Raw genomic sequence first — 72089 nt, 5'->3', positions numbered from 1 at the left:
ACTGGAGCCAGGAGTGAATGACTGGCTGCACAGTTAATGTGGAAACCAAACATCTGAAGGGGCCCTGTCACCCTTTGGACAACACCTGCAGACTGGCCTGTATGTCTCCCCGGGACCAGGGACATGACTGGGAGTGATGTGCGAATCTGCAGTAAGATGATCAACATTCTAGGGATAAAACTAAATTTAAACAATAAATTTACATTGGCAACTTGTCATTTTCGAAAGGGCTCAGATCCAGAGTCAGAAATCTCTGTAATAAATAAGGAGCCTTATGTTTCCAAGATGGAGAAGGGATGGTGAGAAAGGTAATACCTACTTTGCAGGAATGGCAGAGGTATGACATGAACATACTCTGACATGAAGCTTAGTACTCAAGAATTGGTGGTTGTTAGCAATAAAACTGCATTTCAAGCAAGTTAAGACATATCCAGAGAAAATTGCAAAAATGATGATATGAAGCAACACTGGGGTTCTAAAGGGCTATGTCCCTGTATTCTCTATCTCAGCATCACCGGCTTCCGCGCCTAGGCCTAACAAGGAGCAACCACTCACAGCTGACGAATGAAAATGACACAAAAACAATTCCAATGGGGATGAGGCCCCAAGGTCTGAAGCAGATGACCACACGTGGGATGGAGTTAACAAACAAGCTAAACTTGGAGTGTTAATTTAAGGATGCAAATATGATCTCATTCACATCTTTGGGATCTGGAGGAATGGGATTGAAGCTTAATATCGTTAGGAAAGTCTGAGATTGTGCACAGAAAAACAGTTCTTGAAGGAGATGGACATAGAGGCCATATATTTGAAGGTCTAAACACTTGTGAATCTAAGATTGAGTACCCAGGTGGAGAGTAATGTAAGATAAGAACGTTATGAGGACTCAGGCGGCGGAGCAAGATGGCCGAATAGGAACAGCTCCAGTCTCCAACTCCCAGCGCGAGCGACACAGAAGACCGGTGATTTCTGCATTTTCAACTGAGGTACTGGGGTCATCTCACTAGGGAGTGCCGGACAATCGGTGCTGGTCAGCTGCTGCAGCCTGACCAGCGAGAGCTGAAGCAGGGCGAGGCATCGCCTCACCTGGAAGCGCAAGGGGGAAGGGGATCCGTTTTCCTAGCCAGGGGAACTGAGACACACAACACCTGGAAAATCGGGTAACTCCCACCCCAATACTGCGCTGTAAGCATACAGGCACACCAGAAATATCCCACACCTGGCCGGGAGGGTCCCACGCCCACGAAGCCTCCCTCACTGCTAACACAGCAGTCTGCCGCGATCTATCCGCAAGGCAGCAGCGAGGCTGGGGGGGGCGCCCGCCATTCTGAGGCTTAAGTAGGTAAACAAAGCCTCTGGGAAGCTCGAACTGGGTGGAGCTCACAGCAGCTCAAGGAAGCCTGCCTGTCTCTGTAGTCTCCACCTCTGGGGACAGCGCACAGCTGAAGACCAACAGGGGAAGTAGCAGGAGCCGTGCAGACGCGAACGACTCTGTCTGACAGCTTTGGGGAGAGCCGTGGATCTCCCAACGCGGAGGTTGAGATCTGAGAACGGACAGACTGCCTGCTCAGGTGTCCCTGACCCCTGAGTAGCCTAGCTGGGAGAAATCCCCCACTAGGGGCAGTCTGACACCCCACACCTCACAGGGTGGAGTACACCCCTGAGAGGAAACTTCCAAAGGAAGAATCAGACAGGTACACTCGCTGTTCAGCAATATTCTATCTTCGGCAACCTCTGCTGCTGATACCCAGGCAAACAGGGTCTGGAGTGGACCTCAAGCAATCTCCAACAGACCAACAGACAGTCCTTCTGACTGTCAGAAGGAAAACTATCAAACAGGAAGGACACCTATACCAAAACCCCATCAGTACGTCACCACCATCAAAGACCAGAGACAGATAAAACCACAAAGATGGGGAAGAAGCAGGGCAGAAAAGCTGGAAATTCAAAAAATAAGAGCGCATCTCCCCCTGCAAAGGAGCGCAGCCCATCGCCAGCAACGGATCAAAGCTGGTCAGAGAATGACTTGGACGAGAGGAGAAGAAGGCTTCAGTCCATCAAACTTATCAGAGCTAAAGGAGGAATTACGTACCCAGCGCAAAGAAACTAAAAATCTTGAAAAAAGAGTGGAAGAATTGACAGCTAGACTAATTAATGCAGAGAAGATCATAAACGAAATGACAGAGATGAAAACCATGACACGAGAAATACGTGACAAATGCACAAGCTTCAGTAACCGACTCGATCAACTGGAAGAAAGAGTATCAGCGATTGAGGATCAAATGAATGAAATGAAGCGAGAAGAGAAACCAAAAGAAAAAAGAAGAAAAAGAAATGAGCAAAGCCTGCAAGAAGTATGGGATTACGTAAAAAGACCAAATCTACGTCTGATTGGGGTGCCTGAAAGTGAGGGGGAAAATGGAACCAAGTTGGAAAACACTCTTCAGGAATCATCCAGGAGAACTTCCCCAACCTAGTAGGGCAGGCCAACATTCAAATTCAGGAAATACAGAGAACGCCACAAAGATACTCCTCCAGAAGAGCAACTCCAAGACACATAATTGCCAGATTCACCAAAGTTGAAATGAAGGAAAAAATCTTAAGGGCAGCCAGAGAGAAAGGTCGGGTTACCCACAAAGGGAAGCCCATCAGACTAACAGCAGATCTCTCGGCAGAAACTCTACAAGCCAGAAGAGAGTGGGGGCCAATATTCAACGTTCTTAAAGAAAAGAATTTTAAACCCAGAATTTCATATCCAGCCAAACTAAGTTTCATAAGTGAAGGAGAAATAAAATCCTTTACAGATAAGCAAATGCTTAGAGATTTTGTCACCACCAGGCCTGCCTTACAAGAGACCCTGAAGGAAGCCCTAAACATGGAAAGGAACACCTACCAGCCATTGCAAAAACATGCCAAAATGTAAAGACCATCGAGGCTAGGAAGAAACTGCATCAACTAACGAGCAAAATAACCAGTTAATATCATAATGGCAGGATCAAGTTCACACATAACAATATTAACCTTAAATGTTAATGGACTAAATGCTCCAATTAAAAGACACAGACTGGCAAACTGGATAAAGAGTCAAGACCCATCAGTCTGCTGTATTCAGGAGACCCATCTCACATGCAGAGACATACATAGGCTCAAAATAAAGGGATGGAGGAAGATCTACCAAGCAAATGGAGAACAAAAAAAGCAGGGGTTGCAATCCTAGTCTCTGATAAAACAGACTTTAAACCATCAAAGATCAAAAGAGACAAAGAAGGCCATTACATAATGGTAAAGGGATCAATTCAACAGGAAGAGCTAACTCTCCTAAATATATATGCACCCAATACAGGAGCACCCAGATTCATAAAGCAAGTCCTTAGAGACTTACAAAGAGACTTAGACTCCCATACAATAATAATGGGAGACTTCAACACTCCGCTGTCAACATTAGACAGATCAACGAGACAGAAAGTTAACAAGGATATCCAGGAATTGAACTCATCTCTGCACCAAGCGGACCTAATAGACATCTATAGAACTCTCCACCCCAAATCAACAGAATATACATTCTTCTCAGCACCACATCGCACTTATTCCAAAATTGACCACATAATTGGAAGTAAAGCACTCCTCAGCAAATGTAAAAGAACAGAAATTATAACAAACTGTCTCTCAGACCACAGTGCAATCAAACTAGAACTCAGGACTAAGAAAATCAAAACCGCTCAACTACATGGAAACTGAACAACCTGCTCCTGAATGACTACTGGGTACATAACGAAATGAAAGCGAAATAAAGATGTTCTTTGAAACCAATGAGAACAAAGATACAACATACCAGAATCTCTGGGACACATTTAAAGCAGTGTGTAGAGGGAAATTTATAGCACTAAATGCCCACAAGAGAAAGCAGGAAAGATCTAAAATTGACACTCTAACATCACAATTAAAAGAACTAGAGAGGCAAGAGCAAACACATTCAAAAGCTAGCAGAAGGCAAGAAATAACTAAGATCAGAGCAGAACTGAAGGAGATAGAGACACAAAAAACCCTCCAAAAAATCAATGAATCCAGGAGTTGGTTTTTTGAAAAGATCAACAAAATTGACAGACCGCTAGCAAGGCTAATAAAGAAGAAAAGAGAGAGGAATCAAATAGATGCAATAAAAAATGATAAAGGGGATATCACCACTGACCCCACAGAAATACAAACTACCATCAGAGAATACTATAAACCTCTACGCAAATCAACTAGAAAATCTAGAAGAAATGGATAATTTCCTGGACACTTACACTCTCCCAAGGCTAAACCAGGAAGAAGTTGAATCCCTGAATAGACCAATAGCAGGCTCTGAAATTGAGGCAACAATTAATAGCCTACCCACCAAAAAAAGTCCAGGACCAGATGGATTCACAGCTGAATTCTACCAGAGGTACAAGGAGGAGCTGGTACCATTCCTTCTGAAACTATTCCAATCAATAGAAAAAGAGGGAATCCTCCCTAACTCATTTTATGAGGCCAACATCATCCTGATACCAAAGCCTGGCAGAGACACAACAAAAAAAGAGAATTTTAGACCAATATCCCTGATGAACATTGATGCAAAAATCTCAATAAAATACTGGCAAACCGGATTCAGCAGCACATCAAAAAGCTTATCCACCATGATCAAGTGGGCTTCATCCCTGGGATGCAAGGCTGGTTCAACATTCGCAAATCAATAAACGTAATCCAGCATATAAACAGAACCAAACAAGAACCATGATTGTCTCAATAGATGCAGAAAAGGCTTTTGACAAAATTCAACAGCCCTTCATGCTAAAAACGCTCAATAAATTCGGTATTGATGGAACGTACCTCAAAATAATAAGAGCTATTTATGACAAACCCACAGCTAATATCATACTGAATGGGCAAAAACTGGAAAAATTCCCTTTGAAAACTGGCACAAGACAGGGATGCCCTCTCTCACCACTCCTATTCAACATAGTGTTGGAAGTTCTGGCTAGGGCAATCAGGCAAGAGAAAGAAATCAAGGGTATCCAGTTAGGAAAAGAAGAAGTCAAATTGTCCCTGTTTGCAGATGACATGATTGTATATTTAGAAAACCCCATCGTCTCAGCCCAAAATCTCCTTAAGCTGATAAGCAACTTCAGCAAAGTCTCAGGATACAAAATTAATGTGCAAAAATCACAAGCATTCTTATACACCAGTAACAGACAAGCAGAGAGCCAAATCAGGAATGAACTTCCATTCACAATTGCTTCAAAGAGAATAAAATACCTAGGAATCCAGCTTACAAGGGATGTAAAGGACCTCTTCAAGGAGAACTACAAACCACTGCTCAGTGAAATCAAAGAGGACACAAACAAATGGAAGAACATACCATGCTCATGGATAGGAAGAATCAATATCGTGAAAATGGCCATACTCCCAAGGTTATTTATAGATTCAATGCCATCCCCATCAAGCTACCAATGACTTTCTTCACAGAATTGGAAAAAACTGCTTTAAAGTTCATATGGAACCAAAAAAGAGCCCGCATTGCCAAGACAATCCTAAGTCAAAAGGACAAAGCTGGAGGCGTCACGCTACCTGACTTCAAACTATACTACAAGGCTACAGTAACCAAAACAGCATGGTACTGGTACCAAAACAGAGCTATAGACCAATGGAACAGAACAGAGTCCTCAGAAATAATACCACATCTACAGCCATCTGATCTTTGACAAACCTGAGAGAAACAAGAAATGGGGAAAGGATTCCCTATTTAATAAATGGTGCTGGGAAAATTGGCTAGCCATAAGTAGAAAGCTGAAACTGGATCCTTTCCTTACCCTTATACGAAGATTAATTCAAGATGGATTAGAGACTTAAATGTTAGACCTAATACCATAAAAACCCTAGAAGAAAATCTAGGTAGTACCATTCAGGACATAGGCATGGGCAAGGACTTCATGTCTAAAACACCAAAAGCAACGGCAGCAAAAGCCAAAATTGACAAATGGGATCTAATTAAACTAAAGAGCTTGCACAGCAAAAGAAACTACCATCAGAGTGAACAGGCAACCTACAGAATGGGAGAAAATTTTTGCAACCTACTCATCTGACAAAGGGCTAATATCCAGAATCTACAAAGAACTCAAACAAATATACAAGAAAAAACAAACAACCCCATCAAAAAGTGGGCAAAGGATATGAACAGACATTTCTCAAAAGAAGACATTCATACAGCCAACAGACACATGAAAAAATGCTCATCATCACTCGCCATCAGAGAAATGCAAATCAAAACCACAATGAGATACCATCTCACACCAGTTAGAATGGCAATCATTAAAAGTCAGGAAACAACAGGTGTTGGAGAGGATGTGGAGAAATAGGAACACTTTTACACTGTTGGTGGGATTGTAAACTAGTTCAACCATTATGGAAAACAGTATGGCAATTCCTCAAGGATCTAGAACTAGATGTACCATATGACCCAGCCATCCCACTACTGGGTATATACCCAAAGGATTATAAATTATTCTACTACAAAGACACATGCACACGTATGTTTATTGCGCACTATTCACAATAGCAAAGACTTGGAATCAACCCAAATGTCCATCTGTGACAGACTGGATTAAGAAAATGTGGCACATATACACCATGGAATACTATGCAGCCATAAAAAAGGATGAGTTTGCGTCCTTTGTAGGGACATGGATGCAGCTGGAAACCATCATTCTTAGCAAACTATCACAAGAAGAGAAAACCAAACACCGCATGTTCTCACTCATAGGTGGGAACTGAACAATGAGATCACTTGGACTCGGGAAGGGGAACATCACACACTGGGGCCTATCATGGGGGGGGGAGGGGGAGGGATTGCATTGGGGAGTTATACATGATATAAATGATGAATTGATGGGTGCTGACGAGTTGATGGGTGCAGCACCCAACATGTCACAAATACATATGTAACAAACCTGCACGTTGCGCACATGTACCCTATAACTTAAAGTATAATTTAAAAAAAAGAACAAAAAAAGAATATCAACATTCAAAACAATTTCACTGCTCTGTATGGGGAAGGTTGCAGGATTAAGCATAGTGTCTGCTCTTACTACCCCCAACACCCTCTGAGGCTCCAAGGGCACCTCCTAGGAACCCTTAGAACTCTGGGGAGAATAGTTTGGAAACTATTTCCTTGAAGAAAGAAAATCTATGCTGTTGATAACCTCTGGAAAAATGACTGGAAAATTGTCTGTTACCTTGCCCTCAGAAATTATAGAAAATTGTTTCACATTTCATATGCCCAAAGGTATAATATATGCATAATTATGGAAGACTGTATTTGCATAAATTTTAAACTATGAAAGCAATTAATGATTAATGACTAGATTAGGGAAGATGCTCAGGCTCTATTAGAATCTCAAGTCCACCAGCCCCTCCTGAAAACAGTAGATTAAAGGGACATTCAGGGAGTATCTGGTTGAGGGTAGAGGACAGTAAGAAAGAAGGATTTCCGGCCCCAATGACTTTATTAAGTTCAGGTATGTGATGTTAACGAGTCAAGTTAAAATAAAAACAGGAGAGATTAAAAAATGTTTGCATTTGGCCGAGTGCGGTGGCTCAAGCCTGTAATCCCAGCACTTTGGGAGGCCGAGACGGGCGGATCACGAGGTCAGGAGATCGAGACCATCCTGGCTAACACAGTGAAACCCTGTCTCTACTAAAAAAATACAAAAAACCAGCCAGGCGTGGTGGCGGGCGCTTGTAGTCCCAGCTACTCGGGTGGCTGAGGCAGGAGAATGGCGTAAACCCAGGAGGCGGAGCTTGCAGTGAGCTGAGATCTGGCCACTGCACTCCAGCCTGGGCGGCAGAGCGAGATTCCGTCTTGAAAAAAAAAAAAAGTTTGCATTTAATATCAGGACGAAAAGATTATCTTAGAAATGGCTGTTCTGCGTACTAGCTGCCTCTGAAACTAAATTTGCCTGGGCTCTGTATACAATTGTGGAACTGTAATTGGTAACTTTTTCATAATCTGTACGTATACACAGAGGGTGTGTCAACATACAAGCCTATCCACTAAAATAAAAATCAACATATTACAAAGTGTCTACGTATTTTTGAGACAGATAATTCACAGGTTGACCATAAATACAAATGTTTCTATACTCCTTGTATCATAGCCAAATTGTGGGTATTTGGGGAACACTTAGGGAAACTCTCTTTCATTTAACTTGAAAATGGTTGTTGGTCCACTTCAGAATTTGCCATCTTTTCTATCTTGTTATGTCAGCCACATCAATACTATTGGCAACACTTTTAAATCCATCAGTGTGATACCAGATGTGACTTTTCCTATTTTAAATTTCTGCTTTCTTTCTCATATTGTGACCAATATGGCAATATGGTTCTATGCAGTCTTACTGCCAGTTGAGGGTCTTATTGTATACTATTATTACATATAGCAATATTTTACTGGTTTATTTTAATTTCAATAGTTTTGGGGAGACAGGTGGTTTTGATTACATGGATAAGTTCTTTAGTGGTAATTTGTGAGATTTTGGTGCACACGTCACCTGAGCAGTGTACACCATACCCATATGTAGTCTTTTATTCCTCAGACACATAGCAATATTTTAAAATCTCCAGTGATATCATCATCATGGTCACAAAAAAAATTTCTCAAATTGTACTTTAAAAGGCTGCTCTCTGAATAACTTATAAACTGTCTGAGCTTCAATTTCTTCATAGCTATAAAACGGCGGCTAATAATATCTATCCTCTATAGTTATGAGGATGAAATGAAATAAAGTATGTAAAAATGCAATAAACTCGAAGTACTATAAACATCAGTGGTGGCGATATAAAAACAGAAGCACAGGAGATAGCTTAGATGGTAGCCACGTGAAAAATGCCCCTTTGACTCTTGCTGTCCTGGAGCCGCCCTTTATGGCTCACGTTTCTACTCACTAATGGACATGTGTGTGGGATAGCTGTGGTTTCCATTTTTTGAATGCAGTTCCATGTCTTCTACACGCTCAGACGAGCAGCTTGGGGAAGCACTGCAAATGCGTAAAAACTAAAATACAGTTCTACACAAAGCATCCAAAGTTCTACAAGCTTTGTGCAATCAGCGTGTTTGGTTCTGACACAAACAGACCTGGCCACAATCTAATTTGTTTTAACTGTTCCCCAAGGAAACGCAAGTCATCCCATGAGATTTGTATAAATTGCCTGTTGGCCTTGCTATCTCTTTCTCTCTTCTCATCTGGCAAAAATAATGTCTTGGTTCACAAAACAAAACTCGGTTATTGATGTAATGCCAATAATTCTGGCTTTTTAGGTTCAAGGTGTTTTCAAGCGATCATGGTAGAATATGCTGGGCTCTTCCTGGAAGGGTACAAAAATGGCACGGAGCAGAAAATAGGATGAGCCCAGTGTAATATTCTAGATAAATTGAATGTGCAGGCTTTTAAGTATCTTTTACATTTGTTGAGGGTGACCATGAAGACTGTTATGTAGGGTGACCACAGAAATTTTCAAAAGGAATAAATGGTTAGTTTGATACTTCCACCTGCTATTGTCATCTCTGAGCCTATGTTCCTGCCGGGAGAGCTTTCTCCTCCACTCTCTACCTGACCAACTCCTACTCATACTTTAAGACCCAATTCCAGTTTCACCTGCTGGAACCACATGAACGTGGCATGATCTCCTGCTCCTTAGAATGCCTGTCATACCCGTCGATGTGTACCCAGGGGACTCTCAATCATGGGCTACATTTAATTGGCATTTTACGTTTCATGTGCACGTGTCTTTGCTGCTCGGTGAGGCCACAAGCTTCTTGGAGGCTAGAAAAAACCATGTTCTCCAAGGTTCTATATATAGTTGGTCCTGTGTCCACAGGTTCCTCATCTGTGGATTCAGCCAACCACAGACCAAAAATATTCTAAGAAAAGAATTGGATGGTTGCACCTGTGCCTCACAGACTGTTTTTCTTGTCATTATTCTCTAAACAACGCAGTATAACAATTATTTACATAACATTTACTTTGTATTAGGTATTATAAGTAATCTACAGATAATTTAAATTATATGGGGGATGTACCTAGGTTATATGCAAATATAACACCATTTTATTCAAGAGACTTTATATAAGTGACTAGGTTATAGGCAAATATTACACCATTTTATATAAGGGACTTGAGCATCCTCAAATTTGGTATCCGCAGGGGTCCTGGAAGCACTCTCCCAGATACTGAGGGGTATATATGCTATGTGTACAGTAAATAGCTTTTAAATTAAAATAGATTGATTTGACAGAAAATTTCAAAGGTTTGGATAACATTTTCCCAGCAGCTAAACATAAAATTTCGATAAAAATTCTGCCATTTGGAATGTCAGAATATGATCTAAAAGCTTGACTTGACTGTTAGAATACAGGGCCTCCAAGGAGGATGAAAGCTGCTTTTGAATAACAGAAGGTCAAAGAAGTAGTTGGTTAATTTCCTTTGGTTTTTAGAAAAGGAATTGAAAAACCAGCCTGTTTTGCCTACATAGTGAAGGACTGTGGTTCTAACTTTCATGTACAATATCAAATCCTACACTCGACTTGGGCATAAGTTGGATTTAGAAACCTGTAAGGCAAACTTTTAAAAATTACTCCCACTGTAGTTCATAAAGTTAGAAGAATCAGGAGGCTACACATCAAGCCCCAGATTAGTTTTATTTTGTTTTTGAGACAGAGTCTCATTCTGTTGCCCAGGCTCGAGTGCAGTGGCGCAATCACAGCCCACTGCAGTGTCCACCTCCTGGGCTCAAGCAATCCTCCCATCGCAGCCTTCCAAGTACCTGGGACTGCAGGCATGCACTACCGTGCCTGGCTAATTTTTAAATTTTCTGTAGAGCCTAGGTTTCACCATGTTGCCCAGGCTGTTCTCAAACTCCTGGGCTCAAGTGATCTGCCCGCCTCAGCCTCCCAAAGTGCTGGGATTACAAGGCATGAGCCAGCCACTATGCTTGGCCCCCAAATTAGTTTTTATGGAAAAATTCAAAAGAGTATTGTTTTTTATCAAGCAGCTTTGGAAGAGCTTCTGAATACCCATCAGAATTTGTAGACCTTTCGGTGGAGAAGAGCTCTGTTGTAAAATGATCTAAGCAGCAGCCCTGGATCCAGACAGCCTCTGGCTTTTCCCAGTGTGAAGTTGGGATTACTCACTCTTCCTGTTATTTTCTGATCCTTTCCTACTTTCTGCTCTGTTTTTTAAAGACTTTCTAGTTTTCACTGTAATCCAACTTACTTCTCTTTTGGGGCAAGCATGACCATGTATTCAGTTCTCCAATTTGGAAGCATCAGTTAATTTTTAAAATTTGTGTCTTTAGTGTATGGTTTGGGAAATTTCTTCTGTGGGCTATTTTTTTTTCTCCTTTATCAGCTGATAGTATCCCAGAATCTGAGAGTTGGTAAGAGCTGGTTTTGTAACCGATCTTGCACAATCGTGCAGCCCTCTGCCTATCAGATCTCTGAGTCCATGGAACGAAACTACAGTCATTATATTCAGAATTATAAGTCCCTCCATATCCAGAAAACTTTCTAACGAACACGTGACATTCCACAGATTATAGTGTGAGAGTCCTGGAAGGGATTGAAGTTCTTCAAGGATTATTTTTTCTTGAACATTATTTTTTCCTAACTCATTCTTAAAATCTGTTGCTCTCTTTTATTCTTAAACATTTCCAGGGAAGAAAAATTTACTGCGTGCTCTGGTTTGGTTTTAATGCTTGACAGCCCTTGAAATCAGGAAGTTACATGAAACCTAGACTCTTGCTGTAGTCTATGCCTGACCTCACTTGTTTTGTCTTAACTGGAGCCTGGAATATCAATTATGCATGCATTAGGAGTAACCCATTTGTATGGAGCTCTAGGGGGTTAAAAATTCTGGCATGGGCCATTCTGTTTGACCTCCTCTCTGGGAGTGAAAATGACCTTCTGCTCCTATCTCCCATGCTGCACCATACGGGCCACCTGCTCTGGTCTGTTTTTCCTCCCTGTGTTCCCTGAACACACACATCTTGCTCGTTCCTCTCTCTGCTCTGTGCATGCTGTGTCCCCATCTGGCACACCCCACTTCTTTCTCTCACCACCAGAAGGTAAACTCCAGGAGCTGACAAGCAAGGACTTTGTCTCTTTTGCTCACAGCTGTATCATGAGGTGTGTCACAGCCATATCACTCAGAATGTATGCCTGGAACAGTGTCAGACATGCCACACATACTGGATAAGTGACATTTAATAAATGATATTCAAATTCTACTCAACATAAGGCCTTTGCCCAGGGAAATAGACCAGCATAAACCATCATTCATGCAACACAATTGCTGTCTACACCACCAATGGGTGTCTACAACAAGTCCAATATTGCTCCTCTATTTGCAGTTACAAGTACATGGAGTTGACTGCTCATCCACAGTGCATGTTTTCATTAGGTAAAGAATGAGCTGCCTGCAATTGTTGATGAGTGAAAATATTGTGTCTCAATAACACATGAAGTTAATGTCCAATTCCAGATCCAGATCACAATAAGATAATAGATTCCATTTATTGAGAGTTTAATATAGTGTGCCAGGCGTTATTCTAAGGGCTTTATAAATCTCAACTCAATAATTATCTTTACAATTCCATGTGTTAGATATGGTCATTATCCCTATCTTACAAGTAATGATACAGAGGAACAGAGGGATTAAGTAACTTGCCCAAGGTCACACAGCTAGCAGAGCCAGGATTGAGACTTAGGTAGGTCTAGAGCTTTAATTTCTGTGCCACGCTACTGTTCTGTTTGCCATATCACTTGACTTTAGGTCTTGTGTTCCTAACCTCTACTTTCTCCTGATGGGGACTACCTTCCATCCTACAGGAATGCCACCTCTACTACGCACAAACACTGGCACTAAGATTCGGAAACTCAAAGTCAGCTGTTTCCTTTCTCAACCCACACTCAGCCTCCTGAAGGCTCACTTTCTTTAACTACTTTCTGTTTTTATGAACACATCTGTCTCGCCGTTAGACAAGAAGTGACTTCGAGGACAGCAAATGTGACTTACTCATCTCCCCTACTCCCTCCCTCCACATTCCAGAACACGGTACAGTGCTCTGGACATAGTAGGAATTTAGTAAGCGTTTATTTTATAAATATGTTTAGGGAATTTTTCCTGTTCTTTTCTTTCAAAGCCAAAACTACTCACAAGGGTTAAAAATGTTAAACCTCATCTGTCGCCTCTGAGATGGACTGTAGGGAAAATGAATAAACAGTCCACTCCAGCTGTGGGAACCTAGGCCCCAAGGAGCACCCAGAAAGCCCTCGAACCTGAAGACTAAGCAGTCTGTCACACGTGAGGCCATTTTTAAGTCAGCAGTTGCCAGTGAATAAAAGGTTGTATTTTCAGAGAAGAATGAACTATAACTTTAGAAGACAGCTTCCTTTTTTTTTTTTTTTTTTTTGAGACGGAGTCTTGCTCTGCCTCCCAGGCTGGAGTGCAGTGGCCGGATCTCAGCTCACTGCAAGCTCCGCCTCCCGCGTTCACGCCATTCTCCTGCCTCAGCCTCCCGAGTAGCTGGGACTACTGTAGGCGCCCGCCTCGTCGCCCGGCTAGTTTTTTGTATTTTTTAGTAGAGACGGGGTTTCACCGTATTAGCCAGGATGGTCTCGATCTCCTGACCTCGTGATCCGCCCGTCTCGGCCTCCCAAAGTGCTGGGATTACAGGCTTGAGCCACCGCGCCCGGCCTAGAAGACAGCTTCCTTTGTGGAGGTCTTAATGGCACAGTAAGCAATGTTTTACGGCTTGCTTGAAACAGCTCTTATCTGAGAGTGTCTGTGGTAGACTAAAGATGCCACGAATGCTTTGCTACTCTGTCCTTTGAGCAGTAGAATCTAACTCCCCTCTTCTTGAATCTGGGCTGAGCTTAGCGACTTGCTGGACCAATCAAATGCAGAGCAAGTAACACTTCATGGCTTCCACGTCTAAGTCAGAAGAAGCCATTGGCTACCACCTTGGCCTCTGGACACATTCACTCTTGAAATCCAGCCATTGTGCTATGAGGAAGCCCAGGGAGCCATGGAGAAGCCAACACGAGAGGAATCATGGATTCTGGGGGACAGCCACAGCTGGGGTCCCAGCCGATAGCCAGCAGGGATTTGCCAGCCATGACAGTAAATGGTTTTGGAGTGGATCCTCCAGCCCAGCCCAGCTCCCCGAGCTGATGCACATGGAGCAGAGATGGGCCATCCCACCAAACCCTTCCCCAGTTTCTGACTCAAAAAAAAAAAAAAAAAAAAAGAAGCTGTGAACAAAATGAAGTCATTTTAAGCCACAAGCTTAAAACAGCAATAATGCTAAAACCAGCACAGTGAGAAACAGCCAATCAAAAAGTCCATTAAAAAGTTCTTCACTTTATAGGTGATTTTTCCCAAACATGCCCACTTGGATTACATATTTGACCTGCCTTTACCTCTTGAGTCGTGGTGTTTTGGAAAGAAACGGTTCACTTCGTAGATCAAAACTATGTCACAGGAAGACATGGAAAAAAAGAAACTCCATGGCTCTGCTATTCTAAACTGAAATTGTAAGGGAATTAACATGTGGTGGTCTGCTCTTAAAAAATTCAACACATAATCCCATGATTGATTTAAATCCAGATTTATGATATTAAGAAAAATCTAAGCCTTTAACTAGATCAAACAGTTACTAGATCAATTATTTCAGAGAAAATGTTAGACCGCTGGTATAAAGCCACCCTGATGATAAAATAGGCAGAATAAAAATATCTTCCCACCTCTAACCCTCTAAGCCTACCATTAACAGTTGATTCACTTGTCTTTATAAGACCCTCTTTTAAAATGCAAATATTCTGAAAGTTCATGCATTAACAGTTAATGCAGCCTTCAGTTATTCACAAGCTAGACTGAGTTACAGAAATCTAGTTCACTGTGTAGAGGTGGGGGAAATGGAGTGGTTCTTGGTGAGCAGCTGGTAGCCAGCAAGGGAGCATGCCACCTGGGAGGGAGGGGAGAAAGTTTGGGAGGCAGCAAGGTGTGCACAAAGTTAGGTGGGAAACATCTAAAAATTTCTCCTACTTTGCTGGCTTCCTTTAGGCTGACCAAGCTGTAGGGACTTATGAGGGCTTTTGAAAAATACAAGACTAGAAAGGGTTAAACAAGACAGCCAGCAGTACTGTGTTGTTCCTTCTGATTAATAACTCTGTAGGGTCTTATAGTACTTTGCCTCTTCCCAATTTCACCTCCTTGCTGGCCCCTACAACTGGGAGGATCTCCCCAGTGCTCTTTGAAATTGAGTTTGCTTGACCTCTTGAGTGACTGTGACTCTCAGCTGAATGGGATATTCCTGTCTTTGCTCTCCCCATGTGGCCTCAAATGCTCCTGGCCTTATAGCTTGTCAGCCCATTATCAGGGTGTTCATAGAGCAGTTAGAAACCCTAAAGCAAGATAGTTAAACAGGTATTTTCCTCAGGGCCCACAGAAGCTCTCTGCTACATACTGACTAGAGAAGTTCCCATCACTGATCATGTCCTTTGAGGACACAGAGGAAAACTACCCAGTTACTTTCACATAGTAGTTCATCTGAGATTAATATTTACCTGGTTCAAATACTTTCCTCATTACACTAAAGAGCTTCTGCACAGCCAAAGAAAAGTCAACAGAGTAAACAGTTAACCTACAGAATGGGAGAAAATATTTGCAAACTATGCATCCAGCAAGAGCTAATATCCCAAATCCTTAAGGAACTTAGACAAATCAACAAGAAAATATCAAAGAATCCTATGAAAAAGTGGGCAAAGGACATGAACAGACACTTCTCAAAAGAAGACACACACATGGCCAACAAACATATGAAAAAATGCTCCACATCACTAATCATCAGAGAAATGCACATTAAAACCACAATGAGATACCATCGCATACCAGTCAGAATGGCTGTTATTAAAAAGTCAACAAATAACATGTGTTAGAGAGGATGCAGAGAAAAGAGAGTGCTTATTTACTGCTGGTGGGAATGTAAGTTAGTTCAGCCTGTACCGAAAACAGTATGGAGATTTCTCAAAGAACTAAACATAGGACTACCATTCGACCCAGATATCCTACTACTGGGTATCAAACCAAAGGAAAAAAATCATTTTATCAAAAAGACACCAACATTCAGTGTTTATCACAGCACTATTCACAATAGCAAAGTCATGGAATCAACCTAAGTGTCCATCAATGATTGATTGGATAAAGAAAACATGGTGGCCAGGTGCGGTGGCTCACGCCTGTAATCCCAACACATTGGGAGGCCAAGGAGAGTGGATCACCTGAGGTCAGGAGTTTAAGACCAGCCTGGCCAATATGGTGAAACCCCATTTCTACTAAAAATACAAAAATTAGCTGGGCATGGTGATGGGCGCCAGTAATCCCAGCTACTTGGGAGGCTGAGGCAAGAGATCACTTGAACCTGGGAGGTAGAGGTTGCAGTGAGCCAAGATTATACCGTTGCACTCCAACCCGGGCAACAAGAGTGAAACTCAGTCTCAAAAAATATGTATGTATATATGGTACATATACACAATGGAATACTATGCAGTCATAAAAAGAATGAAATATTGTCCTTTTTAGCAACATGGATGGAACTGGAGGACATTGTCCTAAGTGAAATAACTCAGAAACAGAAAATCAAACACTGCATGTTTTCTCTTATAAGTGGAAGCTAAATAATAAGTATCCATGGACACAAAGATGGAAACAATAGACACTGGGGACTCCAAAAGTGGGGAGGAAAGATGGGAGGTAAGGGTCAAAAAAATTACTTATCAGGTGCTAGGTTCACTATTTGGATGATGAGTTCACTAGAAACACAAACCTCACCATTACATGATAGACCCATGTAATAGACCTGGACATGAAATCCTGAACCTAAAATTTAAAAAAAAAATACTTTCCTCATTGATTGTTTCATTTCTTCATATGGCTAATTAGTCACAGAGAAAAGACTATTCTGAAGAAAAACAGGCAATTTCCCCTCTGCTGTGCCCAACCCCATACACTTCATGGAGGTCTTTCTTCAAATGGGGGACCATTATACGGGTGTCCATCTCTTTGAAGAAAAGGAGAGGGAAAACCTGGAGTCTGAGGCTCTGTTTTTTATCATAGTCTTTCTCATCTTTTAATTTTTGTTCAGCCTTATCTACTGTGGCAGAAACTACCAATACCGGAGTTTTCCTTTTGGAGGCACACAATTAGACCATATTTTCCATTCTGTGGCATCTATGTGAGACTGTAGAACTGATTCCCATCAACGTGACACATCTCAGGGAGGAGAGGTGTGTTACTTGGAGGACCAGGTGTGTCTGCTACGCTCTCTCTGTCTCTCTTTATACATCTCATAAATGTAGAGAACTCTGATGTACAGTCACAAGTTGGCAGATGCCTGGATCCCTGAATGATTGAATGAGCAGAGCTCTCCATTGACCACACTGAAATGTGACTTGACTGGGATTTTTTTTAATATTACGTTACATTGTTTGTTTTAGGAATCAAGTCTACCCTGACTCGTAATTGCCAGCTTTTTTCTCTTCTCCTCTCTTATTCTCCCTGGCCAAATGTTTGCTTACTACTCTGTTGCTGCGTCATTTCTTGAATCTTCAACTGACTAACTCACCAGAAGTTACTTATTAATGGCCCTAGCTCTTCAAAGACAGGGCAGGTATACTGTTCACCTTTGCACTTCTATTGTCATTCATGCAGTAGGTTCAATAAATAAATGTGTAAGGTGCTATTAATAAGATGTTTCTGAAATAGGTCCTTCTTGAGGTGCTTACCTCAAATTGAGGAGACAAGATATATACATATGTAAGGTAGTACATAAAAAGTTCCAATGGTTCATATACACCATAGAATACTATGCAGCCATAAAAAGGATGGGTTCACGTCCTTTGCAAGGACATGGATGCAGCTGGAAACCATCATTCTGAGCAAACTATCACAAGGGCAGAAAACCAAACACCTCATGATCTCACTCATAGGTGGGAATTGAACAATGAGAACACTTGGACACAGGGCAGGGAACATCACACACCAGGGCCTGTCATGGGGTTGGGGGCTGGGGGAGAGATAACATTAGGAGAAATACCTAATGTAAATGATGAGTTAATGGGTGCAGCAAACCAACATGGCACATGTATACCTGTGTAACAAACCTGCATGTTGTGCACATGTACCCTAGAACTTAAGGTATAATAAAAAAAAAGAAAAAAAAAAGAAAATTGCCAATGGTTTGTTCAGAAAATAACTGCAACAATGGATCAGAAGAGGAAGCTAATATACAGCCTACTATAGTTAAGGAAGTGTTCACATCAGGGAGGAGAAGTGAGCTAAGCTTTGAAGGGCAGGTAGGATTCTAAGAGATGGAGGAGATGGGAGAAATCATAGGAAAAGAAAAAGATGAGGCATCTCTAGAGTTGCCCAGTGACATAAGCACAATTAAAACTTGGTTGTACACATCATTCTTCCAAAAGTGAGGTCCTAGCCCAGTTGACTAATCAATAAAATTATACTTGTCTGCTCCTAGCATATTATACTTTCATGTACATCTTTGGAACAATTCTCCTGATCTCTCCCTATATGAGATATATAAATAAGTGCTCATTATTGATAGTACTTCCTATACTCTATATGACATAGTCTTTCTAATAGATCAGAGAGTTTTATCTGGCTTTCTCCTCCATTCTGTCTATCAGTAATTTAAGCTTGCAGTCTCACTGAACATATCTTTCTCCATAATTTCTTCTCATAGTTTAAAACTAACTTTAACAACCCTTTATGTGTGTAGATACATTTATTTCAAAGGGCTCTCATCCGTCTCTCATCATAGGATATGGAGAAGACTGAGGCTATCTCCTGAAGCAGAGACTTTAAGTGCAGATGATATTAGCTGTCTATAACCAAGACAGGGCTGTTGGCTTATTATGACAGACAGAGTTAGTAGTTCATTGGTAGTTTTCAGACGAAGAATTCACTAAAAATGCTAATAAACCAGGCTAAGCTGATCATTGTCCAGGAAGGAGAATAGACAAGGAGACAGCTTTCAAGAGGGTCAATCATCAGGAAAGAGTGGAGAGAAAATGTTCTGGGGGTTCCAATACGGACTTAGGAGAAGTCATCTCTGAGAGCCTTGTTTCATGTTTATTTTCAACTGGATCCATCTTTTTTCTATACCTAGCATTCAAGCTCCCATCCAAAATCACTGAAGGGTTTCAGGTCTTATTATAGGAACTATTAAAAAAAGTGGTTTGTAGTTTTTGTTTTGTTTTGTTTTTTGAGACAGGGTCTCACTCTGTCACCCAGGTTGGAGTGCAGTGGCACAATCTCAGCTCACTGCAACTTCCACCTCCCAGGCTCAAGCGATCCTCCCACCTAAGCCCCCCAAATAGCTGAAACTACAGACGTGCACCACCACACCTGGCTAATTTTTGTATGTTTTGTAGAGATGGGGATTCGCTACATTGCCCAGGCTGGTCTCAAACTTCTGAGCTCAGGCAGTCCACCTGCCTTGGCCTCCCAAAGTACTGAGATTACAGGCATGAGCCACAACGCACAGTCTAGGGAACTATATTTGATACAGTTGTGATTGTAGGGAAAAATGAGAGAAATGGAATATTTACCCATAAAGTGTAGTTATAAAATTCCTTTAAATTTTCTATTTTATTCTCCAATATACTTGGAAGCCCAATACATTAATATGCTAGATGTGCTGAATCCCATCTTCTGTCACTGAGAATGCTTATGGTCCTCACCATTCGTCTGACCCTCCACAGTATCTGCCTTAATACTGAGGTTGACTTTTCCACAAGTGCTTTTTCCTTCCTTAGTAGTAACTCATAGCCCTGGTTCTTGGTGCTCACCCATAGACCTGGTTCTGATGAAGCAGCATAATTGTTACCTGTTTTTCTTCCCAATAGACTCTGAGCCTCCTTGATGGGAAAGATTTTCCTTTTGGACCTCCATCTCCCTGGTGAAAGAAAGGTGGCACATGGCAAATCTTCAGCAAACGTTGGCTGTTTGAATGGATTGGTGAAGGATGAATGGATGAATGAAGTGCAGATCCCTTGCAAGCAGGGTCTGTGTTAGGGTCTGTGTTATACCTCCTGTGTCCTTGGTACCTGGCACTGTTCCTTGAACAGAGTTTTTAAACCCATGGATGCTCTTTCAGCATGAAAGTCATAGGAATCAGTATTTAAGGGAAGACTTATGAGTTGTTCTTTATTTTTCTGTTAGTTACACCCAGCTTACTTCCAAAAACAACTTAAAGAAAATGAACATTAAGACTAGGACTTTTTCTCAGATATCTTACAGATTATAGGATGGTTCTTTTGCTGAAAAATAAGCTGGTTTTGCTGTCACCTTTATGGTTGGGTCAGAAGTCATCAGTGCTTTAAAAACAGAGTCTTGGGTGTGGTGTTTGCATGATTTCACCTAAGCATGTTCCCAGCAGCTATTTATAAGGGAGGGAACACGTGATTAAATGATGGTTTTGAACATCCTGTCACAACTACATGTTTAGCTGGACTCTCAATAAAAAATGAATGTGTCCTCAGTCACTTGTCTGTTTTAGACACATTTCTACCAGCACTTTGAATTTTCTTTAAAACATCACACGGCCCTTGAAAGCAGAGTCTGTGCTCTCAGGCTGTGCGTGCAGTGTCTTATAAATCAGTAATCACTTCCAAATTTATGGGATTATAAGGCCAGGTCATCCCATGCCCTCAAAGCTGAAGTCCAACTTAAATCAAAACAGTTTTCTGACTTAAATCACAAGTGCCCTGACTGGTATGCTCACAGCTTTCTTTCCTAATGACTAAATGGTGTGTGTGTGTGTGTGTGTGTGTGTGTGTGTGTGTGTGTGTGTGTTTCTCAGTTTCGCTCTTCTCCCTTCCCCCCTTGCCCCATCTTTCTCCTCATCTCAACAAAACCATCAATTTCCCAAGTAACCACTGTGGAAACTTCATTAGAGCTCTGTATTTTACTGTAAATATCACCCACCCAGGGCATCCGGCTGAGCAGCACCAGATGTGCTTTCCTGGCCGATCGCCAGCCTCTGTTGAGCCATCGTCCTAGTAGGACATTTTCACCTCTGTGACTTCATCACATCAAGAGTAGCTCTTTCCAGAGACTTCTGTTAATGACAGAGAAAGTCTGTCTTGCTTTGTGCTTTAAATTATGTGCCCCATGTGCTGGAGCTGCATCTGCACGACAGTCTAAAGGCGAACAATTGGGCTCTGTGGCGTTTTGTGGTCTATAAAGTGAGGTTCTCGTTCTGTCCTAATGAGATGAGTCCAGGCCACTCTGCACACCACTGTGAGGTGGGTTGAAGAGATCTGGCAGCCTCTCTATTCCGTCTTCTGGTTTGGTTTTCCCACCTCTTTATCCACCCAGGTTTCTCCCAACCCGCTCTTGGTACAAGTTGAAGCTCTAACCCTCAGTATATTAGCCTGTGGCCTTATTTAGAGATAGGGTCTTTACAGGGGTAATCAAGTTAATATGAGAACATATGGGTGGCCCTAATCCCATAGGACTGGTGTTCCTTTTTTTAACTTTCATATTCAGGGGGACATGTGCAGGTTCGTTTTATGGGTAAACTCATGTCCTGGGGGTTTGGTGTACAGATTATTGTATCACCCAGGTACTAAGCATAGTACCTGACTGTTTTTTTTTTTTTTCGGAACCTCTCTCTCCTGCTACCCTCCTCCCTCAAGGAGGCCTCAGTATCTTGTTCCCCTCGTTGTATCTCTGTGTCCTTATTATTTAGCTCGCACTTATAAGTGAGAACATGAAGTATTTGGTTTTCTGTTCCTGCATTAGTTCCCTTAGGATAAGGCCTCCAGCTCTACCCGTGTTCCTGCAAAGGACATGATCTCATTCTTTTCTTATGGCTGCATAGTATTCCATGGTGTATATGTACCACATTTTATTTATTCAGTCCATCATTGATGGGCATTTAGGTTGATTCCATATGTTTGCTATTGTGAATAGTGCTGCAATGAACATATGCATGCATGTGTCTTTATGGTAGAATGATTTATATTCCTTTGGGTATAGATCCAATAATGGGTTTGCTAGGTCAAATGGTAGTTTTGTTTTTAGTTATTTGAGGAACCACCACACTGCTTTCCACAATAGTTGAACTAATTTAGACTGGTTTAAGAAGAGGAGAAGAGACGCAGAGGCAGATGTGCAGAGGAAAGAGGATGTGATGACACACAGGAAGAAGATGATCATGTGGCTGGGGTGATGTTTCTACAAGCCCAGGAACACCAAGGATAGCCAGCAAACACCAGGAACTGGAAGAGGCAAGGAAGGCTCTTTTCCTAGAGCCATCAGAGAGAGGATGGCTCTGCTGACACCTTGATTTCAGACTCCCAGCCTCCAGGACTGTGAGAGAATACATTTCTGATGTTTTAAGCTGCCCAGTTAGTTGTCGGTACCTTGCTGCAGCAGCCCTGAAAAAGGAGTGCCCCTGTCTTTCTCCCACTCTCTTCACAGCAGCTGCCTTCCAACTCAGGGTCTTTCCACGGTCGTGCTCCACTCTAGCCGCATTCCAAGTGGCAAGTTTTTCTCTCCTTGCCCTCCAGCCCTCACAACTTATCAGTCTTTGTCCACTTCTCCAATGCCTCAGTGTCTTTAGAGTTATTAATAGTGAAGTGACTGCCTAAGAACAGTGGCATCTGAGTGCATGGTTGCTGGGCTGACAGCTCAATGGTCTGGGTCCAGGTTGTATGTAACATCTGCTAGAGGTTTCCCAGGAGAGATGGCTTCCACTGTTTCTCAAACAAACTGGAATCTGAGGTCTCTCTAAGAGTTTTCTTTCCTGACACAGGGTCTTGCCCTGTTGCCCACGCTGGAGTGCAGTGGCACAATCACAGCTCACTGCCGCCTCAACCTCCTAGGCTCAAGCAATCCTCCCACCTCAGCCTCCTGAGTAGCTGGGACTACAGGGGCACGCTACCACACCCAGCTAAGTTTCTAATTTTTTGCAGAAATGGGGTTTCACTATGTGACCCAGGCTAGTCTTGAATTCCTGGACTCAAGGGATCCTCCCACCTTAGCCTCCCAAAGAGCTGGGATTACGGGCATGAGCCATTGTGCTCAGCCACTCTGAGAGTTTTTTATCTTGTGTTTTCATTTACAAGACCATCTAAAAATTATTAGTCTTCCAATTATAAAATCAAAACTTCTGTTTTGCAGTGATTATTACAAGCAAATATAATTTTTAAATCCATTTTCCTCAAACACGTTTTTCCCCCTTAAAAGGGGGGTTATTTATTTTTTCAAAATTAAGAAACGATGCTGCAAATGGAAGGAATGGTTGGAGAGAAACCTGGGCTGAGAGGCCTTCGGTCTTACCGCTTGCTTATTCTAATCCTGAGCTGGATCTCATTCAATGCCAAGCCAAATTTGCCAGCTCATCATTAGCCATTACATGTACAGATATATTTGCATGAGGATTTTAGAACATTAAAAGATTGCTCACCTGTCTTTCTATCTATCTGTCTTTCTTTGGAAACAGCCTTTCCAAATAACACTCTCTTTTCCCCCTACTGTACCTCATGGAGCCAAACGTGCTGTGAACAACTTTTAAAACAAATTATTCAGAATCTTGAATCTTGGAGGATGGAAGATGGAGCAGAAGTCCCCTGGAGTATTTTAAGTAAACACCAAATTATAAATGAAGAGCTCTTTATAAACAGGTTGTAGGGGGCAGGAACAAGGCCGGAGTGGATGGGCTGGATTCCAGCCCCTGGCTAACCTTCAGGAAAATAACTGAGTCTCAGTTCACCTGCTGGGAATCCCGAGGGGTAGTGCCCCTGTCTCTGAGGGTCTAGTGGAAAGGTTCCCTGATGAACATCTGTGTGGATGTATGTGTAGGGGAAGAGTTCTCTTCTCCAGGCCTGGTTTCCACTGTCTGAGCATTATCAACCCCTAACGAAGATGTGCTATCTCTGCTCAGACTGCCGAGAGGATGAGTGGGCCTGAACAGGAGGGGAAAGTGGGAAGAGATGGCCTTGGGCATGCAGGAAGCCCTCTCTGGGCTGCCTTCCAAGGGCCTTATTTCCAGCTCTGCCATGGCCCATCCAGGGCAGGGGACTTCAGCAGCTCTCTGGAACAAGGCTTAGGCCAGGAGACAATCTGACAAGGTGTAAGAGGTGGACCCAGCATGTCTTTGGGATGGGATGACAAATGGCACAAGGTTTATAATTAGATCCCTGATTATCCTAAATTTCTAAAACAGAATATATTTGCTTTCCCTTCCTTTCCCATGGTAGAAAACCGGACAGCATGTAGACCACCCTGCAAGAACTCTGGGAGTAGAAAGGCTTGCCTAGGTAGGCCGGGACTGAAGAATGACACATCATGTCATCTTTTGCCAGATAATGGAAAATTCATTCTAAACACACATACACAAAATCCCCATTGCATTTAATTAAAATATAATATGGGCGGGCAAGATGGCTCACACCTGTAATCCTAGCATTTTGGGAGGCCAGGTGGGCAGATCACCTGAGGCCATGAGTTTGAGACCAGCCTGACCAACAAGGAGAAACTCCATCTCTACTAAAGTACAAAATTGGCCAGGCATGGTGGCACATGCCTGTAGTCCCAGCTACTTGGGAGCCTGAGGCAGGAGAATCACTTACACCCAGGAGGCAGAGGTTGCTGTGACCTGAGATTGTGCCATTGCACTCCAGTCGGGGCAACAAGAGCAAATCTCTGTCTAAAAAATATATATATATATATATATGTGTGTGTGTGTGTGTGTGTGTATTATACATACTGTCTGGGCATGGTGACTCTTGTCTGTAATATCCCAGCACTTTGAGGGGCCAAGGAGGGAGGATTGCCTGAGTCCAGGAATTTGAAACCAGCCTGGGCAACATAGCGAGACCCTGGCTCCACAAAAATTTTTTAAAAATTAGCCTGGTGTGCTGGCACATGACTCTGAGTTCCAGGTACCTGTGAGGCGGACTGAGGTGGAAGGATCACCTTGAGCTTCAGTGAGCCATGATCACGCCACTGTACTCTAGCCTGGGTGACGGATGGAGACCCTGTCTCAAAAAAAGAAAAAAATGCATATATATGACGAAAATACATTCAGTGAAAATGGCCAGACACAGTGGCTCAAACCTGTAATCTCAAAGCTTTAGGGGGCCGAGACAGGCAGGTCACTTCAGGCCAGGAGTTTGAGACCAGACTGGCCAACATGGTGAAACACCGTATCTACTAAAAAAAAAAATACAGACAAGATTAGCCAGGCATGGTGGTGTGTGCCTGTAATCCCAGCTCTCAGGAGGCTGAGGCAGGAGAATAGCTTGAACCTGGGAGGTGGCAGTTGCAGTGAGCTGAGATCACGCCACTGCACACTCCAGCCTGGGTAACAGAGTGAGACGCTGTCTCAAAAAAAAAAAAAAAAAAAAAAAAAAAGAAAGAAAAAAAAAAGAAAAGAAAAGAAAAAGAAAAAAGAAAACTATATTCAGTGAAAAGTAAGTTTTCATTTCTTGCAGATCAGGCACCCTCTCTTCAGAGGAAACCAATAATACATTCTTCTACAAAATTTTCTATGCATCAACAAAGATATACATGTATCAGTAAACATATATGTTGATATTTATATGAGAGAATACCAAACCCAATATTTGTGATCTTGCTTTAGTCACTGAACACGTCTCAGTGCTTTTTTTTTTTTTTTTGAGATGGGAGTTTTGCTTTTGTCTCCCAGGCTGGAGTGTGTGGTGATGCGATCTCAGTTCACTGCAGCCTCCGCCTCCCGAGTAGCTGGGATTACAGGCGTGCACCACCGCGCCCGGCTAATTTTTGTATTTTTAGCAAAGACAGGGTTTCACCATGTTGGCCAGGCTGGTCTCGAACTCCTGACCTCAAGTGATCTGCCCACCTCGGCCTCCCAAAGTGCTGGGATTACAGGCATGAGCCACCGTGCCCGGCCCCTCAGTGCTCCTTTTATCCCTACCTAGAATGATCTAACTTATTTTTAAAATCTTCTTACTACCAGTGCTGCAACAAACATTTTCCACATGCATTTCTTATCAGGTGTGCAAGTTTATTTGCCAGATATATTCCTAACAGTAGTGGAACTGTTAGATCAAAGGCATATGAATTTTTTATTTTGATAGATATTGACAAATTGCCCTCTAAAGAGAGCATGTTGATTTATATTCCCTGCCTTTCTGCACTCTTACCAGTGCTGTGCACTTTAAAACTTTCTGATCTTTGCAAAATGTACGAGTAAACAAATGTGTCTTCAGTGACTTTCTTGCTTGCAGTATCGCTCCTTTTGATTCACTGTTCACCCTGAGCTAGGGTGTGAGTCCAATCCTGTAACTCAGCTATAGAACATGCTTCCGTGGCTCTTCACTGTCCTTGAAATAGAGTCCCATTTCCTTGACTGGCTCACAAGGCCTTTTGTGTTTGGAGTCCTGTGTAGGTCTCTACTGCCATCCCTCATCTCTTGCTGCCTCACACTCCACATTTCAGCCATGCTAAACTACTCAGCCTGCTCTCCCTTACCTCCTTCCAGACCACTTTCCCATGCTCCACCTGCCTGAGAATACCCTCCACTGCCTGTCTTCCCTGCTCTGGCTCACACTCATCATTCTATTTTCGGTTTGGATGTGACACCTACTAGGTTATAACAGGGATGCACTGGCTGCCTCCACAGCCCCCTTACTTCACCTTTTAAATTATGCAACACTTGGTACATCGAAATAGTATGTAATATACACGTACGTTATGATGTGTAGTTGTAAAAAGAAGCCTATGCACCTACCAACTGCACCTGAAGAACCAGACGGCTGTCAACACTGTAATATGTGCTGCTTTCCTTCCATCATTACTCTTACCACACTGGGTGGTATAGCATCTATACTTGTCTCTATTTCCCACTGGCATCTGAGTCCTGGGAAACAGGTCTGGATCTGACCTGTGCATAGTGGTATTCCAAGGCCAAGCATAGAGCCTGATAAGTTGCAGTCACTTCATAATATTTTTAAATTGAATGTAATAGTAGTCAGAAAGGGGATTTTTTTTAAATAGCTCTCAGAAAACAAGTCAGTTATTAAGAACTTAATCATCAGTTCACACTGTACTTTGGGTCATTTTTCCAAAGTCAGAGATCAAGTTATATAGCTTAAGCCTCCTTCTCTGCCTCCTTTGGTGAGGTAGTCTGCTGTGACTTTTCTCTTCTTTTTTTCTATCGTTCTATTTTTTGGTGGGCGGTACCATTGTTTATTTTAATTCTTCAGTTGTGTATCAATAAGGCTGAACAGTTTCTGAATTACCAGGGATCTATCTTAATATTATAATTGCAAAGTGAGTCAGCTTACTCTTCCGTAGTAATAAGTAATTCAGTTGCTGTACAAAGTTAGAAATGTCATTCGTGACACTGATTTCACAAATTAAATGCTATCACCTACTTGAATTAAATAAGGAAACATATCACTAATGGAATTTAGATTAAGATAATAGTAACTCTAATCTATTAAGGGTGGACCTCATGCTAGGCACACTGTAGATTTTTTGGTGATCTTTACCATCATCCTGGAAAGATAGGAATGATTATTTCCATGTTCAGATGAGGACATGGAGTTTCAGAGGACAAGGGATTGAACCAATGCCACTAAGGTTGGACATCAGAGAGCCAGAACGGGCATCAAAGTCTGTGTCTCTACAAACTCAAGCCCTTTCTCCCATATCACACAGCATCGCAAACACTCTAAAGAAATAGCACAATGCCTTTAAAAAGTATTTTCTTTATTTTTTTCTTTAAATCTACCCTGGTCTATCACTTTAAAAATCATTTTTATTGTTTTTAAATTATAATCTTTACTATTTTTATATGAGAATGGATATTTACTAAAAAGAGTTTAATAAAATAGTATATTATTCATAATAAGCACTAAAAGGAAAAACAAAGCAATGTAAGAGGATGGGAGGGGACAAGTCTGGATGTGTCATTAGAAGATGAGTTCAGAGGAGCTTTCTTTGATAGGATGATATTTGAACAGAAACCTCAATGAAAGGAGGGAGGGAATCTGTGGAGATATTGGGAGTAGAAGGTGGGGAAAGAGGGGTCCCGGGCAAGGCGCACCTGTCTCAATGTGCACATTCATGCCTAATTTGTAGCATATCCCAAGCTATAATATGCTGTTTACGTTTTAGAAAAGATTCCCCTACATTTTATGGAGATTATGAATTGAAAAACTTTTCTTAAGTCCTCAAAACAACTGATTTCTGTTGACTTCCAGACCCCCAAGGGCAAGCTGCATGCTTGCCTGCTTCCTGTTAACTCTGAATGAGGAAAAGGTGGCTCAGGCACCCACTCCCACTAGCGAAGCTCAGCAGTGATAGGGGACTTAATGAGATGGCACCTGCGAAACCCAAGCACATGCATGAAAGCTTATTACTATTTTGGTTTTTGCAAGATTGAAAGTCAGGGGCACTCAGCATGGTTATATTTATCAAGTAGAAAGATGTAATTCTCTTGGGTATTAGAAGTAAAGGTCCTATTCAAAGCACCTGTGTATTTCTATCTCTCTAGGCATGCTGGGGTCCGTTAGACCAAATACCACGTGGATGGTCTCAGCAGACAGAAAAACTCCATGGAGTTCTATCTGGGTAGGGGAAGCTCATCAAAGAGAGATATTGTCCAGGGCCTGAAAGTGGCACCAGAAAAAGAAAGGGTGGATCTTCACACAGGATGGGTGGAGGGGAAAGGAGGGAAGCTACTTAGTTGGAAACAAAACAAACCCACCCAGTATGAAATTGCACAATAAAAGGAGGAACAGAGAGTTCACAATGCCAATATGAGAAGAAGTTAAATGCATATTCTAGCAAATTAGCAAATAAAACAGGATGAGAAATAGTGGATCAAGAAGGATTATTAATGAAAAGAACCATGACTTCGGGTTGCTAGGCTCCAGCTTGAGAGTCGCCAGCAGGACTAGATATGTCTGGTTAAGGTGGGTGGAAGCTGTGTCCATGTTCACAATCATGTCTGCAAAAATAGAATTGGGATGATGAGAAAAGCCGGAAGGGAAATAAGCTGCTCCTCTACTCTCTCCATTCCTTTTGCATTGCTTCAATTTAACCTTACTACACAAGTGCCAACCTGCAGAAGGATGAGTGGTGTTTTCTATTCAATTAATCATTGAGGTGCTCTCCCAAAGAAACCGTCTGTCAATAAGACACATTTGGAATGATGACAGGAGACCACGGACTATTAAACAGTAGAATGATCGGACTTTCAGCTCACTTTCAAGGTTTCAGAGGAGAGCACATACAACAAATACTTTTCTTCTAAAGACTCTAGGACCCCCACACTGTTGAATAAATGTCTGTGTGTGTGTGTGTGTGTGTGTGTGTGTGTGTGTGTGTGTGTGTGTGTGTGTGTGTGTGTCTCCATCTCTCCCTCTCTCCTGCTCTGCAACATTTATGAAAAACTAGTGAAAAACGTGTGCGTGGTTATGGATTCTCAAATCAAGTTTCCCCTGGGTTATTATTCAGATAAACCTAGCAAGAGAATCTTATTGGTGATAATAATTACGATAATGAAAGTAACTTTCCAGGCTGGGTGTGGTGGCTCATCCCTGTAATCTCAGCACTTTGGGAGCCAGAGGTGGGAGGATTGCTTGAGCCCAGGAGTTTGAGACCAGCCTGGGTGACATAAGGAGACCTCATCTCTAAAAACATTTTTAAAATTAGCTGGGCCTGGTGGCATATGTCTATAGTCCCAGCTACTTGGAAGGCTGAGGCAGGAGGATGGCTTGAGCCCAGGAGTTTGAGACCAGCCTGGGCAACATAAGGAGACCTCATCTCTAAAAACATTTTTAAAATTAGCTGGGCCTGGTGGCATATGTCTATAGTCCCAGCTACTTGGGAAGCTGAGGCAGGAGGATGGCTTGAGCCCAGAAGGTTAAGACTGCAGTGAGCCATGATCGCACCACTGCACTCCAGCCTGGGCAACAGAGTGGGATCCTGTCTCCAAAAAAAAAGTAACCTTCAATATTTGCATAGGTCATTATGGTTCATATTTATTTAGTCCCCACAAGAATGCTTAGGTAGTACATATCCCCATTTTACAGATGAGAAAACTGGCTTAGGCACACGCTACCAGAATTCAGAAGCAAGTCTGGATGTTTCATTAGAAGAGGAATTCAGAGGAGCTTTCTTTGATAAGATGATATTTGAAGCAGAGCAGTCCTAGGGAGAGCTAGGTCTGTGCAGGACTGGACCCTTTATCTCCCTCTGCTTTCCTCTCTGCCCTGGCCAGGGAAGACCACCAAACACATGCTATCAATCCTCACTCTGTCTTCATAGGGACACCAAATGTCCTGTGCTACTAACATACTTTCCACATGTGGAACTCCTTATGGCTCACAGCAGCTGGGAGACAATGACATTGCTGATCAACCAACTGCTCTGCTGTTGGTCTCAATAAGCGATGATAAAAAAAGACCCATCAACTTTTGAGGTCAGCCTCCCAGAAGACAAAGCCCAATGTGGAATCAAGTCCTTGAGGGTGCCAGCTCTGTGTCTGTGCTTCCTCCAGCACCCCGCTCTTTCCCTCTTGCCAAATAGAAACCTTTTGAACTAGCATTTCTCAAAGTACTTAGCAGAACGTTCCAGAAGATGTTAGGCAATGGAATGTGGAGAGGGTGGTGGGAGGATTCTTGGATCAAATGAGCTTGAGAAATGCTCTTGAAGACTTACATGCACACTAGTATAGTAAAGTTTCTGAGGAATCCCACAGTAAAGAACTATTTAATTTTATTTATTTTTGTGGTTCAGATTCTTTTTTTTTTTCCCCCTCTGAACCCTATCCAAGTCTAGTGGAATATTTCTTTACCCATTATTGAATTGTATAATTATGCAACCCTCCAAAATAATGTCAGAGCAAGGCTGGGCATGGTGGGTCACACCTGTAATTCAAGCACTTCGGGAGGCCAAGGTGGGCGGATCACCTGGGTCAGGAGTTCAAGACCAGCCTGGCCAACATGGTGAAAGCCTGTCTCTACTAAAAGTACAAAAATTACCTAGGCATGGTCGTGTGTGCCTGTAATCCCAGCTACTGGGAGGCTGAGGCAGGAGAATCGTTTGAACCTGGGAGGCAGAGGTTGCAGTGAGCCAAGATCGTGGCATCGTACTCCAGCCTGGGCGACAAAGTAAGACTCTGTCTCAAAACAAACAAACACAAAAAGACAAAATAATATCAGTGCATAGAATGTTCTGGAAATGCCTAGCTTCCTGAACATGGCCTAGTATACAGTAGCACTTACAGTTGTTGAAAATTTTTAGGTATTTTATAAATCAATCCCCAGTATTTATATAAAAGAATGAAACTATAGCCAATTAAAAAACCATGTTCATTTGACACTGCTATTGTTCAGTGGTTCTCACATTTTGTTGCAATTAGAATCACCAGCGGGAACTTTAAAATTTGTGATGCCCATGCTGCATGCTAGACCCATTCAATCAGAAACTGTGGGATGTGGCCAAGGCATCAGTATTTTTAAAGTTCTCCAGGTGATTTTAATGTGCAGCCAAAGTTGATAACAAAAGGTATGAATAACTACCCAATGGCAAAGAGCAGATATGGGACTGAGAAGAGTTTCTGGGGTAGGTGATATGCACCACTTGAAAACTGTCCATGAATTTATGAAATTCGTCCCTGTCAAAACCAAGATAAATGCTAGAGACTTAGCCTATAGTTTTACCATTCTAATCAGTAAACATGTGTTTCTAATATGCATGCAAATTGGTTTAATTACACACAAAAATTTCTGGCTTATGTAGATTGCAGAAGGCTGCAGATTGGACATTTGTTGCATCATATGACAATTTGGTTCAAGGTGGACAAACACAGGTAACAATGAACGACACTGAAGAGTTGGCTTGTAAAATGGGATTTTGCAGATATGTAACACAATTGGTTTATGAACCAATTTCCTAAATACTCTGGAAAATGTTCCCCTTCCAAACTACTAGCCCATCATGGATACATGCAAATGGTGGCTGAGTGCTAAAGCTCAGGTGATTTTCATCACTCAGGGGAGTCATGAGGAAAGAAGAGGCACTTAAGATGGAGCTTAGATCTCTCAAGGAAGAGTAGATCTTAGGCCACATAGAGAGTTCTGAGAAGTCAGGAATTAAGTAAGAGTAAAAACAATAATAGCTAGACTTTACTAAATACCAGGCTATATTCTATGTGTCAGTTACTTCATTTAATCCTCATTTATGAGAAAGGTACTATTTTTATCTCCATTTTCCTGGGGAGGAAACTGGGGGGATTCAGTGAGTTTGTGTATGCAAAGTGCTTGGCACTGGAGCTGGCACATGTTCAACACTCAATAGTGGTGGCTTCTAATTTTTGGATCATAGAATGTTAGAGTTGGAAGAGACCTTAGAGATCATTAGTGAAACCCATCATTTTATTTCTTAAAAATAGAATAAAACTGGCCAGGCGCAGTGGCTCACGCCCGTAATCCCAGCACTTTGGGAGGCCGAGGCAGTCAGATCACCTGAGGTTGGGAGTTTGAGACCAGCCTGACCAACATGAAGAAACCCCACCTTTACTAAAAATACAAAATCAGCCAGGCGTGGTGGCACAGGCCTGTAATCCCAGCTACTCGGGAGGCTGAGGCAGGAGAATCGCTTGAAACCAGGAGGTGGAGGTTGCAGTGAGCTGAGATCGTGCCATTGCACTCCAGCCTGGGCAACAAGAGCGAAACTCCATCTCAAAAATAAATACATTAAAATTAAAATTAAATAAAACAAAACCAAATGGTAACAATAGAGGATTTCAATATTTAGAATCTGCCTGAGATTTGGCTGTGATCCAATGTTATGGGTGATGGTAAAATCCTATCTACCAAACCCCTCCTCTACAGATAGCTCTGTTCTTTGCTCCTGATGGCTGAAGTCCCTCAAGTAGAGACCTCACAGGTCCTTTAAGCGGTGGCCATAGAACAGCATTCCCTGACCACCTGCTTTATGTCACCCTGGAATGGAGGCTCTGACTGGCATGAAAGATGGTGAAAGAACATTCTCTCTTTCCCTAAATGTCCACAGAAAGATACAATTTTAGAATAACCAAGCATAGGCGGGGCACAGTGGCTTCTGCCTGTAATCTCCACACCTCGGGAGGCTGAGGCAGGCAGATTGCTTGAGCTCACAAGTTCAAGACCAGCTTGGGCAACATGCAAAATCTTGGCTCTACAAAAAATACAAAAATTAGCTGGGCATGGCGGCACACACCTGTAGTCCCAGCTACTTAGGAGGCTGAGGTGGGAGGATTGCTGAACCCAACAGGTGGAAATTGCAGTGAGCCGAGATCGCATCACTGTACTCCAGCCTGGGCAATAGAGCTAGAACTTGTCTCAAAACAAAATAATTTTAAAAAATGAAGCATAAATGACTAGATATGTCACTTACCAAGTGATATAGGAGTCAGCTCATTGTTTATTCATTCACTGGGCAACTGTTTATGGAGTAGGGTTAACACTTATTGAGCAATCATCATGTGGTAGATGCTGTGGTTGTTATAATGTGCCTCCAAGATCTCGCTTCTTGAATGAATGATTCCAGCTGCAGGGAGTGCTGTCGGCAGGCAGTCTTCAGCTGTCAGCCCCCTTCAGAGGATGCCTTAAATAAAGAGAGCTAATTTGCCCAAGGATACACCTCCAACACATCCTGGGGTTTCTCTTATCCAATGACTTATTGACATAGAGTGGCAGGGAATTGATAAAAGCATAGCCCTCTTGCCCCAACCAGGGACAGTTCTGAAAGATTGTCTCATGTTTAGAACTCTTTGCAGGGTTGACTTGGCTTTCAGCCCTTCCCCATTCCTGCTCCCAGCACTTTATCCATTCATTCATTCATTTCACAAACATTAATTAAGTACTTTTCATGTGCCAGAATCCGCAGGCAAGAGTATATTGGATATATATTCAACATACTCTACACCACGTAGACTCTACCTCATGTTCAAGATGCAGAAGATGTCCTCAGGGATGAAAAGAATCTAATAGAACATTAATATTAATTCCTTGCTTGGGTCTCTGCTGAAAACAAAATATAGAGAAACTCATTAAACTGTTATTTAATAGAGACAAATAATAGGAACTGAACCATGTCATAATAGATTAATTAATTCTCCCAAAACTAATTGAGAAAGGAGTCGTCAATAGATAGATATCATCATTGGAACCTAATGGTTTAATTTGGCAGACATCCCAGATAACATTTGAGGTCTATCTGTGTGGGATAAACCTTGCTGCCTTATTCTCCAGGAATTAATACATAGATATTCAAAGTACAAATGCAGAGTCAGCTGAATGCTTATGCAAGCATATTATGAGGGCTGTGGTATACTGTATGAATTAATAGCATAATTAATAACACAGGTCTACATATAAATAATGCATAACATATGTTATATTTATCTCAAAGTATTTTAGTAAAATAATGATATTCCATGTCTTAAAAAATAAACTTTATGAGGGAAGAAATGTTTATCTATTACTATTATATGATTTATTGATAATTTGTTTTAATGATTATGATTTACAGGCAAACTGATTTTTGGTTTTGCCCAGTTTTATTTTCATACTGAAGAAGTAGGAAGAAATATTCAGGTTATTCAAGATGGAGTGAGAGGAAAGGTCCATTTCATATGGTGCTCTAGGATAAGAATTCTACAATCAACAACAAAATACGTCTTTAAGACGGCAGCATGTCTTCTTTAACTGTGCCTGCAATTTATGCATTTTACCACCAGAGGGTGATAAGTAATAACAGTCATTGAAAGCTCCTAAGCATGCAGGCTCCCAAGTGCGTCAGTTTTTTTGATTCAAGATAATTCACTCTCCCCCTAAATAATAACCATACACTTTCAAATTTTGAATGAACTATATAGTTTCTAAAATATAAAAATAGGTTATTTTTAAGCAATCTATTTACTGAAAAACAATACCTTAGAAACGGGTCAACAAACTTTGTAAGGCAGATAGTGTAATAAATATTTAGTCTTTGTGAGTCACAATTTCTGTTGTAACCACTCAACTTTGCCATGTAGTTGGAAACAGCCATAGGCAATATGTAAATGAATGAGTACCCTACTTCAAGAAAACTTTAGTTATAAAATCAGGCAGTGGACTGGGTTTGGCCCATAGGCTATAATTTGCTGATCACTAGCTCAAAATTAAGTATTACGAATTCAGTTGCCTACAGTAAAGCAGACTCTGTAGAGACCGTGACAAATCAGGGAGTATACGTTTTATTTAATAGCCAGCCCCACTCAGCTCCAGCCGATAGTGACCAGGCAGAATGTGAGCCTAGCATGGCCAGATCTTTCTATTTTTCAAAAACAGATGGAAATCTGTATTTTTACATATTTCTCTATTTTAAAAATTTGGCAGTTAGTTCAGACAACACCACCACCACCACCATACACACTTTGGGTACCCAGCAGAACAACTGCACAGACTGCATTTGCCCTGCTGAGCAGCTTCTGCTGCAGAGCAACTTTTAAAAATTAAAAATTAATGAGGCCAGGCATGGTGGCTCATGCCTGTAATCCCAGCACTTTGGGAGGCCGAGGTGGGTGGATCACCTGAGGTCGGGAGTTCGAGACCAGCCTGACCAACATGGAGAAACCCTGTCTCTACTAAAAATACAAAGGCGTGGTGGTGCATGCCTGTAATCCCAGCTACTCAGGAAGCTGAGGCAGGAGAACTGCTTGAGCCAGGGAGGCAGAGGTTGCAGTGAGCCGAGATCGCGCCATTGCACTCCAGCCTAGGTAACAAGAGCGAAACTCCATCTCGAAAAAAAAAAAAAAATTAACCAATATTCTGAAGATAGAGGTGGAGATTTCTATCATTATCTTTCATGTAAGTAAAGGAAATCAAAATATTTTACCCCAAAATATATTCCTTTGACATATTTTGAAACTGCTGCAGAGCTGGCAAACCGAAATGGCCTTGCAAAGCTGTCTTTTATGGGGAAAATTCTGCATCTGTAGAGAATCTCCATCAACACAACCAGGCTCCCCTGCTCTAGGAGAGATTGAGAGTCTTATACCTTTAAAAGTCTAAAAAGAAACAGTTACCTTTGAGGGAGCCTTTATCTACATAACAATGCCAGCTCTGCTAGCCAAGCCTATTGCTTTCTCCGGCCCTTAAACTGTTCTGCCACTAAAACCTGTTTGGGGGCAAGCACTGAGTTGTCATTCTTTCTTTAATCTCCAGATAGTGTATAAGCTTCTGTATTGTTAGGTTGGATCTTCATTCTGAAAGCTCCTGTATAGACATGCTAAATTGTATGCCTCTTCTGCTATTAATCAACCTGCCTCGTGTCAGTGACTTTTTTTAGTGAACCTTTAGAGGCCCAAGAGCCTATGGCCCCCACATAAACACCTGCATAGCACTGATTACGTGGGAGGCACTATTCTAAGTGCTTTGTCTGTATTAGCTCATGAATTATCTTCACAACAACCTTGTAAGGTAGGCGCCATTACTGTTTCCTCCTGGGCAAAGAGAAGTTGAGTAACACCCATGGTTACACAGCTGAGGTGTGGCAGAGCTGGGATTTGAACCTAGGCAGCTCTAAGGTAGAGTCTGTACACATAACCCACTAGGCTGTAACTTATTGGAAAGGGGTCTTGATCCAGACCCCCAAGAGAGGGTTCTTGGTTCTTGCACAAGAAAGAATTCGGGGCGAGTCCACGGAGTGAAGTGAAAACAAGTTGATTAGGAAAGTAAAGGAATAAAGAAGGGCTACTCCATAGGCAAAGCAGCAGCACTGGCTGCTTGACTAAGGACACTTACAGTTATTTCTTGATCATATGTTAAACAAGGGGCAGATTATTCATGAGTTTACTGGGAAAGGGGTGGTCAATTCCCGGAACTGAGGGTTCCTCCCTTTTTTAGACCATATAGATTAACTTCCGGATGTTGCTGTGATACCTATTAACTGTCATGGCACTGGTGTGAGTGTCTTTTAGCATTCTAATATATTATAATTAGTGAATAATGAGCACTGAGGACAACCAGAGGTCACTTTTATTGCCATCTTGATTTTGGTGAGATTTGGCTGGCTTCTTCATTGCATGCTGTTTTATCAGCAAGGTCTTTATGATTTGTACCTTGTGCTGACCTCCTATCTCATCCTGTGACTTAGAACGCCTAACCTCCTGGGAATGCAGCCCAGTAGGTCTCAGATTCATTTTACCCAACCCCTATTCGAGATGGAGTCTCCCTTCCATGGCTGCTTTCCTCTCTTAATCCCGCACTAAAGCTACAGCAATAGAGAGAGAGAAGGAGACTCCTGTCTCTCTTCTAACTAGACTTGGGCCTCAGGGTCAAGGTTTCTTCCCAGTCAACTTATCTTCCCATCCCAAGTACAGACTTTGTGGCTTTGGGGAAAGTCATGTCTGAGATGACTTCATCCCCTACTGTGAGGCAAACTCCCTAGCAAATGTCAAGTTGAAAGTCTGGATCATCCCATCACTTCTGTGTTTATGTTTTATTGTAATTATTTTTTGGTAAAGCTTACTGCTCTGGAATTTGGATAAACTCTACATACAATATTTAGTTTAATTATCCATCGTGCTTTTCTAATTTGTTCTAGCAAGCCCCAAGAAAATGACTTCAGATATGTGTGGAAAGATTTCTTTCTTAAAGCTACAGTAACTGAATATAAGAAAAGACCATCAAATGGAAATTAAAATTGCTTTAAAAGGATAGCGAGAACTCATGTCTAAGTTTGCTCAGTTGAAATCACAGTTCTGAGAGAGAAGTAGAATTTTTTTTCTCTAGCAAACTTAAAAGAAATGACAAATTAGGTACTTATGTCACTTTTCTGAAATGCAGCTATGAGTTTTACTGCTGATTCTTGAAGATATTCTTAAAAGTAATTTCAGCTGCAAAGGAAATGCAGGAGGCAAAACAAATTATAGTCCCTCTTTTCAAAAAATGCGAATACCTCTGGGAGACCAGTGAAGCTATCAGTCATAAACAATTTAGTATGCAATACTTTTCGCAGCAATGTTTTCCTTCTAATGCCCACCGAAGCTAGATTGTGCTGGGAAAGGAAAGTTTTAGAACTTCTGGGGTCATGTGAGGCTTATGGTGATAATGGATGTAGTTTCATAACAGAAACAGGGTTTGCTTGGAACTGTCCCAGTTTTAAAACTGAAAGTCTTGTATCCCAGGAATGCCCTCAGTACCAGGCAAACCGGGGCGCTCAGTGACCCTAAGATCACCGGACAGCGTCTGCGATTTCCTGTGTAGTTCCAGCTCTCACTTCCCTCCCCTCCTCACAGCTAAGCCATCTTAACTGCTACTTACAGGTGTGGCCCCACAAGCTCTGAATAACTTCCTCAGTGCTTTCCAAACCTCCTTGATTGTGAGAATCACCTGGGTGCCTGCCATACCCAGATTCCCAGGCTGCACTTTTGGTAATTCTCATCCAGAGGTTTGCAGTAGGTCCTGAGAGTTGGTAAATTTACCAAAGCCAGGGGAATCTTATAATTGGAGAAGTTTGGGAAGCACTAATTAGCTTACATTCAAAGGGGTATGCGAGTACCTCTAGTTCAAGAACCAGGAGAGTCAGCATAATCCACACTCACTGTGGTCTGGCATGGCTACTGGGACTGTCAGAGGCGTTCGAACCAGAACAACTTCATCTTGAATAGGGGCTGGGTAAAATGAGGATAAGACCTGCTAGGTTGCATTCCTAGGAGGTCAGGCTTATTCACAGGAGGATAAAAGGTCAGCACACGATACAGGTCATAAAGACCCCACTGATAAACAGGATGTGGGCAAGAAGCCAGCCTAACCCCACCAAAACCAAGATGGCAACAAAAGTGACCTCTGGTCATCCTCACTGCTCATCATCGACTAATTATAATGCATTAACATGATAAAAGACACACCCACAAATACTATAACAGTTTACAAATGCCATGGCAATGTCTGGAAGTTACTCTATACGGTCTAAAAAGGGGAGTAACCAGCCCAGCACAGTGGCTTATGCCTGTAATCCCAGCACTTTGGGAGGCCAAAGTGGGAGGGTCACTTGAGATCAGGAGTTCAAGATCAGCCTGGTCAATATGGCAAAACTCCCTCTCTACTAAAAATACAAAAGTTAGCTGGAAGAACCCTCAGTTCCAGGAGAAACCCCTGCCCATTTCCAGGGAAACTCATGAATAATCCATCCCTTAAATAGCATAAAATCAAGAAATAACCATAAAAATAGCCAGCTAGCGGCCCTTGGGGCCGACCTATGGAGTAGCCATTCTTTTATTCCTTTACTTTCTTAATCAACTTGCATTCACTTTACTCTAAGGGCTCACCCCAAATTCTTCCTTGCACGAGATCCAAGTGCCCTTTCTTAGGGTCTAGGGATCAGGACCCCTTCCCAGTAAGAGGACCATTGCTAGCAACGTGGATTCAAGGGGGCTCCCACACACACTTAGGAGCTGATCCCTGAATCTGTATCCAGGGGCTGACCTTTCCTGCCTGCTGACAGAGGTCTCTGGTTCTTCCTGCTTTCCTGAATGTCTGAAAATAGCTTATTCTGAGAGTCACCGTGTTCTGTCCCTGTACTCTAATGGAGCCTACTGCTCGCAAGGTCATTGCCCTGTGCGTGAAACTGCCACATCTCACCTCTACCTGCAGCTGGGGTTGCTTCTCTGTGAGTCTTCGCTGTTCCTGGCCTCTCCTAGTTTCTTCTGTAGACTGTGTTTAATGCCTTTTGGTCCAAATATTTTAAGAGATTCACCACGATGAGCAGAACGCAAAAGGCAAGGGCACTTAAGGGTGTGAGCCCCTGAGCTGACTGCTGAGGTTGAACTCCATCTGTGTGATCTTGGATCTCGGTTACTTAACCTGTGAAATGGGGATAATCACAGTATTGACGTCCTTACATTTTTCGCAGGGTTAAATGAGAAGATATCTGTAAAGCATTTAGCATGGTGCCTGACACCTCTGAAACTGTAAATGTTAGCTATCATCCTCACTCTTATTGTTACTAGTGTTCTTATCATCATTAATTGTTATTATATTATTTTTACTAGGAAGTAGGAGAAGGATATAGTAGAGCAGGAGAAGATCTTTTATCTTTTAAAAAAATTTGCCATGGAGGCTGAGTGCAGTGGCTCATTCCCATAATCCCAGCACTTTGGGAAGTTGAGGCAGGAGGATCACTTAAGCCCAAGAGTTCAAGACCAGCCTGGGCAACATAGAGAGACCCTATCCCTACAAAAAGTCAAAAAATTAGCTGTGCATGGTGGTATGTGCCTGAGTTCCAGCTACTTGGGAGGTTGAGGTGGGAGGATTGCTTGAGCCCAGGAAGTCAAGCCCACAGTGAGCCATGATCACACTACTGCTTCCAGCCTGGGCCACAGAGTAAGACCCTGTCTCAAAAAACCAACAAACCGCCAAATGCAGTGGCTCACACCTGTAATCCTACCACTTTGGGAGACAGAGGCAGACAGATCACTTGAGATCAGAAGTTCAAGACCAGCCTGGCCAACATGGCGAAACCTCATCTCTACTAAAATTACAAAAATCAGCCAGGCGTAGTGGCATATTCCTGTGGTCCCAGCTACTTGGAGGCTGAAGCACGAGAATCTCTTGAACCTGGGAGGTAGAGGCTGCAGTGAGCCAAAATCACACCACTGCACTCCAGCCTGGATGACAGAGTGAGACTCTGTCTTAAAAACAAAACAAAACAAACCAAAAAAGTGAAAACAAAAACCAACCAAACAAAAATGTGCCCAAGGCTTTTGAAAGAGACATTCTCCCTCTTCTTCATCTGCTCATCCTTCCTCATCATACCAAAGGATTACAGCAGCTGTAGTTTCAAAAGGAACATCAGGATGCATGGCCTGACCGTTCAGTGGGAAGAATTTATTTCCAAACACTTCTAGAAAATTCCAGTGATATGATCATGCATTTGATTTCTGCTTAGAGGACCAAGAATTTAAACTAAGATTATTTCATATAGATACATTGGATGTATGGAAGTTTTCTGGGATGGTCTATAAATCCAGCCTCCCAATATGTTGTGAAATCCTAATAGCCAACTCACATCTGGATTTTAGGAATATAACCCATTGCTATGACAACTATTAATTATATCATGTGTTGCCCCAATTCAGTGCATTGGAGTACTCTCCAAAGGGAAACACGTTTACATGAATCAATTTATCTTTCATCTCATATCAAAAAACCAATCAGATTATTTTTGCCCAGCAGGTCTATTATTAAAGGAACAATTTTGCCTTTTAGCCCCTACTTATTGATGAACAGAATTCATCTTGTTTATAATACCAGTATGAAAGACAAGGTCTTCGGCAGATGAAAGAAAGCCAGTTCTTCAGCACTACACTTCAGACGTGTACATGCACAGGCCGGCAGTCACTATTTTTCCAGAGTCTTCTACACATGGAAGGGTTAGAAAAGAGGAAATCCCAATTGCACTCTCAATGAAACAGCCACTGAGTGCTCCAAAGCATGGTTTTTAGCAATGCACTTTTTTTTTTTTTTTTTTTTTTTTGGAGATGAAGTCTTGCTCTGTTGCCCATGCTAGAGTTCAGTGGTGTGATCTCAGCTCACTGCAACCTCTGCCTCCCAGGTTCAAGCTATTCTTCTGCCTCAGCCTCCCGAGTAACTGGGATTACAGGCACCCACCACCGTGCCCAGCTAAGTTTTTTGTATTTCTGGTAGAGATGGGGTTTCACCACCTTGACCAGGGTGGTCTTGAACTGCTGACCTTGTGATCCACCCGCTTCGGCTTCTCAAAGTGCTGGGATTACAGGCGTGAGCCACCATGCCTAGCCAACAATGTACGTTTTTGACTCTAGGTCTCTCACACGCAACATCTCAAGCTTTCCAGCAGTGGTCATGTTACCAGTGGTGGAATTCATACAAATCTGCAGCAAACTCGATCCTTGTCTCCTTGGAGGAAAGAATTTGGCCCAGCGGTAGACATAGGTTTACAGCAAAGGGAAAGACTGAGGCAAGTTTTAGAGCAGGGATGAGAGTTTATTAAAATGTTCTAGAGCAGAAGCAAAAGGAAGCAAAGTACATTTGGAAAAGGGCCAAGCTGGCAACTTGAGAGGCCAACTGCCCCATTCAGTCTTTGACTTGGGGATTTATACATTGGCATGACTTTGGGGTTTTCTTTTCTCCTCCCTTGATCCTTCCCTTGGGGCGTGCTATTGCTCAACCACCACATGCACAGTGTTGCTGAGCACTTGGGAGGGTGACTGTATGCATAGTTTATTTTACTGAGGTTGTTCGCATGCTCCGTAGGGGCAATTTTCCCTTACTGATTGACTGTTCCCAGATGAAGGTCATATACCCGTCACTTTGCCTCTTAGTGTGCATGCTGGAGCCTGCTTCTCCAACTCCTGAAATCTTACTGAGAAGCTGCTGATCACCAGCTCCAGATATTTTCTATCTACTGGGAGCCTGTCTTTGTCTGGTGCTGGCTGTGACCAATTATCATTCCAGAGAGACAGTTTAACAACCGCCTGGTCATCACCTGATGGTCACCTGACACTCCTGGGGGTGCCCTCTCCTGCCCTGCTCACGTCTGCCTATCTACTCTAACAGAAACATTCTAACAACACACTTTATAGTTTTCACGTGGCAGCTAACTTTGCACAGGCATTGCAAATTCAGTTGGGAAGAGCTCCACCTATGATTTTTGTCTGAGACTTTAAGGTTAGTAAAGAAAGTCAGATGTTTCTCCTCCACTGGGACTCCCATGAACTCAAAACCTCAAAGACGTTTCACCGAAATGACAGGCAATGTTATTTTGGTTAAAGGTGTGCTTCTTCTTCAAGGAGAAGTGAAAGCATCTCAGCTTCAGGAGTGATATGACTATGTGCCCTTCATGGCATGGAAATGAAGATACCACTCCCTTCAAGGCAGTGAGTCAAAGCTCCATTGGGGTCCATGTTGCTCCTAAGAATCCTTTAAAAGCTGAGCATGGTGGCTCACGCCTGCAATCCCAACAATTTGGGAGAATGAGGAAGGAGATTTGGTTGAAATCTAAGGAATTTAAGACCAGCTTGGGCATATTAGTGAGACCCCATCTCTCCAAGACCTAAAAAATTAGCCAGACATGGTGGCACCCACCTGTAGTCCTAGCTACTCAAGACACTGAGTGAGAGGATTGCTTGAGCCCGGGAAGTCGAGGCTGCAGTGAGCGATGATTGTGCCACTGCATTCCAGCCTGGGTAGCAGAGTGAGACCCTGGCTAAAATAAAATAACACAAAACAAAAACTTACTTGTGTTGGGTTCCTTTTGTGCTGTTCACTCAGATGATATCCACCCTAGCCTCTTCTTCCTTGGCAGTCCCAACCAGTACCATAGCACTTAGCACTTTAGCATGTAAGGGATGTTAGTGGAGTGTCCACAGCTAAACCAGAACCTACTTGAGAGTGGAGACTGTGAGCTGTCCTTTTTGTCTCTCATAGCTCCTATAATTCCTGTGGCTGGCCGGGTGTGGTGTCTCATGCCTGTAATCCCAGCCCTTTGGGAGGCCAAGGTGGGTGGATCACCTGAGGTCAGGAGTTCAAGACCAGCCTGGCCAAAATGGTGAAACCCCGTCTCTTCTAAAAATGCAAACATTAGCTGGGCATGGTGGTGGGTGCCTGTAGTCCCAGCTACTCCGGAGACTGAGGCAGGAAAATAGCTTGAACCCGGGAGGCAGAGGTTGTAGTTAGCCAAGATGGTGCCACTGCACTCCAGCCTAGGCAAAAAGAGTAAGACTCTGTCTCAAAAAATAATAATTCTAGTGACTGATGAAGATGAAGAAGAAAGATGATGATGACAGGTTGGCAGCAATAGTAGCTAACATTTTGGACTACCAAAGCTGATGCTGCACTGTTTTCACTGGATTTCTCATTTCATCCTCACAAGACTGCTTTGTGGTACAGATGAAGAGGCTGAGACTGAGAAAGGTTAAAGGGCTTGTTAAGATTACTGTAGGGTTGAATAGTCTCTCCCCAGTATTCATTTCTACTCAGAACCTGTGAATGTGACCTTATTTGGAAATAGGATCTTTATTAAGTTTAAGATGAAGTCATACTGGGTTAGGTTGAGCCCTAAAGTCAATGATTGATGTCCTTAGAAAAAGAGGAAAATGTGGACACAGAGACACAGAGGATGCACATAGGTTAGGAGGCCATGTGAAGACAGAGGCAGAGGTTGGAGTGATGCTGCCACAAGCCAAGGAATGCCAGGGATTGCTGGCAACTACCAGGAGCTAGAAGACAGACAGGAAGCAGATCCTTTCTCTAAACCTCCAGAAAGAACCAACCCCAATGAAACCTTGATTCTGGCCTTCTAACCTCCAGAACTGTTAGAGAATACATTTCTGTTGTCTTAAGCCACACAGTTGGTGGTAACTTGTTACAGAAGCCTTAGCTGATGGATACAGTAGTTTCACAGATACTTGGTTAAGTATACTGACTTGAGTGGTGTATTAGTCCATTCTCATGCTGCTAATAAAGACATACCCAAGACTGGGTAATTTATAAAGGAAAAAAGTTTAACTGACTCACAGTTCCACAGAGCTGGGGAGACCTCAGGAAACTTACAATCATGGTAGAAGGGGAAGCAAACACGTCCTTCTTCACATGGTGGCAGCAAGGAGAAGTGCAGATCAAAGTGGGGAAAAAGTCCCTTATAAAACCATCAGATCTCATGATATCACTATCATGAGAAGAGCATGGAGTAACAGTCCCCATGATTCAATTACCTCCCACATGGTCCCTCCTATGACACGTGGAAATTATGTGAACTACAGTTCAAGATGAGATTTGGGGCCCAGCACAGTGGCTCACACTTGTAATCCCAGCATTTTGGGAGGCCAAGGCGGGCAAATCACTTGAGGTCAGGAGTTTGAGACCAGCCTGGCCAACATGGGGAAACCCCATCTCTACTAAAAATTAGCTGGGCACGGTGGCACACACTTGTAGTCCCAGCTACTTGGGAAGCTAAGGCAGGAGAATCGCTTGAACCTGGTAGGCAGAGGTTGCAGGGAGTAGAGATTGTGCCACTGCACTCCAGCATGGGAGACGGAGTGAGACTTTGTCTCCCAAAAAGAAAAAAAGATGAGATTTGGGTGGGGACACAGTCGAAACCATATCTAGTAGTGACTTCAACCAACCTCTAACTCACCTCCCTCATCTGAGAGATCTGGATAGCATTGATTGCTATGAGAATCCAATGTAATAATGTAACTGCCCAATGGGTTCTCCTTACCCTCTGCCTAGACAGAGCTGATTTATTAAGACAGGGGAATTGCATTAGAGAAAGATTTCTATTAATGCAGAGCTGGCTGTATGAAATTTTATTATTACTCAAATCGGCCTTCCTGCAAATTTGGGAATTGGAATTTTTAAGTATAATTTGGTGGGTAGGGGGCCAGTGAGTTGGGAGTGCTGATTGTTTGAGTTGGAGATGAAATCAAAGGGAGTTGAGTCACTTCCTGGTTGGGGGCCACAAGACCAGATGAGCCAGTTTATCGATCGGGGTGGTGCCTGCTGATCCATGGAGTACAGGTTCTGCAAAATATTTCAAACACTGAACTTAGGTTTCATAAGAGTGATGTTATCCCCAGGAGCATTTGGGGAGGTTCAGAATTTTGCAGACTCCAGCAGCATGACTCCTAAACCATAATTTCTAATCTTGTGGCTAATTTGTTAGTCCTGCACAGGCAGTCTAGTCCCCAGGCAGGAGTGGGATTTGTTTTGGGAAAGGGCTGTTACTGTCTTTGTTTTAAACTATAAACTAAGTTCCTTCCAAACTTAGTTCAGCCTATGCCCAGGAATGGACAAGGACAGCTTGGAGGTTAGAAGCAAGATGGAGCTGGCTAGGTCAGATCTTTCACTGTAATGATTTTGTCAGTTATAATTTTTTGCAAAGGTGGTTTCAGTAACACTTTTGCCACAACATAATCCTTGGCTCTCAGTGTGCTTTGTTGTTTTTGTTAAAGAACTTCATAAAGTGTAGTAATGCAAGCATTTGAATATGCACAGAGCCCCTCTGGAAGCATCCACAGAGAATTGGTAGAGGAGGTTGTCTCTGTGTAACTGCCCAGGGGCTTCTTCCTGCCCACCGCACAGACAAAACCAATTCACTGAGACCACAGGATTGTAATAAAGAAAGAGTTTAGTAGACACAAGGCTGGCCATGCCATGTGGGAGACAGAGTTATGACTCAAGTTGATCTCCCAGAAGATTCAGAGGCTAGGATTTTTCAAGGATAGTTCGTTGGGCCAGGGAGTCTGCTTCTGGATGAGATCAAGACTGGTGGGAAGGGGCCTGTGGGTCCGGGTGGAGCTATTGCCAAAATGCAAAAAGCTGAAAAGACATTTCAAAAGACCAGTTTTAGGTTCCACAGTAGAGATGTTATCTGCAGGAGTAATTGGGGAGGATGCAAATCTTGTGATGGCCGGAATAATGGCTGGTAATCATTTCTGTCTGTACCTTAGCAGAATTCAGGCTCTTCACATCCTCCCCGTGGCATTTCAGTCTCTTTACAAAGGCATTTAATTTTGGAGAAGGGCTATTACCATTTAAACTATAAACCAAATGTCTCCCAAAGTTAGCTTGGCACAAGCCCAGGAATAATTAAGGGCAGCTTGGATGTTAAAGGCAAGGTGGGGGTTGGTTAGCTTAGATCACTTTCACTGTTGTAATTTTCTCACTGTTACGGTTTTTGCAAAGGCAGTTTCATCTGGGGATGGGAACTGGTTGCGGGGAGTCAGGTGTGGGTGAGGACTTAGTCTTCACTGTTTACCTTTTTGCAGTATTGAATTGGGTTACGTATTCATGCAGCACCTATTTTAAAAGGTAAAAGTTTAAGTTATAAAGAGCTATGTGACAGTTATTCCCTGTGACTCACTTTCCTCTTTTTCTGTTTCTCTCTGTTGCTGTGTCTTTGGTGAAGCAGAGGGTAGAGGACATCATGGGTCAATGAACTGTGGGGTGGGGCCCAGGACAAGGATAAACATTCCAGATCAAGAGTTGAGTGCTTGTCTCCCACACGGTACTCCCACTCCCTGCTCAGAGGCCACTTGCTGCTATCTTCATTGTGCATGTCAGGCAAAGCAAGTTACCCCCATCCCCCATATACTCAGACCTCCAATCATTTGTCAAGTAGCTCATACAATGTGATGTCGAGGGCCTGGGGCAGTTCCTGCCCACAGCAAGTGCTCAGCTGAAATGCACTGAGGTACATGGCTGGAGCCCTACCCGGATTCTTACTGGATGAAGGTTTCCTCCCTCCCCTTGTTAGGTTGAGCCCCAGGCAATTTTTCCAGAAGGGGTACAGCTGTGGGGAGAGGAGGGGGTACATACAGCACACAGAAATAATTATATCTTCTCTTCCATCCCTCTTATGCCAATCTTTCAGAATTTATGAAATACCAAGCAATGTAATCAAATCAGGAATCTGTTGTACACATTGTGGGCCTGAAATACCAAAGGCAGCACAGTGAGGAACAGAAAGGAGGAACGCAATCTGTTTCCAGCAAGTTAAGGTAGAATTGAGCTTGCCTTGACCTCCCACACCTTCTCACTTAGCCTTTCACCAGAAAAGTCATGCAATTTCCCCTTCTCTCTAATGTGTCCTAATGTACAGTATTTGTAGTGGATGAAATTGCCATGCAGGAATTTGGGCTGCTGGTATCTGAGGAGGCAGATGTCTTGTAAAGAGGTTAGCATGAACCTGTGGGGAGGGATGTCGCCCACTGCCAGGGATCTACAGCTGAGACTGCTCTGCCTGGGCCTCCCGCATGCTGGCTGACATCTGGCTGGACTGGAACTGTAACCACCCAATGGGTTCACCTTGCTCGCTGCCTAGACAGAGCCAATTTATCAAGACAGGGGAATTACAATAGAGAAAGAGTAATTCACACACAGCCGGCTGTGCGGGAGTCCAGAATTTTATTATTACTCAAATTAGTCTTTCCGAGCATTCCGGGATCAGATCTTTTAAAGACAACTTGGTGGTTGGGCGTGGTGGCTCACACCTGTAATCCCAGCACTTTGGTAGTCCAAGGTCAGTGGATCACCTGCGGTCAGGACTTCAAGACCAGCCTGGCCAACATGGAGAAACCCCATCTCTACTAAAAATACAAAAATTAGCTGGGCGTGGTGGCACGCGTCTGCAGTCCCAGCTACTCGGGAGGCTGAGACTAGAGAATCACTTAATCCCGGGAGGCAGAGGTTGCAGTGAGCTGAGATGGCACCACTGCACTCCAGCCTGGGCTACAGAGCAAGACCCTTTCTCAAAAAATAAATAAATAACATAAAGACAACTTGGTGGGTGGGAGGTAGTCAGTGAGCCGGGAGTGCTGATTGGTCAGGTTAGAGATGAAATCATAGAAAACTGAAGCTGTCCTCTTGCGCTGAGTCAGTTCCTGGGTGGGAGCCACAAGATCATATGAGCCAGTTTATCCATCTGGGTGATGCCAGCTGTGCCAGCTGATCCATCATCAAGTGCAGGGTCTGCAAAATATCTCAAGCACTGATCTTAGGAGCAGTTTAGGGAGGGTCAGAATCTTGTAGCCTCCAACTGCATGACTCCTAGACCATAATTTCTAGTCTGTGGCTAATTTGTTAGTCCTACAAAGGCAGTCCAGTTCCCAGGCAACAAGGAGGCTTGTTTGGGGAAAGGGCTGTTATCATCTTTGTTTTAAACTATAGACTAAATTCCTCCGCAAATTAGTTCAGCCTATGCCCAGGAATGAACAAGGACAGCTTGGCGTTTAGAAGTAAGATGGAGCTGGTTAGGTGAGATCGCTTTCACTGTTTCAGTTACAATTTTGCAATTTCAGAACCACTAACCTTATTTTGGCTCCCGAATTTATGCATGATTTTCTGGACTTGCCCTCTCCCTTAGCTATACTTTTTTCCCAAGATACTCATTTTGACTCAAAAGAAAAGTGTAATAGGGAAGAAATCAAATCTTCACCTTACTATGAGGCAAACAGGAGTTGGAGAGGTTTGAAAGTGTTCTCAATTAGAGAACAGAAAAAAAGTGTGACAGGCAGGCCACAGGGGAATGCTCTTCATTTGTTCAGTCGGTCACATCAGAAAGAACCAATCTGTTACAAATACTAAATGGGTATTGATATGGATTTAAAACAAAGGCTACCAGTATAAACATGAGCACGCACATGTCTGCAGTTCTGAGCTGGAAGACGCATCTGTTTATTAAGGGCTCAGTCCTCTAGGGGCAGAGATGCCCAGACTGGTTAGACTGAATTGAGAGTCCATTATGGATTGAATCCATTGTGCTTGGGCCACCTGTCTGCTTGTGATAAGAGAGAAGCCCAGGAAGGCGGAAGAATCATCGGTTTCCTTGGTTAGACAAGGCATCAGAAGTGGTTTTTCCAAAGGGAGCTGTGTGGTTTTACTTCCCCCATGTAAGGACTGAAAATCATGTTATTTGCTTCATACTAATATATGTAGGTCTACATACGTATAAAACCTCATTGAATCTCCTCTGCCAGCCAGTCGGGTGTTACTTGCCATCGACATCATTTCCATTTCACAGATGAGCATGCCACAGTCTAGAGAGATTTAGCATCAGGTTATAATGTTTGGTGTTTGGACCCAGATAGTGTGGAGTCAGGAGGCTATGCAGATTAATCCAGTGGGCTCTCTATCACCGAAATAGAGCTCACTCGTACATTCCAGAAGTATTTACTGAGATTCTGAGTGCCAGGTGCCATTCCTGGTATGGGGTGTTGGGGAGGAAAGATGGAGGACCCAAATGTGAATAATGCTCAGCTCTGGCCTCTGGGAGCCCACTTGCCGCTGGGGAAAACAGACAATGATAAAATAATGGGTAGGGCAGGGAGATAGGGATAGGATCCCTAGAGATTCTCCTCATTCAGCTTTGGGGTAATGGTATCAAGGAAAGGCTTCCTGAGGGAGGTGGATCTCAAAGGATGAAGGGGTTACTGGTAGGCAAAGCACTGGGGATGAACATGCATATGGTGGAAGATGCGTGTGCATGTATGTGTGTGTGTGTGTGGGGAGTGTATAGTATGTTAGGTATGTGGGTGTTATGTGTGTGTCTCTGAGGAGTGTATGTGAGGTCTGAGAGAGGGTGTGTGTGTAGCTATGAAGAAAGTCTATGAGCACATCTGTATAGCCAGTATAAAGACTTGAACTGTACTAAACATATAGACATGATAAATATTTGGGTGATAGAAACCCTAAATGCCCTGACTTATCATTACCTACTATCCATCTAACAAAATTTCACATGTGCTGTGTAAATACATTCAAATATAATGCATCAATCAATCAATCAATAATAAAAGAGTTGTAAAAAAGCAGGGTTCAGGAGCTTGATTGTGGAGAAGGAGGCTGTATTGTGACATTAACGATTTAGCCTTTATTGGGGCCCGAGGTTCTAAAGGGCTAGTTAGGGAGAACATGCTTAGGCTGTCCTTGCAGCAGGCCTGATTCAGGGGAAGCTCCCAAAGTCCCAGGGTCATGGGCAGCAGGCAAGGTGGCGCTGGTGGCAGCAGTCTTGAGTTTAAATCCTGCTCCCTTCACTTGTGTGATAATGGGACCTGGGGTAAGCTGTTTACCATTCCGGAGCCTCACTTTGCTCACCTGTGAGGCGAAGGTAAAGGCATGGCTTGCAGGCATGTTAGGAAGATAACATGAACTAAAAATATGTGGACCTAGTGCCTTGTGGGCACTCCATGGAGCATCTTTCTTTAGGTTCTTAAGTCAGGGCCATAGGAGGGTGGTTTTTCTTGACACAATCAAATACAGTATCAAACGTGAAATTCCAACACAATGAGCTTTAAAGATCTAATTGGCTATTATAAGCAATTCATAATCCAGGCAGTGTCCAGTCTCTGAAATAGACAGTCAGGAACGGCAGAACAGTGGATTTTTGTAAAGCACCTGAGCAGGAATGAGGAAAACAGCAAAAAGCAGATTGGTCAACATCAGGTGACTTTGGGTTATTTTCCTTGTATTGTAGCAGGACGAGCTGCAGACAAAACTCCTCAGACACCAAGTTAAAGAAGGAAGGGGTTTATTCAGCCGGGGGCATGGGCAAGACTCCTGCCTCAAAAGCCGAGTTCCCCGAGTGAGCAATTCCTGTCCCATTTAAGGGCTCACAATTCTAAGGGGGTCGCGTGAGAGGGTCATGATCAATTGAGCAAGATCGACTGAGCAAGCAGTGGGTACGTGACTGGGGGCTGCATGCACCGGTAATTAGATCGGAACAAAACAGGACAGGGATTTTCGCGGTGCCTTTCTATACAATGTCTGTAATCTATAGATAACAGAACCGATTAGGTCAGGGGTCGATCTTTAACTACCAGGCCCAGGGTGTGGTGCTGGGCTGTCTGCCTGTGGATTTCATTTCTGTCTTTTAGTTTTTACTTTTTCTTTCCTTGGAAGCAGACATTGGGCTTAAGACAATATGAGGGGTGGTCTCCTCCCTTAGTATCGGTGAGAGCAGATGAGACCTTCCTTAGGTTGACTGGGCTCCTTTTGATTAGCTGCTGTGAATCTCCTGAGTTTTTCTGTTTGTTTGTTTTTGTTTTTTGTTTTTTGTTTTTTTGAAAACTGACGTGTTTGGGGATTTTTCTGTTTTTTAAAATTTCTGTTTGATTATGTGGCACTTATCATGAGTGACTGTATTTTGCATTTGGGTTTGGTGTGTTGGGGCTTAGTGCAGGGCTCTCAGTCCAAAACAATGGCCTCTCATAGATTTTATTTAAGGATGGAATAATACAGAGGGAATCTGCCCCCAGGCAAACGGAGACGGTATATGAATTGTTATTTAAAGGAGCACCTAAATATCTTGGTTTGAGTGCTTTCTGTTTGTGGTTAGAATACAATTTCAGAGAGAACTAAATCACAGCACTAGAAGCACCATAGGTGGTCTCCAGTGATCTCTATGGGTGTTAAAACATTCTCAAAACAAATAAATTTTAATTAACTTTAACTTAAATATATCTAGAAATTTCTTTTTTCTTTTTTTTTTGAGACCCCAGACTGGAGTACAGTGACGTGATCTCAGCTTACTGCAACCTCCGCCTCCCGGGTTCACGCCATTCTCCTGCTTCAGCCTCCTGAGTAGCTGGGACTACAGGCGCCCGCCACCAAGCCCGACTAATTTTGTTTTTGTATTTTTAGTAGAGACGGGGTTTCACCGTGTTAGCCAGGATGGTCTCCATCTCCTGACCACGAGATCCACTCGCCTCAGCCTCCCAAAGTGCTGAGATTACAGGCATGAGCCACGGTGCCTGGCCACATCTAGAAATTTCAAAGGACAGTAGGAGTCCAGAGGCACATTGCAAATTTTAATTTTTTTATTTTATTTTATTTTTGAGATGGAGTCTTACTCTATATATTAGGCTGGAGTGCAATGGCGTGATCTCGGCTAACTGCAACCTCCACCTCCCAAGTTCAAGTGGTTCTCCCATCTCAGCCTCCTGAATAGCTGGGATTATAGGCACCCACCATCACACCTGGCTAATGTTTGTATTTTTGTAGACAAATGGGGTTTCACCATGTTGGGCAGGTTGGCCTTGAACTCATGACCTCAGGTGATCCTCCCCTCCTTGGCCTCCCAAAGTGCTGGGATCACAGGGGTGAGATACTGAGCCCAGACTAAATTTTAATTCATTTTAAAATAAAGATCACACACTTGGATATAGAGTATGGAATGATAGACATTGTAAACTTGGAAGGGAGGGAGGGTTGGAGCCCAGTAAGAGATGAGAAATTACTTAGTGTACATTATTCAAGTGATGGCTACACTAAAAGCCCAGACTTCACCGCTAGGTAATATATCCAAGTAACAATAAAAATAGAATAAAATAAAAAGTAAAGATCCACTGTGTCCCCCTCCTCTAAGTCTAAAAAGTGTTCAATAGTTTAGGAATCATTATTCTTTGGTTTTAGGTAATGCAATTTGAGATGTTTTATGCACAACATGAATGAGACTACCCCTTTTCACCTAAGATATATTTAATACAGATCTCTTAAGAAGAACAGCGTTTCTTCTAACCATTTATTTGATTTGTTACTCTGAAGTACCACAGCGAACTATACTTTCCGGGATGGGGTTGAAATTGGCAAATACTGTGGGAATTTTGGTGTGTTTTAAAAGGCTATTTGAAAATGACCTTTTCTCCCAAAGAAAGAACAGCTTAGAGCATCTTGCATGAATTATAGCTTGTGCTGTATAATTGCAAAGGTCATGCTAACTAGAAGAGTGACATTGCTTTACAAGAGGATATGAATGACAATTTAATAGAGAATCAGACTGAGGTATGAGAAACAGTTTGGTATTTCAGCATTCTCAGTTAAACACATTCCCTAGACAAAATTATGAATTAGGCCAAGAAGGTCAAGAAACTGTATTAGTTATCTATTGTTGTGTAACAATTCATTCCGACATTTAGCAGCTTAAAACAACAAACATTTATTATTTTGCGCAATTTTTACAAGTCAGGAGTTTGGGTTTAGCTGGGTGGTTCTGGCCCCGTGTGTGTCATGAGATGTAGTTGAGATACTGATGTCAGCCAGAGCTACAGACATTTGGAGGTCTGCCTGGGGTTGCAAGACCCACTTCTAAACTCATTCAGGTGGCTGTTGGCTGGATGCCTCTCCTACCTTACCACATGGCCCTATCCATAGGGCTGCTAGTAACATCCAACTGGCTAATACGAGAGCAAGTGATCTGAGAGACAGCCACCAGGACAGAAGCCACCATGCCTTTATAACCTAATCTTGGAAGTGATACACCATCACCTGTGCTGTATTCTACCATCACACAGACCAGCCCAACTACTATGGTTAGAAACCTCACAGGGATATGAATACCAGGAGGTGGGGGGGGTGGGGGGGCTTTGCCTCTTGGGAGCAAAAAGTGATGGTCGATCTTGAAGCTTGGCTGAGTCGCTTATTACTTGGCTGGCTTTAGTCAAGTTACTTAAACTCCTTGTGCCTCTGCTGTCTCGTTATAACATGGAAATACTTGTCCTCACCTCTGACTTAATACATGCAGAGCACCTAGAGCAATGCATGATACATTGTAAGTATTAATACCATAGAAATGTCAGCTCTTACTATTAGCTCCCACCCTGCTGGCCTTATATTAGTTCTTCCCCACCTTGGTTGTTCCTGCCCTTCTTCCTTCCTTTTCTCTTGCAAAAAAACCTTATTCTCCTTTACAATGGCTTCATTTGCACTGACTGATGACAGAGTTTTGTTTTTTTCGTTTTTTATAATGGAGTCTGGCTCCGACACAGTTTTAGTATTGTTCCTTCTGAATATATTTTCATTTTAACTGAGAATAATATCTTGAACTTAAAGGTGAAGCTGCCAGCTGTACAGGGAAGGGCTTTGGAGAAGTGGTTGGGCTTTTCTTAGCTCCCTGGAATTTGCTCTTTGAAAGCAATACACATATTTGCATATGTTCCATAATGAATATAGTCCTAGGATTTGATAGTTTGTGGTTAGAAGACATTTTAGAAATGTCTTGGAAATACTAAGACTGAAGTTTCTTAAGTCAGTGTATGCTAAACTACAATTATATGTGTGTGCATGTATGTGTATATATACTCAGTGTATCTTAAATATATATAGTTCCCTTTAAAATAAATAAATACACATCAGGCCAGGTGCAGTGGCTCATGCATGTAATTCCAGCACTTTGGGAGGCCGAGGCCTGTGGATCGCTTAAAGTCAGGAGCTCGAGACTAGCCTAGCCAGCATAGTGAAACCCTGTCTCTACAAAAATACAAAAATTAGTCAGGCATGGTGGTCCACGCTTGTAATCCCAGCTACTTGGGAGGCTGAGGCGGGAGGTTGCAGTGAGCTGAGATGGTGCCGCTGCACTCCGGCCTGGACAACAGAGTACATGCACATCAAAATTAATAACTTCTATGAACCAAAGGACACAACCAGTAGAGTGAAAAGGAAACCTATGGAATTGGGGAAAATATTTGCAAATCATAGTTCTGGTAAGAGGTTAATATCTGGAATATATAAATGCCTACAAATCAACAGCAAAAACAAACCATCCTGATTAAAAATGGGCAAAGAGGCTGGATGCAGTAGCTCACACCTGTAATCCCAGCACTTTGGGGGGCTGAGGTAAAAGGATCACCTGAGCCTGGGAGGTAAAGGCTGCGATGAGCCATGATTGTGCTGCTGCACTTCTCCGGCCTGAGTGTGATAGAGTAAGACCCTGTCTCAAAAAGGAAGGAAGGAAGGAAGGAAGGCAAGGAAGAAAGAAGGAAGGAAGGAGGAAGGAAGGAAGAAGAAAAGGAAGGAAGGAAGAAGGAAGGAACGGAAGGAAGGAGGAGGAGGGAGGGAGGAGGGAGGGAGGGAGGGAGGGAGGGGAGGGAGGGGGGAAGGAGGAAAGGAAGGAAGGAAGGAAAGGAAGGAAGGAAGGAGAAGGAAGGAAAGGACAAGGGAAAGAAAAGGGAAGGAAGAAAAGAGTGAGGAAAGAAAGAAAGAAGAAAGAAAGAAAAGAAAAAAGAAAGAGAAAGAAAGAAAGGAAGAAAGGAAAGGAAGGAAGGAAGGAAGGAAGGAAAAGGGAAGGAAGGAAGGAAGGAAGGAAGGAAGGAGGAATGAAGAAGGGAAGGAAGGAAGAGAAGGAAGAAGGAAGGAAGGAAGGACAGGAAGGAAGGAAGAAAGAAAGAAAGAAAGAAAGAAAGAAAGAAAGAAAGAAGAAAGAAAGAAAGAAAGAAAAGAAGGAAAGAGGCAAAGGACTTGAATAGACTTTTCTTTAAAGATATGCAAATGGCCAAAAAACAAATTGAAAGATGTTTAACATCACTAATCATTAGGGAAATTTTAAAAAGCCACAATGAAACACCACCTTACATCCATTAGGATGGCTACTGTGAAAAAAAAAAACTCCAAAGAGAAAACAAGTGCATGTGAAGATGTGGAGAAATTGGAACTCTTGTACGTGGTGGGAAGGTAAAATGGTATAGCCTCTATGGAATATAATATGGCAGTTCCTTAAGAAGATGAAAAAATAGAATTAACCACACCACCCAACCATTCTGCTTCTGGGTATGCACCCAAAAGAATTGAAAGCAGGGACTGGGTACAGTGGCTCCCACCTGTAATCCCAGCACTTTGGGAGGCTGAGGCAGGTGGATCACTTGGGGTCAGGAGTTCAAGACCAGCCTGGCCAACATGGTGAAACCCTGTCTCTACTAAAAATACAAAAATTAGCTGGGTGTGGTGGTGGACACCTGTAATACCAGCTACTCGTGAGTATGCGGCACAGGAATTGCTTGAACCTGGGAGGTGGAGGTTGCAGTGAGTTGAGATCATGCCACTGCACTCCAGCTTGGGCGACAGACTCTCAAGAAAAAAAAAAAAAAGAATTGAAAGCAGGGTGTCAAAGAGATATTTGTGCATCCATGTTCATAGCAGAATTATTCACAATAGCCAAATGGTAGAAGCAACCCAAATGTCCATTGACGATGAATGGATATTTAAAATGTGGTATATACCCTCAACTATTATTCAGTCTTACAAAGAAAGAAAATTCTGACACATGCTACAAAATGGATGAATCATGTGGATATTACGCTGAGTTAAGTAAGCCAGTCATAAAAGGACAAATATTGTATGATTCTATGAGGTTTCTAGAATAGTAAAATTCATAGAGAAAGCAGGTAGGATGGTGGTTACCAGAGGCTGGGGGAGGGTGAATGGAGAGTTGTTAGAATTCCAGTTTTGTGAGATGAAAACAGTTCTGAAGATTGTTTGCATAGCGTTGTGAACATACTTAACACTACTGAAAAGTACACTTAAATGTTAAGATGGTAAATTTTACAAGTGTTTTACCACAAGAAAAAATAAAAATAATTAAGAAACACCATATAGTTCAAGTTAGACAAATTATCAGGAATTGAAATTAATGTTTGTTTTCAAGAATAAATGTATACGTACTCTACATATTCTGTATATATTTTACACATGTATGTAGAAATAAAAAGACAATTTCACAGAAAAGACTATTTTCTAAATTGTTAGTGATTATGAAAGCAGAATTTTAAAAGTGATTGTTATGGAAAGAGAAATGTGAAGATTTGAACTTGAGTTATGATATATACACTATTTAGGGCAAAAGGCGGGAATTATTTTACTGAGGCCCATAGACTCACAAGGGAAAATTAAAACAAGTAAAGACTACACAGTCATAAAATCAACCTGATTTTCTTAAGAAGAATTTTTCTTAAGGGGAGTATAAATGTTATTTCTTAGTTTTAAATGAAGAATAAGAAACATAAGATTCCACACAATGAGTGCGAATATATAAACACATACCTTCTCCAGCTTACCATTATGAGTAAAGACGAATAAAGAAAGAAGAACAGCAGGGAGGCCACACTGAAGGCAGATGTCATGGACCCAGAGAGCTGGGTAAGTTCTGAAGGGCTGATGGAGCTGTTCCTTAAACCTCTTATCAGAGTTTGGAACTCAGCCAGCACCCTAATCAGCACCGTACCCCCAAATGATAAAGGAATGCAGAGACCTCTGCATTCAGGTATTAGCTGGGAACACCTTATCTTTCCTGGCCTCCCTTCAGGTTCTTTGTGCAGACAGAACATTTATCTTATAAAAACTTTGAAGCAAGAATATGTCTCTTCCTTGCCCCCTCCTCCTGTTTTAAGTGCTATGGACCAAGATAATTTTCTTTTTTTTTCTTCCATAATATACTGTTTCCCGGCCTCAAAATGGGAACCAATGATTGATCAGTGGTTTGAACAGTGACCTGGTTTCATTGCAGTGGCTGTAATTACTTATACATGCCCTGTGTTCAGTGCAATTTGGTGACTTCATAGCTTTTCCAGGGAGGATGGCAGCTGTCAGTCCCATGCCATCTTAAAGGGTTGTTGTAGAGTGAACTCTGACAGCCCTTTGAGATGGCCATGGGTTGCGGCTTCTGTGATATTGTGCTCTCCCTTACCAGGCCTAAGACCTGTATTAGGCCCCAGGCTCCTGTTAGAAAGATTTGAATGTTAAACACAAGAGGCTTTTCTGTTCTGATAAACAGCTTACTCCTGTCCTGACCCCCCGATCTTTCTTGTTACACACAGGACTGAACGACCCATGGAAATCATGGAAATCAAAGCAGGCAATAATGACAATACCATCTTGTGTTCATATAATGTTTGCACATACTGTATAACAGTCGTACCACCTTACTTCATATACAATCTCATTTGAGAACAATAGCAACACAAGTTTGATAGGGCCAGTGTTATTACCGTTTTATAGATAAAGACTGGAAAGGGAGGCTCAACTAGAGCCAAAAAGTTTCAGAAACTTATCTAAGCCCACCCACTGAGTGAGTTACAGAGTAAGAGCTACAACTCTGAACCCTTGACTCCAAAGCCAGAGAGAAGCAGGAGCCTAAGAGAATTTTGCATGATTTATCTTGCCAATAAAATAGGAGAGTTCCCTGACTTCCCTGGCAGGACATGCAACAGGGGTGTGGTTCATCTGATCAATTGCCACCCCTGCTCAAACCCCTTATGGGAGAAGGAGCATGCAGATAGGCAGGTGCAGGAGCCAGGGTACTGGGCTCCAGCCCCATGACAATATCCGGGGGTGGGAGCCTGTGACTCCCAAAGCCCAAATGGGTGTGTGTTACAGTGCACTCTTTTAGCCTTGCTATCCATGGACAGTTTAAGGGTTAACCAGCTCAGTGGACCCTCTGCCTTTTTCCAAGGGCACAGGGTCAGTGTGACAGCTTTCGGTATCCCAAGCTCTTGTTCAGCGTCTCAGAAGAATCAGGTCACACAAGGACCTGAATGAAGGATGAATGCAGGGGTTTTAATGAGTAGTGGAGGTGGCTCCTGGTGGGATGGAGCGGGAGCGGGAAGGGGGATGGAGTGGGAAGATGATCTTCCCCTGGAGTTTGGCCACCCAGCAGCTGATTTCCTCTCCAATCATCCCCAGCTAAACTCCTCTTGGCCTTCAGACACGTCTTTTCTTCTCTCTGCTGCGCTGTTCTGCTCTTCTGTTCACTTACTTGTCTCCTCTTCTTCTGGAGCCTGGGGTCTGGGCTTTATATAGATACAGGATAGGGGGCATGGTGGGCCAAAAGGCAGCTTTTGGGCACAAAAGCAGGAATGACTGTCTTCATTTAAGGCCACAGGTATTCAGGCTTGAAGGCGGGGCCTTTGCTGGAGAATCACCCTCTTCTACCCAGGATTTCCCTGTCTCTTGTTCATATCACCAACATTAGAAGAGAGTGACAATATGCATCAGAAAACAGTTCCATGTCATTAAAAGACCACTTAGCCACTAGGCCTTAAGACCACTAGGTTTGAGGTTGCAATTATTTTCCCTACTGCATGCTGCATGAAACTGGATATATAGGGTCTTCAGTTGCTATGCCAAGTTTTAGGAGTCCTGTACTGTGCTGAGGAACCAGCACCCAAGATCTGAGCTGGGCCCTTTCAAGCCTCAGCAGACCCATTGGTTTCTGGGTGGCATCTTCCCTTTTTTCTCCTCAAAGAGACTCCTTAGTGTTTCCTGGTAACTAGGAAAATGTTGAGTGGCTTATGAAGTATTTGGTGGTCAATCATGTCTCATAAAATAGAGTTGCCAGGTTTTGCAAATAAAAATACGAGATGCCCAGTTACATTTAAATTTCAGATAAACTGCAAATACATTTTTAGTAGGATGTGTCCCCCATATTATATTTTATCTTGCAACCTTACTCAAAAATAAATTAGAACACTAAACAGTTTGAGTTGTTTGGTTATATTTAAAAGCTGCTATGGAAGCCATCCAATATTCTTGTGGTTCTGTCCCCAGGGAATACCTCTTACTTTAAAGATATTAATTTTTTTGTCATCTTAACTCTAATAAGCCATTCTTAAGTTTCAGATAATTACATTGAAATTGAAACTCTGATCTCCTTGTGAATTCGGGTTCCAGCGTGTTAAAGGTGGTTTCTTCTACATCTGAATTAATTGAATATTGGACAGGATGAGGCTAGTAAATTCATCAAGAGAAATTTAATTTCTTTGTTTACTTGAAACACCTGACTCCTTAAGCATGGTGTTCTAAATTCACCTAAAGCTAGATCAAAACTTACAGCAGAAAAGGGGAAAAATGAAACTGTGTATTGATGAGATTAAGATGGACAGAGCTGTATGCTGTTTACACAATTAAATGAGGTGTATGTGAACATCTCCATGGTGACACGTCATATGGAGGCATTCAGAGTATGGGGAGATCAAAGGTTTGGTTTAATAGAAGGTTTGCATATGGAGATTTAAAAAAATTGAATAAAATTGTAATGTCTATGATAGAAGGTATGAAGACTAGTGCATACTCAGAGAAGTATACCACTTAATATTTGCTCATCAATTGAAACCCACGTTTTTCTAGAAATACAAGGTTAAGAAAAGTGCAGGAGGCCGGGCGCGGTGGCTCAAGCCTGTAATCCCAGCACTTTGGGAGGCCGAGACGGGCAGATCACGAGGTCAGGAGATCGAGACCATCCTGGCTAACACGGTGAAACCCTGTCTCTACTAAAAAATACAAAAAACTAGCCGGGCGAGGTGGCGGGCGCCTGTAGTCCCAGCTACTCGGGAGGTTGAGGCAGGAGAATGGCGTAAACCCAGGAGGCGGAGCTTGCAGTGAGCTGAGATCCGGCCACTGCACTCCAGTCTGGGCGACAGAGCAAGACTCCGTCTCAAAAAAAAAAAAAAAAAAAAAAAAGAAAAGTGCAGGAGATCCTGGCAAGCTAAAAGAAGTACCCATAAGATCAGAGTTTGGCTTTAAAGCCTGGTGTTTTCTGTCAAGTGTGCCTGTCAACTCTAGCTCAGTTGTACTCATTCTCACTTTACTATGATTCATATGGGCAGCTGTGTTTTCTTGCTTTGTGCCAAGTTCTAACCTTATACAGTATTGGAACTTTACATTCGGGCCCACGTTCACTCCAAGTTAGGAAAATGTAGTGGATATTTATTAACCACAGCAGAGCTCCACTTCTGGGAAGGGAATCAATGAGTTACTGTAGCCATGGAGATAAAATGCTATGATTGGGCCATCTCCACAGCCACAGGGAATCATTCATTTATCAAAGTCAACAAATACTCATTGAGGGTCCTCTGGGTGCTGGGTGAGACACTATTTGAGGCACTAGGATGTATCTGTTGTCTAGGAAAACAAACAAACAAACAAAAATCAAAATCCTGGCCAGCGGTGGTGGCTCATGTCTGTAATCCCAGCACTTTGGGAGGCCAAGGTGAGAGGATAGCTTGAGCCCAGGAGATTGAGACCAGCCTGGGCAACATGGCAAAACCCCATCTGTACAAAAAGTACAAAAAATTAGCCAGGCATGGTGGCCTGTGCCGGTAGTCCCAGCTACTTGGGAGGCTGTGGTGGGAGGATTGCTTGAGCTTGGGAGATTGAGGCTACAGTGAGCCGTGATTGCACAACTGTACTCCAGCCTGAGTGACAGATGAGACCTTGTCTCAACGAAAAGAAAAAAAAAAAAAGTCAAAATCCCTGCTCTAATGGGAGGATTACATTCTAGTGAGAGGAGACTGACCATCAAGACTGTTAATTTCTTTATTCTACCACAAATATTTACTAAGCCCCTGTGTGCCAGGCACTAGGATATGGAGATATATATATATAATTTTTTTTTTTTTTTGAGACATTGTCTTGCTCTGTCGCCCAGACTGGAGTGCAGTGGCACAATCTCAGCTCACTGCAAGCTCCTTCTCCCGGGTTCATGCCATTCTCCTGCCTCAGCCTCCCGAGTAGCTGGGACTACAGGCGCCCGCCACCACGCCTGGCTAATTTTTTTTTTTTTTTTTTGTATTTTTAGTAGAGATGGGGTTTCACCGTGTTAGCCAGGATGACCTCAATCTCCTGACCTCGTGATCCGCCCGCCTCGGCCTCCCAAAGTGCTGGGATTACAGATGTGAGCCACCACGCCCGCCCAATTTTTTTTTTTTTTTTTTTTTTGAGACCGAGTCTCACTCTGTTTCCCAGACTGGAATACAGTGGCGTGATCTCAGTTCACTGCAACCTCTGCCTCCCAGGTTGAGTGATTGTGCTCATGTCTCAGCCTCCTGAATAACTGGGATTATAGGCACATGCCACCACACCGGCTAATTTTTATATGTTTAGTAGAGATGGTGTTTCACCATGTTGATCAGGCTGGTCTCGAACTCCTGACCTCAAGTGATCCCCCCCACCTCACCCTCCCAAAGTGTTCGGATTACAGGTGTGAGCCACCGTGCCTGGCCAACACTAGGGTATATTAATAAGCAAAACAGACAATAATCCTTGCCTTCTGGAGCTTACATTATAGTGGGAGGAGCTAGACAGAAATATTAGCAAGTTAGTATGTCAGAAGATGACAAACGCTATGGGAAAAAATAGAGTAGGATAAAGAGAGACAGGGATTTCTTGGGGGTTGAGGGGTACAATTTAAGTGGGTGGCCAAAGAACGCCTCACTGAGAAGGAGACATAAAGACCCTGGGGCAGGGAGGGGGCATCAGACTATCTGGGTCACAATGGTCCTTTGCCCTACAGGTATGTAATTCAAGCCAGGCCAACCAATGCCTCTACCTGGGATTTTTCAGCCAAAGCAGACTAGAACCCACCATTTTTTCTCTCCCTTCAGGGAGCTGCAGGGAGGTAAGCCGGGGGCTGCTAACAGCCATGCCTGTGCTTCAGAGAAAATGATGATAGAGGAGAGAAAGAACAGGAGACAGGACATGGACATAGAGGTCCAGGGGGCCTGGAGAGCTGGGTTCATGGGGGCCCAGAGCCCACTCTGCCCCTGTCTCTTCAGCAGTTCGATTGTGTGAGCTATTTTCCTTTTTTGGCGTCAGCTAACTCCAGTTGGGTGTCTGTGACTTACAGGCACAGGGGCGACCACACAGAAGGGAAAGGGAATTTCCAGCCATTCTGAGCAGTGCATTTGCTAGAGAAAAGTCACCTGAGTCATCCATTCTCCACGGTGGGTGCCCCACACAGGGAAGGCTGGCCCTGCCCAGAGTCATGCTTCCCAGATGTTTGAATATTTAGGGCTTATACATTTTCAGAAGGAAAAACAAAAAGTAAGTTGGACTGGCAACTTTTTTATTTGGTCCAACGAGGATAAGAGAAAATAAATAATCGGTGATCAACCACTTTCACCACTATTTCACGGCAAATGTGCCATGCTTGAACTCCGAAGGTGGAGGACATGGTTCAGAATAAAGGATAGCATTGCAAATGGAATAAAATAATGTGATGAAAACTCCACTTTATTTTCTTGTTTCCCAAAGGACTGGGGAAAGCGCCTTTGAGAACCGCCCCCGTGCACCACCGCAGTGGGCTCAGAACCATTGCCCTGAAGTGTGTAGGACTCAGAACTTTCAGGAAGACACAGGGCCAAAAGGGCCAGACTCCTCTTTCCAAATCCTGATTGGGTGAGTTGTTTTATTAGACACTAGATCCCCCAGGCAAAAGGATTTTGTAACTAGCAGAGAATTGCCTTGCCTTAGGGAATAATAGACCATTGCTACACTTCCATGGCTGGAAAGAGAGGGAACCTAGCGTCTGCTGACCTGGAATACTTGTTCCCCAAGAATTAGCCTTTGCAGAGCTTGCTCCTCTGCCTATTTGAGGAAGGCAGTACCATCCTCATGAGCTCTATCCAACCCTTCCTGCCAGTCCCCAGGCTTCAGATGCTCCCTCATGGCCATGCTGTGTTAGAATGGCCTTAGAATTTCCCTTTTCTCTAGGATTGTTGTTTTTCTGAGCATTGCCTTGTATTAGTCCAGATGTTGGTAAAGTTTTTCTGTAAAGGACTGGATAGTAAATGTTTTGGGCTTTGTGGGTCACATGGTCTCTATCGCAACAAATCAGCTCTGCTGCTATTGTGCAAAAGCAGCCACAGACAATATGTAAACAAATGGGTGAGGCTGTGTTTCAATAAAACTTTATTGAACAGATGGAGGGCTAGATTTGACCCACAGGCCACAGTTTGCTGACTCTTACACTTAGCCCCTGTTTCAAAATGTGCAGTTTAACCCTCCCTTTTTGTTAAAGACACTGATGATGTTTGTTACCTTTACCCAGGAGTGCAAGGAGGAAGGACTGGGTTGTTCTTTTACTGATACCCTAGAGTCTGTGACTTTCCCTGTATCTTTCTTATTACTAAGACCTTGTGCCACATTTATTCTCTCTTTAAGCAGAACCCCAATTTTTTTATTATGGTGGGTTTATCTTATGAATTTTAAATAATTTCTCAAACCAGGAGATAAATTCAATGTTCTTGTTACAAGTTAAATTTATCCACCCCACCCCACCCCAAACTTGTATGTTGAATTTTCAACCAAAGTTGACTGACCCCCAGTACTGCAGACTGTGACCTTATTTGGGAAAAGGGTCGTTGCAGATGTAATTGGATAAGTTAAGATGAGGTCCTACTGGAGGAGTAGGGTGGGCCCTAAATAGAAAGGGGAAATTTGAACACAAACACATACAAATGGGAACAGTCTTCACCACATGAAGACTGGAGTAATGCTGACACCTGCAGAGGAACTACTCAAAGCTGGGAGAGGTCTGGAACAAATTCAGTCCTGTTCTGGCACCTTCAGAGGGGACAAAGTCCTGACAACGCCTAGAGCTCAGACTTCCAGCCTCCAGAACTATGAGAGAATAAATTTCTGATTTAAGCCACTCAGTATGTGATACTTCACTATGGAAGCCCTAGAAAACAAATACAGTTCGTTATGAAATGGGATGACCCAAGGTAAACCAATGATGAATCTTAACTCTCTCAATGGGGACATGTCAGTAACACCAAGATGGAAGGTTGGGCTTTTGTGGCCTGGGGTTGTAGATTGAAAAAGAGTTGTTGACATATTCCTGGGTTGTTCCAGCTTTGAAGGATATGCCGTTTGGGCCTTCTTGAGAAGGAGAATTTCATTCCTGAGCTCAAGCGCAGAGGCCAGGCCACTTGGAAGGGCCTGCCAGCCACAGAGGTGAAGCCGTACCAGGTCTCCCTGGGAGAATGCAGGGCTGCAGGCCAGCTGGGGCCCCTTCCTTGTGTGTTCTGGTCATCTGGCTTCTATCAGTTCCCCTGATCTGCTGGATCAGGCTTTCTTCTTTAATCCTTAAGGTATTTTTTACATCATTTAAGTGTTTCTGCTTCCTGCTGATACCAACATATACAGAAATCGCCCAGAATGTGGTGGAGTGAACTTAAATGTGAGTCACACAATCAAATCTATTTTTAAAATCAAACAGATTTTTGTCTCTATCCCCCGTATGCATGTGTTCCTCATACCAGCTTTCTGCCCATACCATGGGAAGGAGAGACTCAGAGGGGTCCTTCTCTGAAAAAGTGGACCAGGGACACACCTTTCAGGAATAAAATTCTTCCCTTTCTTTAAGCCTCACTGGACAATGTCCTGGCAACCAACAGAATTCCAAACACACTGTCTATTCCAAGATAAGAACACAAATGGCCCTCTAGATAGGTAAGCCCATGGAACTGATGCTTCGTTGTCATTCTTCCACTGCACAAATGTTGACTGAACTTCCAGCACAGACCCAACTGTTGACACCACTGTTCTGTAAGCATCCCAAAGGGTATGAGAAAAGGGTGTGTTTGCCAACATTTGCATCCCCAGTTGTTAAAGAGGCCCATAGTCCCACAGACACTCAGCATTGATTCTTTTAGACATGACCTCAACTTAGCACAGGCCACTAGGATCTTCATAAAAGGATATTTTGCTACAAGTTTAGCATCATGGCTGGTATCTTATTTTGCTTTGTCAGTTCTCCCATCTCCCCTTCTTGACTTCACCAAGCTCCCTGGCTCTGACATCTGACCGTCTCAAGACTTGCTTGGGAAGTACCTACAGTTGCGCATTAGTGCTCTCTTGCCAATACACTTTCTGTACCCCTGGGTCCTGCCCTGGCCATCTTCCCTTCACCAGCAACCTGCCCGAAGTTCACTGCACTTTGGCATCATTAATGGTGCTTTATAATATGTTCTTATTCCTCCATCCTCTCACCTTCCAAATGCTCCAATCCCATGACCCATTTCTGTAGACATCTGCTCCTTGGCAGCTGGGAGAAAGGAGGGGGGCACGATGACAGGCGGGACGGGAATGGTTGCTGCTGGCTTGGCAATTGAAGAAAGATGGCAGCTGGGGGCTCTCTCTGGGTGACTTCACTTCTATGAACTGAAAGGTCTGGCAGGGTTTGTGTTGCCCACCAAGAGAGTATGAATCACTCCATCCTTTTGTGTTTTATACATGCTTTTATCAGTGTATACATCACAATTAGACTAAACCAATTACTCATTGTCATGCCTGTCTTCCCTGTTAGGAAATGGCAATGACTTTCATTTTTCCATCAACCTAAAGGCCTTTAAAAGTCTTTGTGCCTGCTAGGTGAAAACTGGAGCAATAGACTGTTAAAGCTTTGAGAACCTCTGATAACAACCTTCTCCTGTCATACAAGGAAACTGAGGCTCAAAAAGTTGGCTTGCTCAGCAGAGATAAGGGAATGTCTGCTGGCTTTGAAATCATGTTCATCTGTGTTCAAAACCTTCCTCTTCTGATAGCTGGATGACCTTGTTCAACAATTTTTTTTTTTTTTGAAATGGAGTCTTGCTCTGTCGCCCAGGCTGGAGTACAGTGGAACCATCTCAGCTCATTCCAACCTCCACCTCCCAGGTTCAAGTGATTCTCCTGCCTCAGCCTCCCAAGTAGCTGGGATTATGGGCATGCACCACCATGCCCAGCTAATTTTTGTATTTTTGGTAGAGACATATTTCACCATGTTGTCCAGGCTTGTCTTAAACTTCTGACCTCAGGTAATCTGCCCGCCTCCGCCTCCCAAAGTGCTGGGATTACAGGCATGAACCACCGTGCCCGGCCAAGATATATCTTTCAACTTCTGTTTTCTCATCTGTAGAAAAAGAATACTGCAGTGATAGTCACTTCAAAAGGTTGTTATAAGGAATAAACAAAATAATATCTGATAAGAGCCTAGCACAACCGTTGATACCTTAATGAATGGTAGTTCATTCACTTCCCGCCAATCCTCTCCTATCCTGGGTCTATGCACTCCCCCGTGAAAAGTGAAGAGTTCTGTGCTCTTCTCTCTATTTCATGTGGACTTCCTAATATTTAGTTGCTTAAGCTAGCGGTGAGAGGTTTTGCTTTGCAGTCAGTATTTTCCAGATGGCACAGGGATTACCAGAAGGGCTACCTCCCAGGGGGCAATGGTAGTTTCCCATGTGCTCTGCACCCAGAATGAAATAACAGGACTTAGGCTGTCATAGAAAACTCGGAATCAAGTACTCCTTGCTGAGTGGCCTTTGAAAGTTTTTGTCCATTTGGACATATGGATGGGAAACAGTACAGGGCAGTGGTTCAGAACATGGGCTTCAAGTCAGACAAATATGACCTCGAACCCCATCTCTGCTTTTCATTAATTATGTGGAGTTGGACATGTTACTTAACCTCACTGTGCCTCAATTTATTTATCTGTAAAATGGGAATAACAATAATATCTTCCTTAGAGGTTGTTGTAAAAATTAAATGCAGTAGTATACGTTAAGGACCTGGCATTTGGTGGGCACTCTCATGGTGGCTGTCATTGGTATTACTATCATCTATATTAGAAACTGACTCAGGAATCAGTCACTTGTACTCTAAAACTCAGTGGGAAAAAGTCCCTTTAGGAATGCTTATCCACTGCTGGTGGGAATGTAAATTAGTTTAACCATTGTGGAAAGAAGTTTGCTGATTTCTCAAGGAACTTAAAACAGAGCTATCATTTGACCCAGCAATCCCATTACTGGGTATACCCAAAGGAATATAAATCGTTCTACCCTAAATACGCATTCTGTGTATGTTCATTGCAGTACTATTCACAGATGTGGAATCAACCTAAATGCCCATCAATGGTAGACTAAGAAGAAAATATGGTACATATACACCAGGGAATACTATGCAGCCATAAAAAAGAATGAGATCATGTCCTTTGCAGTAACATGGATGCAGCTGGAGGCCATTATCCGAAGCAAACTTACACAGGAACAGAAAACCAAATACTGCATGTTTTCACTTATAAGTGGGAGTTAAGCACTGAGTACACTTGGTCACAAAGAAGGCAACAATAGACACCAGGGCCTATTTGAGGGTGGAAGGTAGCAGGAGGGTGAGGATCGAAAACCTATCTATCAAGTACTATGCTTATGACCTGGGTGATGAACTAATCTGTATACCAAACTCCCGTAACATGCAATTTACCTATATAACCAATCTGCGCATGTAACCCTGAACCTAAAATAAAAGTTAAGGAAACACAAGTTCTTTCATAATACTCTTAACTATTTGGATTTGTCACTGGTTCAGTGACCCTGAAATTAATATTTTTAAACATCATCTATAATTACTTTGAATTGTGCTGGGTATCATGATTAGAGAGAAATTTGAAACTGTGATTTATGTTCCACAAAATTGTAAAATCCATTTGGATAGAAGATAGAGGATGTTTTACTTGATGGAAGGCTATACTCTGAGTCAGGAAAACTGGTCTCTACTCTCAACTCTGCCATTAACAAATTATGTGATATTTGGCAAACCGTCATTGGCTTAGCCTCAGTTTTCTCAGCTGTAATGTGAGGTGGTTTGAAAAATTTCCAGCAGGAACAATCATTTGTATATTCGTACAACAGATTCAATTGTTTTGGGTGCTAGAGATACAGAAGTGAGCAAAATAGACAAAGCCCTGCCCTCCTGGGGTTCCAGCGTTGAGAAAGAGATAAACAGAACATACAAGAAAACATTTAGAGTGTCGAATGATGACCAAGGCCTCAGAGAAAACGCAGCAGGGAAGGGGGACAGGAAGTACTGGTACAGATTGGGAAGTTGGCTGTCATTTTAAATAGCATGGCCAGAGAAAGCCACACAAAGAAGGTGACATTTCATCAAAGCCTTAAAAGGAAGTAAGGAAACCAGCCATGTGGCTGCCTGGGGAAAATGTCTTCCAGGTTGGTGAAACAGTAAATACATGAGACAGGGGCATGCCCGGCATGGGTGGAGGAACAGCAAAAAGGTGAATGTGACTAGAGTGACTGAAGGAGGGGAGAGGAGGAGATGAAGTGAGAGAATAGATGGCAGGGAGGCCCAATCCTGCAGGGCCCGGAAGTCCCTGGACAGATTCTGGCTTTTGCTCTATGGGAAATGGCTGCCATTGATGAGTTGAGTAGAGGAGCAACACGGTCTGATTATGATCTAAAGGATCTCTCTGACTACTGGGTAAAGAATAGTCTAAGATGGAACGAAGGCAGAGCAATAGTCAAGATGAAGGCTGAGGCGGGAGGGCCACTCCAGCCAGGAGTTCGAGGTTATCATGCATTATGATCACATCTGTGAATAGCTGCTGCACCCAAGCCTGCACAGCATGACATGACCCATCTCTATTAAAAAAAAAAAAAAAAAAGTCAAGATGAGAAATGATGGTAGCTTGGACCAAGATCCCAGCAGTGTGAAGGTGGTAAACAGTGGCAAGTCTCAAGGTACATGATGAAGGTAGACTTGACAGGATTTGCTGTCGGATTGAGAGATAAGAATGAAAAGAAAAATGAATGAAGTGAAGAACTCTTGGCTTGAGCAACTGCAAGGATGCGGTTGATATTAAGATGGGAAATAGTGTAGATGCAGCAGGTTTTGGAGGAAGATCAGGAATTTGATTTTGGGAAAGTTACATTCCAAATGCCTGTTAGGCACTTCAGTGGATGGCTGATATATGAGTCTAGAGTCCAGGCGAGAGCTAGATCTAGAAGGTGGCAGCTTATAGATGGCATTTACAACCGTAAGACTGGATGTAAGGGATTGTTATAGAAAAAGAAGAAGAGAAGTCCAAACCCCACTCCTGAGGTCTCCAATGATAAGGATCGAGGAGGTGTGGAGAAGTCAGCAAAGGTTCCTGAGAAGTACTGGCCCAGGAAGTACAAGGAAATTCAGGAGAGTGTGACGTCTTAGAAGCCAAGTGTGGAAAGTATTCCAGGAAATCTATAAACCTATGACATAAAACAGTCTGAAGAAACGAAGAGATGGCCGTCAGAGATTCATGCATGGATTAGAGTCCATTGTTCCTGAGGTTCCTGAGAGCTTGGGGGCAGGGCTGCTATTAGGCTCAGAACAGGAGGAGGATCTAGGTGGAAGTTGTTTATGCAATTACCTTTCAGCCTTTTCTAAGCAGGTTATACACAAGACTGACAGACTGTGGTTGTGCAACGAAGTAGGACTCAGAGAGTAGGATAGAGTTGGTTGAAAGAAAAAAATTAACATTTTAGATCAAAATTCATCTCAACTACAAACTATTAAATGTCATTCCTGTGTTTCTTTCCATACACTTTAAATTATTTCTTGGTCAGAAACATCCTGCTGGTGAATGCCTAGAAGGGTCAGCCATTCCCCAAATTCTTTTGAAATGCTGAGTTCTAAGTTATGAAAGTTGTTTCTCTTAGAAGGGCATCTGAAGATGAAAGTCAGCCTTTCCCCCGCTCAGCAATGAATTACACTGGCCTCTCTTATTATTCCCTCATTTTTATGAAATGGAAACTCTTTCACAATGTTTAATGGGCTCTTCACATGTTATTTCACGGACCATTAACATAACTGGATAATAAAATTGATGTTTAAAATACCCTACTTATCCCATGTAAGGTGTGAATACACCGTGATTAACCCAAGGCAGAAGAGGGCAAGAGCAAAGCTATCCGACGCAAAGCAAGAGTGGTTCAGAAGCACAAGAAGTGGGTGCCCTGCCTGCCTGTTCGGGAGAAAAAATAATGATCATAATGGCTATCATTTATGTTCTATACTCATCCCCTTTTCCAGTCTGCACACGAATTATATGAGGCAATATTGTTCCCACTTTTTAAAAAAGTAAATTACTGAGGTACCTGGCTGAAGGGGCATGCCATCAAAGGTGCCTGAATAACGGACTACTGCAGCCTAGCCCAAGTGGCACATCAAACTCACCATCATACGTGCCCCCCAGAATTCATGTGTTGAAGCCCTGACCCCCAGTACTTGATGTGTGGCTGTATTTGGAGAGAAGGCTTTTAAAGAGGTAATGAAGATTAAATGAGGCCATTAGGATGGGGCCCTAATCCAGTATGTCCGGTGTCCTTGTAAAGAGAGAAAGAGACCCCAGGAATGCGCATGCATAGAAGAAAGGCCGTGTGAGGACACAGCAAGAAAGTGGCTGTCTGCAAACCAAAAAGAGAGGCCTCAGGAGAATGTGACCCTTCCGGGACCTTGATCTTGGACTTCCAGCCTCCAGAACGGTGAGAAAGAAATTTATGTTTAAGCCACCCTATCTGTGGTATTTGCTACAGCAGCCGCAGCAGACTAAGATAGGGTGGTATCAGGTCTGCAGTAGACATATTTTGGAGCACTCTTTTTGTGAAATGGACACTCTTCCTCATCCTCTACTTAATTAGGGGTGATGGGGAAGGTGGTCATGTTTATGCCACATGACCCTTGGCTGCCTATTGCTGTGGGCAGGGGTATATGACAGGCTCCTGGCAATTAGATCTCTGTCCTGGGAGTTTATAATTGGAGGACTGAGAAATGGAGTCAGTTAGACAATGAAGGTCGAGGTAGCGGTGATGCCACAGAGTCCTAAGGCCATGTTGGTCTGTGGGTGAGCAGAAAAACTTGGCCTTCCATTGGAGAGAACAAGGGATATGTGGAAAGAGAGAGGGACTCTGTAGTCTCAGAACCGAAGAGATGAAAGAGAAGCCACCTGGTGACGTCTGAGTCCTGTGAGACCCTGCTTTGCTTCCTGCCCTTGGATTCTGGGAGCATCTCTGTATCCTTCCAACAAGTCTTCACCTCTGCCTAGTCTGAGTGGATTTCCATTCCTTGTGCT

This window comes from Rhinopithecus roxellana, chromosome 4 (assembly GCF_007565055.1).
Source record: "Rhinopithecus roxellana isolate Shanxi Qingling chromosome 4, ASM756505v1, whole genome shotgun sequence".
Lineage (NCBI taxonomy): Eukaryota > Metazoa > Chordata > Mammalia > Primates > Cercopithecidae > Rhinopithecus > Rhinopithecus roxellana.
Note: the sequence above shows the minus strand (reverse complement) of the source record.